Source organism: Lissotriton helveticus, chromosome 1_1, assembly GCF_964261635.1.
Source record: "Lissotriton helveticus chromosome 1_1, aLisHel1.1, whole genome shotgun sequence".
In the NCBI taxonomy this organism is placed as follows: domain Eukaryota; kingdom Metazoa; phylum Chordata; class Amphibia; order Caudata; family Salamandridae; genus Lissotriton; species Lissotriton helveticus.
The window spans coordinates 1,192,505,099-1,192,577,187 of NC_136057.1; the positions used below are offsets into that span (position 1 = coordinate 1,192,505,099).

Sequence of the window (72,089 nt, forward strand, 5' to 3'; positions counted from 1 at the left end):
TTACCGCCACTTACAATTACTACTAGCATTAGGTCCATCACTGTCATTACCACTATTATGGCCATCATAACCATGAACTATACTACCAACATCAGCACTCCTACCACTAATCACCACTGTCACTAATACACTGTTGCCATCTTCACTGTCACCTCTACTTCTACCTTCACCACTGATAAACATCAGTCACCCCGCATCCATCACCCCGTATGTTGTTACAATGCAGTTGTTACAACGACCACATTGTAACAGCGCAATACCTTTACCCCGCAAGTCGTTACAATGACGTGTGGAAGGGGGATGAAGTTTTTGGATTTTAAATCCAACACCTTCCCTACTGTCCGCACAGACTGGAGTTGGAATAGTAAATTATACTTTTCCAACATCCAACAATACCCTCTGCAAGTCGTTGTAACAACTTGCGGGGTAATGGTATTGCGTTGTTTCAAGGGGTCGTTGTAACGACCCCGTTGTAACAACATGCGTGGAGAGGGAAAACGGGACAAGGAGGCATATTCCTTCTAGCTCCATCACCACTATTACCATCATCCTCCTTACTTCTGTCACCACTACCATTGTCATCACCATACCCACCACTGTCAATATAACCTTTACCACAATCATGTCCATCTCCACTAATATAACTAAAACCAACATATCCACCTCTTTCACCATCACTGTCACCACCATCACTCCTACCCTCATTGTTAGTGATGCAACAATCATTGATGCTACTCTCCCCACTATTTTCATGACAGCCATCATAAATACCACCACCACTATTGCTCCCACCATCACCGCAACTATAAGGATCACACTATGACCATCATCTCTGCAATCTTCCCCATCATCACTGCTACTGCTACTGACATTCACTTCCTTAAACCTACCAGACATCTGTGCTCAGCCAGACTCCTACTCACACAGCCACCACATATGCAGAACCAGATCCAGCAGCCTAGCCTCCTCCTATTTAGCTCCTAAAGCCTGGAACAACCTGCTCATTAGAGACACTACTTCAGGTCTTGAATTCCAGAAGAAACTTAAGACTTCACCTGGCCCATGTCCTAGCTTGGCCCATACTTCTCCAGCTTCCACACAACAATACCCTCCTGGGTTAGTCTTATCTATACAAATGCACATAACATACCAAAACAAGATCTAAAACTGACTTTTCGAGGTTCCATTCTATTTCTATGCAGCACACATAGAAATAGGAAAAGACAAGGAAATTAAAAAACATTTCTCCTCATTGCGCCTTCCCAATGCCACTCCTGGTGTGGCGTTAGGTTCTGACGTATTCCCAGCAGCCACGGCCGGTGGTGGGAGTACCGGCCGGGCAGTGACGTGGGAAGGGGGAGGGGCAGGGTGGGGGGTAGTAATGTATGGAATCCGGACCTTAATAGGTAAGTAAACCAAAAAATAAAAAAAACTAATTTTGTTGTGCGCACTGCATCACCAAATGCGATGCAGTGCGCGCAACAAAATTTGTTTTATTCATTTTTATGTTTACTTACCTGTTACGGTCCGGATTCCATACATTACTACCCCCCTCCCTGCCCCTCCCCCACCCCACGTCACCGCCCGGCTGGTACTCCCACCACCGGCCGCGGCTGATTCCCACATTTACAAATTCTGGTAAATTTGGGAATATGTCAGGTTCCATGGGCGTTGCATGGGAACCCGTACAGCAATACCCATGGAACGCCACTTTCACAAAGTTTCTGCATGAAAGGGGCACAATTGTATAAGGCCATGGAAAGCCACGTAAAGTGGCTTTACGTGGCCTTATAAATATGCTGTGGCACATTGCGCCACTGGAACGTCAAGTAAGTGAAGTTTTGGAAGCGCAAAAGTGCCGAGTAGGGCCTTATAAATGAGGGCCCCTGAATTCAAAGGTGCTCTCAGACATCCCACAAGAGATAAGTGTGGCGCACACTGTAACGGTAAACTCATGCAACTGACTGAAAAACCTCTCACCACATTGTGTGGGAAATGTCACAACTTTGTTAAACTTCACTTGAGTTTTTTTAAATGCTGAAGATAGAATCTGAAAAATTGCAGTTTGTGGAAAAACATAAAATCGAATTATTTTTCCACAAAATAAGCAAATATGCTCAGATAGTTTTCATGTAAAATATGTAAAACATGTGGTCTATTCTACAAGAAGAACAATACAGAACAAATATTTTTGATGGAATATGTTGTCCAGTGGTGTAAAATGAACAACAAGTACAAGAGTTTTCAAAATTCAAAAAGTGGAACTAAAACTGTGCACAAAATACCAATTTGTCCATAAAATAATTAACATGGATAAAGTGCCAACATTGTTTAAGTAAAAAACAGTTGGGCATATTATCAAGACATATATATCGCCGCTTTTTCGGCACATAGCCCTGAAAAAGCTGCGTTTTTTAATCTCAATATCATCAAGGACACGCTAACAAGCGTTAGTGCGTGTTTCCTTGCGACTTTGCGTATCAGCGATCAATATCGCTAATGACATGCAAAGTAGGTGTTCCTGAGCTAAACAACATGAGAATGCTCGCTAACACGATTTCGCGATATTAGCAAGCCATGCAGCAGACCAGCAAAGCAATAATAAAAGTTGCGCTAACCGCGATTATTGCTTGTATTTAACGCCTGATTAAAACCTGATTTAGCCATCTTGACAATGGGCGGTGGAATGTCAGGCTGAGTCTACACCTGCCTGTTAGCAAGCTGTACATTACTGTTGTGAAATCATTGCTGGATTTCACGCGCTATTCCTGTGCATCGCCCTCTATCGCTGGAATTACATCGCCTGTTGGCAAAACATTGTTAATACGTCGCTAACACAGCGATGTAATCCAGCGGTAGAGTAAATCGTGCTAAGCGCGATTTGCAATCATTATCGCATCTCCTTATTAATATGCCCCTGTTTGTTTTGGAAAAGTCTTAAATATTGAGACTCCTGGGAAACACTGCAAGATAATGTTTGTGTTTTAAAATAGCAGGATGTTAAAAACGGTTAACAAAGATATGCTCATTTCAGTTTAATTCTCAACAATGTTAATAGCGGAGAAGCAAATACTTTTGTTTGACATTTTGTGTATTGCTAATTACAACATTGGAATTTTGAGCCCTCCACTGAGCACAGCAAAGGGACAAGCAGCTCATATTTGCTTGCCTTGATATTCAGGAAATCGAAGCCCATCTACTTGCGGGTGAGCCTCAGATGTCCTTTCAGACAATCCCTCAGCCACAGTGTGTTACTAAGGGCCACATATATCAACAATTGTAATAAAGATGACCTAATTGTGATTTTCTGGGAATCACAATTAGGTAATCGCTATTACAAATGTATGAAACTCATAGAGTTTAATTTAGCATTTCCTAGGGGGTCACAAATCGACCTACCTCATTAATATTAATGAGGTAAATCGCAATGTGCGACCCTCTAGAAATTGCTAAAATAACCGGGCTGGTGGCCCGCTAGGGTCAGCAGACATCAAGTCTGTGGTTCCTTTTCTATAAAACAAAAACGTTTTTTAAAGCATCCTGTTTTCTTTAAAGGAAAATGGGTTGCGTTTAAAAGAAAAAAATTAAAAATAGATGCAGTTGTCCGTGGGACCTCTGCCTGCTGTTAAAAAAAGTTTTTGCTACCATTCCCAAAAGGAAGGAGTACCTTGAAATGAAATGAAATGAAATGAAGAGTTTATAGAGTGCGACATGACCCGGAGGTATCTAGGCGCTGTAGACGCCAGGAGACAGTTGTTTCCTAAATTATGTAGGTCTTTAAGCCCTTCCTAAATATGAGTAAGTTATGTTCATTTTTCAGGCTAGTGGGGAGGGAGTTCCACAGTTTGGTAGTGGTGTAGGAGAAACCTTTGCCTCCCATTTTTGATTTTGAAATCTTGGGGATGGCGAGGTTGCCACTGTTGGACGATCTAAGTGACCTGCCTGGAATGTAGGGTCTAAGGAGTTGTGATAGTTTTCAAGGGCCCTCACCATGTATGGCCTTGAACGCAATACACAGGGCTTTAAATTGGATGCGCTTGCCGATCTGCGAGGGCCTTGGAGGCTGAGTCGAATCGAGAGAGCCAGTGCAGAACTTTGGCAGCGACGTTTTGGGTAGTCTGCAATTTTTGTAGACTGCATTTGCTTGCGCTAGTCAGAAGGGCATTGCAGTAGTCTAGTCTTGAACTAATCAAGGCTATGACCACTGTTTTCTTGAGCTCGAGTGGGATGAAAGGGAGTAATTAATTCAAGATTTTACTTCCCATTTGCGAATGAGTTACCACTGTAAAATGCAAATGTTTTGCACCTGCATTCACAGTCACAAAACATTCATACATACTGCTGTGATTCAGAAGGCACGCCCAGAACAAGCCCCTTCCACTTATGGAATTTCAAATTAGGGTTTGATACCTGGGAGAAAAAAAAATGTGCGTTCGCAAATGCGCTGATTCTGTTAATCGACCTGTTTGTGAATAACATAACATAAGTATTTGTAAAGCACACGTTCACCACTACTGGTATCTTGGCACTGAATAACAGATGTTTGTTGTTACCCAACTCAATGGTACTCATTTTATCGACCTCAAATGGATGAAAGGCTGAGTGGACCTGCCGGGATTTGAACCTGTGACCGTGAGGTCGAACACAGGCCCCTGCAGAAGACATATTAGTCCACTGAGCCACCAGACCCGGCAAAATAGCTACATACATGTGGCCTTAAGAGTCTGCTTTTCCAACCAATTGATGAGCTCAACAAAATAAATGTGAGAGCGAGTCAGTAATCAAGGAAGCTAACCAGAACAGATTAAACTGTACAGTTGATAGAGAAAAGGCCAGTACAGAATGTCGCAAAGAGACCTAGCAGGATTACTCTTACCACATCTGTGTAATCACATTATCTTATCTAAGGCAACAACAAGTGTTTACTTTGTCAGGTCACCCTGGGTCGATGTTGTTGAACTCCACAAGCTAGTTTGTTAACTAACTGGCAACTAACTTCTTCTGCAGCGTACCCACAGCATGCAGAAGTGCGTTAGGCAAGTAGCTGTTGGTGGTGCAAAATTGTCTTTTTTTAATATAGGAACCACAACTGCCATAGTTCAGGACTCAGGTATCACCCCGATATCAGGCTAGAATTGATCACTAATGCCATCATGGTAGGAATGCAAAAAGCCAGCATCCAAATGCTCCCAGTGGGAAGGTGTCTTTGTGGGAACTCATGGTGGATGCTTTGACTACCTCCTTGGAATGACTGAAAATCCACCAAAATTACCAGAAAGGGCCTGGGCATAATAATAATAATGAGGTAGCTCATCATTTGACCAGTTGCCATTAATATCCTCATAAAGCCCACCCACTTTCAAATAAAATCGTTGCCAAGTTCATCATCAAAGGCTTGGAATAGTGACAAAATGCTAGAAGACACTTAGGGTTGATAAATAACTTTAGACTGAAGACTGGAATTGCGGTAGAAAGTTCAGAGCTTCAGGGATTTTTAGCACATGAAAACTAGTTTTGGCCCATTGAACAACTGTTTTATAGAGTTTAAGATGGTTTTTATATGTGAGCTTTAACCTGGCTCAGAGTAAGAGTTTCTCCGGGTTAATTCTTCCCGCCTGGTCTGTGGTTTATGGAATTTTACATATTAGAAAATCTGAATTACTAGGCAATCTCTGGGTGACCTCATGGAGTTTTATCCAGGCACCAATTAATTTAAGACATTGCATAAGATTAACATTACATTATTCTCCATATTATCATGATAAACAAGGCTGTGCTGGACATTTAGTCACACTGAGCAATGAAATTCATTTCCTCGCTTAAACATATACTCAGAGTAAGAATTTTGCACCCACCAGGTTTCTCCAGAGGGATATTCACTATGATCTTGAATAAGTGGTGGTCAGTCGAGCACAGAGAAAGGTTGCTACCAATTGAGACCAGGTCACTTTTTGTGCCTGGCTGTGAGACTTTAGAGACTTTAAAAGTTCCCCATGCCCATTACCAAAGAAGTCATCAAAATGCATCTTGAAATCGCCCAACACTACAATTCGCTAAACAGCAAAATGGCTTGTCGACAGAGCTCAGTTATGGCATTTGTGGGTTCCTTTCCCAAACCTGATAGATGATACAAAATAACAAAGATATTGACCCTAAGTGGTGCTGCTTAGTAATGACACACCAGGGAATTTGGAAAAGAACCATCCCTGTTGGCTCTAAGTATAGGGGATTAATATTCTTTGCACATCTATATTGCCAAAGAGTTTGTTCTTTGGATCAGCATTAGTGAGGTTGGACCATAAGGCATAATGGAACTAATGGAGCACACCTTCAATAACTGAGGTATTGTGATGTGACAGAACTTAGTAATATTTCATGTGTGTGGTCTGATAAATGAAAATACAGTACAAGGATAATCTGATAAGAAAAGCAATACATTCATTTATTTCACATTTCAATATTGTTAAAAATCTATCCAAGGATACTTTCAGCAAAAGAACAGTATACAAGTTGCAGCTTTGAAAAACATGTAGAAATTATAAACTTTGTCGGTGTCTCTTTCTTGTTTACCCGATATGTTCTGTATGTTTGATGGGGCAAAGCCCCTGCAAACTGCTGTTCTGAGTTACTGTCTGAGGCAATGGTCTTCGGACACCTAGCTTTGCCAGTCAGTCCAGAGATGTTTATGTTTTCATACATGAATATGTTGACAAATCTTTCAATTTTCTCAAATCATGAACGTTGTCACATGCACTGTCACTTTAATTTTAAAGATATAACCTGGCCTAAGTGGAAAAGAGGATCGACAGACATTCCTATTGTCTTCTTCTAGTTATGTTCCAGACAACCTCATCGGCCCTCAAATGGCAAAGACTCACAGATCCTTAGGTATGGGTCATCTTGACTCCTAACAATTTTGTAGTCTAGCACACTGGGCATATTTTGGTTCCTTCTATCAAGTTATGGAATGTGTTCAGAGAATTTCTTCTTCCTAAAGATTCTTGTAAAAAACTATTTTTGCTTACAAATGTTCTTGTCTTTATCTTTTAGTTTCCCCATTGTAGACATTGCAGGCAAAAATGTGTCTAGCACTAGATATGCTTATGTAGGAAAGCACTATACAGTGTCGTACTTCCTTACTAATTTACACAAGAGCCCTAAAGTACACTGATGAGGGGCTGATTACGATGTTGGATGGACAGACTGGAGTCCTTCTGACATCGTTTTGGAACTGGAACCGAACGACCTTCTGTTGTCGGTTCCAGCCCAGGAATTAGGATGCAACCAAACACTGGGGCCGATTAGGATGGAGGATTTTCCGCCTCCTCCGGGCCGGCGGAAGCCACCTCCGGCCCGGAGGAGGCGGAAAATCCTCTGCGGAGTCACCAAAGACCCACCGCCGCATTACGATGGCTGGTGGGTCTTGGTTTCTGTCCGCTGCTTTTCCGCCGCGGTCGGATAACAACCGCGGCGGAAAAGCTCTCATTTGGCTGGCAGTGTCTATCAGACACCGCCAGCCAAATTAGGAAGCATTAGTAAACATGCTTTTCCGCGGCGGTTTTTCCGCCGTGGAAAAGCATGTGTACTTTTGATTTTGGGGGCCCGTTGCGGGCCCCCAGGGTGTAGGCGGGTGGGGGTTGCACATGGGGGGTACCTATGGTACCCCCCAGTATTTACATGCACAAAGCGGCAGGCACCGCGCGGTGCCTGCCGCTTTGTGCATGTAAATGTTACACATGCACTTTTAACATTGCGGCGGGTGCTGCTTGAAGCAGCACCCGCCGCAATGTTAAATATCCAGGATGTGACCGCCAGGGTGGCGGTCACATCCTAATTTGCACGGAGGGACTGCGCAGCCCATGCGGACGGTCCCTCCACCTCTGGGATGGCGGACGGACGCAAGTCCGTCCGCCATCCTAATCGGCCCCACTGTTTGGTTGCATTCCTATTCCTTACACTGTGAGCATGAATTCCGACCAGAATGCTTGCCCTCAGTGTAAAGTGAAGAGGTGCCTGCCACTGGGTGCAGGGATCGACAGGGGGGCACATGGTGCCCCCTAGGCCTTCTTCTGGAGTCCTTGCACCCATGGGTGCCCAGGCCAGTGGCTCCAAAGTCAGATTCCCACAGCCTTTCTGTGTCGGAAAGGCTGGCACAGAAAGGCTGTGGGAATCTTCCATCATAATTCCTTGGCCAGAAAGAGATGCTCGAGGGATTGATAGAGGATCCCCAAATAGCAGCCGGGCTCTCAGAGCCTGTCGGAGGCCATTCGGAAATCTGGTTTGGATTCCTTTCCGACATACCCCATCAAAATGTGTCGGTCAGAAACGAATCCGATCAGCCGATTCTGATGCAGTTGGAACGGCTCCGACTAATGGTCAGAGCCGTTCCCGACCGCATCGGAATCAGTCCCAAAAGTATGAAAAGGCTGTAACAGCTGATTGTGCTCCCATAGCTCCCTGGAGTAGTAATGTGTTCAGAGCTTTGTGAAGACTTCTTGCTTTGATAAAATAAGATTTTATGTTATAATCCATACAGTTTTTGTATTCATTTATGGATACATTATCGCTGTACAAATTGGCAGGTAATATGCAGGAGAAATCTTCAACATGGTGAATTTCATTACTGTGATCTGAACTTAAACCATACTTACATTGCCAACTGCCCTACAATACATCTGTTGAATCTTTCTTATTTGTCTGGTAGATTTTAAGTTACCAAAACCTGCCAATATTTCATGCTTTCTAGAGACACTGGCAACAAAAAAATGCTAAACATGGTTATTAAAATAATAATGTTTCTTCAGCTTTATAAAAGTTTAAAGCTAGCATCTCTCCAAACTTTAATTTGGGAACAACTAATGCACATATAACATTTAGTTTTGACCATGGGAAAATCGGTGTTATCAATAAGCTGCAAATTTCCCCAGAGACAGGAAAACAATAAGGTTGCATTGACGCATAAAAAATGGTCAATCTATTTTTACACTATTTTGATACGCAGGCATGCGGGCGGTGTCTGTCCATGTTGCAGAATGGTTTCTGCGCCAAGGCAACACTGAACAATTACCACTTTCTTGTGTTAGGTCCGAATCGTTATACATGTACAACGGGGATTATTGCAAATAAATCATAATATAAGAATAACCTCCCAAAACATCAATCTGATTTAATTTTGTTTTCGCCACTTATATAATGAAAATTAAATTAATTGGTTTGCCTCAAGCTTAACCCCATTATTTCCCAATTAGGTAAAACAGTAAACCTTATACACAAAGCACATTTTGTGCAAAATTCGTATGTTCCAGGCATTATCATGTTGCAAAAACGGTTTGCTCTATTCCTTGTTAGAGAAGTTGATAGTGTGGTGCAAATCGATTCCCCTCTTTTTTATGTGTTTGTGCCAAAGCAAAATGTGTGGAATAGCCTCTTACGTGTAATATCGCAGTGTCCATACAGCTGAAGCACCTGTCTAAAGAGCTGCTGTCTTGTGTCACACTAGGAGGGAGAGTACACCATGTAGGACTCAAATCTCTGACATCCAGCCCTGTAAACCTCAATGTTGTCTGTACAACTTTCGTTTTATACATTACAGCATAATGTGGATGATGTCACGAGATTATCCCTGATCCAGCAGACAAAGCAATGTGATGATTCGACAATGAACACACTTCCCCACAAAAGAGAAACACAGTCAGCTTAAAAGGGCTCTTTGTGGGCGCGAATGGCATCAGCGTTTAGCTGCTGCATTGTTGCGCATTAAAAGAATCGCTGAGCAAGCAGCAAACTATAGTAACCAATATAAATACATCATATTCGGAGCATATCGATAAGGGATACGATGGGGATGGCAGCAAACCCTGAAATCCCAACAAGCAGCCGTAAAAGGTTGAGGATTTTGAAAAGTATGCACTGGGGCTGAGATACCTGTATTTTGAGGTCCGAAATCAGACGCACTACATGCTCCCAGCAAAAGGACGGAGTGTGTGTTTTCCAACAAAGCTAAAAGAAAAAGAGCAACGGCATGCAGGCAGTTCATTCATTTTCTCTGTTCCGATTGTTGATAAAAGGTATATGCATATTTTCCCTCACTTTTTCCTGGTCCCATAAAAAGGAGTGTTTGGAGTTATATCACATTCACATCAAAATTCTTATTCTTTGATGCAAGGCACTGCTTTGCGCCAAAGGCAGAGAGAGGAAAAATGTGCCCTATCTACTGTTTGTTTGTAGGCCTAGCACATTTTTGGCAGGAATGCACCAGAGCAAACTGCCTTGCGCCATAGTCTTAGGGTGCGTGCATTCTCTGTAACATAGGTTTTATAGTGGAAAGTGTCCCTTACAATACAAAAACAATGCTTTATATTGTTTTCCTTTTAGTATGAGAGCTGTACAATGCAGCAGGCATGCACAATTTCTCCTCGTAACATTTGCCTCAAGGAGGAGTAAGACTTTGGCACGAATGCCTTGCTGCAAATGTTTGTAAATAGGGATTTGCCTCAAAACCCATTGGTAGTTTTTTTGTTTTTTTCTGGAGTTTTATATAGTGAGAACTTGAACCAAAGGTATCAGAACGCTTTACATGAGCACTAGTTGAGTTACACAAGGACATATTCATTTTTCTTTTTTTAGGCACTGGGAGATTAAGTGATTTGCCCAGAATAACAGGATGATGAGCGTCGCTGCTGAGACTCGCACCCGGTTCCCCATATTTGAGGTTGACCGCTCTAGCCATTAGGCCACTTCCTCTCCCCATGGTTGCATTGGAATGCCCATCCACCACCAATAGAATGTCTTATGATGCAAAGTAACTCAAAGCAGCGCATTGCATAGCTGTACTTTTCTTTGGGATACCATCCCACGCAAATTCTGATTTGCATTTAATAGTCAACCCCACCATAACACTTTGGCCAGATTTGCATCACAAAAGTGACACAAACCAAGTGGAAAGTGTTAGCTATTCTGGTCTACATACACCTCCTACAGTCACTTGGATTTTAGAAGGGCACATCTTAAAAAATGCCTATCAAGATGTGTCTAAATGCACAATATATTCTACTTTCTAAAGAATGGCAAGTCAAAAACAGTTACATGTAGATTTGAAGCTGGGGTGTCTACTCCGCCAAGGCGGAGGAGTGTCGCACCACTGCTCTCAGAGCAGATGAAAAGGGAAAAATAAAATGATAATAACAATGTTATTTTCATTTTATTTTTCATGGCTGTGGGGCAGGGTTAGGGTGGGGTGGGGCTGTTGGCACAGGGAGGAGGAGTGGTTTATGCACTTAAGTGTACATGATGGTTTGGCCGGCTGTCTTGGGCCAGTCAAACAGTCATGCGCACTTTGCATGTACGCCACTGGGCTGTAATAGACAGCCTGGGTGGAGAACATGAACAGGGTCCCTGTCCCCATCTGAGCGTCGAACCATGGCTCTCAGACCAATCACAACATTGCATTGCAGTTTATGATTGGCTTAGGGGAGCCTGTTTGCTTCCTGCTTCTTCCGGACTCGGAGTCTGGAAGAGAAGCAGAGAGATGACAAGGAGAGACTGCAGAATATTTTTCAATCCCCCAGCCCCGCCACCCATTCCCTACCATCCATCACTATTTGTAGCACTTCTTCATATATGACAAGCAAAAGCTACCTAGATTCAAAACCTGCGTGCCGCAGTGACTGAATAATGATAAGCAAAAATCATTTATATACAAAGCATGCATCAGTGATTGACTATGACAACATTAGTTGACTACTGTCAACGTCATCTTTAATGTTTTCAAAATGTGCCATAACAAATCAAGAGTGAAATTACACAAAGAAAAACGTTGAAAGTCGATTACATGAAAAGAGTGATGAGAGGGAAAAGGAGGAGTATATATGGCACAGGAACTCAATTTCCTCATTGTAGCATAGCATTTTCTTATGGACACAGTACTCTAAAAGTCTGAGCAAAGCATCTGTTACAGCAGTTGTACTACTGTAAACAAATTGTAAACTCAGACTGACCTTCTCAGGAACTCTCTATGTTAATCTTTCCAAGAAATGCCGCACATCCCGTCCTGGCTTGAGATGATTACACAAATTGTATCATCGCTTAATTATCCAGTCAGACGCAAAGTGCGAGTGCTTTAGTACAAGGTGAAACAAGGGAAGACATGGGAGGGATAATACGGCCATGGTTTTTGCTCTGGGCAAAATAGCAAGAAGTAATGTTAAGAGCCCACCCCTACCCACATTTATGGCCTCAGATCATAATCCATTCAGTCCAAAGACAATTTGATGCAGTCATATAAATTGAGGTGGTACCAGTTCTATAGCAAAATCGAAGTGGAATGGTACCTTCTGATACTGCGAACAACTTTTTGATAACAAAAACTACTTAGATGCAAAACATGTACCAATGATTAAACTAATATAAGCAAAAACAAACTAAATGTGAAGTGCCTATAACAACTTGAACAATGTCACCCAAAATCTACCTAAATGCACAGTATGTCTTATGAACTGTAATCATTTACATGCAGTACTTTTTGCACAGTTACTATTCTAGTCTGTGGTATTTGTAGAGCTCATGGCTCCCCAATGGGCCTCTCAGCTCTGGTTACAAACATTAGCCACATAACTTGCTTGCACAGCCTCAAAAGAGACTAGAATAGGAAAGTCTTCAAATGCTTTCTGAAGCTAAGTTCTGATTGGTTCATTCTGAGATCTGCTGGAAGGGTGTTCCAGTGTTTAGGAGCCAAATAGGCAAAGGAGCGCCCTCCGCTCCTTGCACTCTTTATCCTGGGAACCAGCAGTAGTTTTTGACTACCAGAGCGTAGTGGTCTCCTTGGTTTTCTGTTTGGCCAATATTAGGCAAAACTATTTAAATACAAAGCTTGTAGCACTAATTAAACCATGATAAGCAAAATCGACCTAATACAAATACAAATTGAACCATGATAGGATAAAACCACATAAATTATGCACTTCTAGCACTTGTTCAACTATACAAAGCAGTAACTACATATAAGCAGAACATGTGTCAAAGGTTAAACAATGGTATAAGGGATGAATTCCTGCTGCTGTACATTATAAGGATATTGCAATTCATCAAGGAATTCCATACCCATATAGATGAACAAGCTCGAACGCCGAGTTTCTTTAAAATGTTATGGAACTCTGAGGTGGTCTTGCAATATCCTTATCATTTACACCAGGGGGTATTTTATCCTATATAATACATGGTCACACAATCACCTTTCCCACAAACCACTTAAAACCTTGATGCATAGCTCTTTCATGTGAAAGAGGGAGCATGTTTGCAAACATAAAGAATAAATATATAACCTTAAGTGCAAAAAGAAATACGTCAAAAACCTGTTCGTTTTTTGTCTCAAACAGTAATTAATAACAGTACAATGCAAGTCACTTTAAAAAAGAACTGCTGCAGCTTGGAATGTGTAGAAACACACAGAAAGATTCTAGCTTGTCTCTATCTAAGAAGTGCAAAAAATACAAATATTCTCAGATATTATGACATCAGAACTCAACTGTAATAGCTTATAATAGTCGAGTTCTGACAGTGACCGTGTGAGTTACAAGTTGTCGATTATAAAAAAAATCAAAGACTGCCATGTATACAGGGATTACAGAATCTCATGTATTATAAATATTTATTACCTTGGTTCAAAGCCTGTAGCATTCATTGCATCATGAGAACCAAAAACTGCTAAATACAGAGCCTGTACTATTGTTTAAACAGTGGTAAGTCAAAATTACCTAAACGACTGCTGGAAGAGGGCCAAGCAAAAACTAGTGAACTGCTGACTTTCAGAACAATGTCAAGCTAAAACTACCTACATACCTGGCTTGACCCTGAATATCATATATCCAGAGACACAAGCACTGGCTGCATTAACATTGAGGGTCAAAGCTTTTTCTTTGTGAATAAATGAGAATACTGTGAACTTCTTTAACCAGCATGCATTTAGGAGAACTTGAACTGATAGGTCAGCAGTGTGCACCCCCCCCACCACACACACACACACACTTGCAAATTCCCAAGTGTGGCATTTCGGGAACAACCTCAAGACAAGCATTTGCAATGCAATAGGTCCCACATTGGGAACGTTTGAGCTGTTGGTATTATAAATGACAATTTTTTAAATTTATGTGTTGGTTTTGAAAATAGCGAAATTAATAGCTTAGTCATTTACAATGCCAATAGTTATAACTTTTGCAAATGTCACACCGATAGCATTTGTAATGCAATATGTGTTGTATTTACGTGACTTAGATGTATTGATATTACAAATAACAATGGCTTTTAATTTTTGTTTTATAATTACTACTTAAATAAAAGTTATTGTAATTTATAATGGCAATACCTTAAACGTTTGTAAATAACTTTTGTGAAGATTATGTTCAGTGTATTTTATTGTGACTAAAAATCCAAGAACAGAAGTGAAATATTAACATCTTTTTGTGACATTTGTAATAAAGCTTGAAACATTGAGAGAACATATTTGAACCAGTTGTTGTTGAATGGTTGCACAGATTGATGCTGTGGTGGCGCTGAGTTATGTTGTGGTGGCGACGGGTGATGCTGTGGCATTCAGTGATGCTGTGGTAACGCAAAGTGATGTTGATGTGCCCCTGAGTGATGTTGTGGTGCCCCTGAGTGATGCTGTGGTGGTGCTGAGTGATGCTGTTGTGATGCGATAGATAGAGTGAGTGCGATAGATAGATAGAGTGAGCGCGATAGATAGATAGAGGGAGGGTGATAGATAGAGGGAGAGTGATAGATAGAAGGAGGGCGATAGATAGATAGAGTGAGGGCGATAGATAGAGTGAGGGTGATAGATAGATAGATGGATTGAGTGATGGTGATAGATAGACAGATAGAGTGAGGGCGATCGATAGATAGATTGATGGCGATAGATAGAGTGAGTGCGATAGATAGACAGAGTGAGGCCGATAGATAGATAGATAGATAGATAGATAGATAGATAGATAGATAGATAGATAGATAGATAGATAGATAGAGTGAGAGATAGATAGATAGATAGACAGATAGAGTGAGGGCGATAGATAGATAAAGGTCGATAGATTGAGGGCTATAGAAAGATAGACAGATAGATAGATATATAGATAGATATATAGATAGATAGATAGATAGATAGATAGATAGATAGATAGATAGATAGATAGATAGATAGATAGATAGATTGATAGATTGATAGATTGATAGATTGATTGAGGGCGATAGATAGATAGATAGTGTAATTATGTGGCATGTAATTATGTAGCACTGAGTAGTATTTGGAGTGTATGTTGCATTGAGTGCAGTGTAATTATGTGGCGTGTAACTATGTGGTACTGAGTGGTATTTGGAGTGTATGTTGCATGGAGTGCATTGTAATTATGTGACTTGTAATTATGTGGCACTGAGTGGTATTTGATGTGTATGTTGCATTGAGTGCAGTGTAATTATGTGGCACTGAGTGGTATTTGGAGTGTATGTTGCGTTGAGCGCAGTGTAAATATGTAGCAAATAATTATGTGGCACTGAGTGTCAGTTGTTATTTATCAAGCGCACTTCAAACCGTTACTAGTAAATGGTAAGTTTCAGTGGCATTAAGTTGCACTGGTTAAAGGGCGCGGATCTTGTAGCGTCTGATGTTACTGCGCAGCCTCCAGGCGCTGCAGTGACAGGCAAGCCTCGGAGTGCGACAAAGCCACGTTATTTCGCAATGGTTTTCATCTAGATTTCTGGGATTCTGGGCTTGGGAACAGAAGTCCACTTCCTCTCTAGCATTATTATTTTGTGTGTAGAATGGCCGAGTGGCCGTGGCTCGTGGGAGGTCAGAGGTCGCTCAAGGCTTCATTGCGGGTATCACGGCTTCAGTCAGCAGCTTTCTCCGCTTTGTACATATTTTCCAAACTTAGTGTACATTATTGCAGTGGTGCCAGCTCACAGTTCTCTCACCCATACCTGCCTCAGATTCCAACCACTGGCACACGGTGCTGTCTTTCGGCAGGCCTGGTGTTGGGCACCGAAGCACGTCTGGTTCTTGGTACTCGGCTTCTGCAAGAGTGGTTTCTTCCGGCTGCACAAGCAGAACCTGCCGGGGAGCCCCATGCCCTGGACACCACGGCGTTAGAGGGAGCTGCTTCCTGTCTTCTATGTGACCAATGGACTATTGCTCTCGCAGTGAAAATGTGTCTTAATATATATTCGAGTGGCGTGGGTCAGTGGGTGGATAAAAAAGCTCTTGATAAGTCGGCGGATGCACTCGTTCCCGGGGAAGAGGGCAGCAGCTGGACTCCGCCTGCAGCACCCACCTGGTCCTGAGACTGCATCTTTATCCTGGTCCTGTGAGTGCTGCCCCAAACTGGCCACGTGAGTGCAGCTCGTGCTTGGTCCCGAGGATGCAGCTGCTATTGGGAGGGCAGTTTCAGCTTGACCCAGTGACTGCAACTCCAGTCTAGTCCTGTGAGTGCAGCTCCACGTTTGTCCTGTGAGTGCGCATCCAGCCTGGTCCTGTGAGCGTTGCCCCACCTGGTCTTGTGAATGTACTTGCACCTTGGCACTGTGATTGCACTTCCAGCCTGGTCATGTGAGTGCAGTTGCACCTTTGTACTGTGAGTGCAGCTCTACAATGGCACTGTGAGTGCACTTCCAGCCTGGTCCTGTGAGTGCAAATCCTCTCTGATCCTGCAAGCGCAGCATCACCCTGGTCTTTTGAGTGCAGCACGCGCCAGGTCCGGTGAGTGTAGTCCCAGTCAGGTCATGCGATTTACCAATCAAATCGGCGTGCATTGTCAGACTGCTTTCAGGAGGTCACCCCCTGATCTTTCACTCATGTTGACAAGATTAAATTTATCAAATTGCAACAGTGAACGTGTCTGAGTTCCTTCAAACTGAAACCTGTTTTTATTTTAAATAAGGACTCCGGCCCCAATACAGTGCAACCCACGCAGGTTCCCTAATTAACAAAGGGAGTCATCCAGATAAGAAGATTCTTTCCCTCTTATCCTCATGCATAGTAGATGTGCCTAGAGAAATATAGGACATCCCTGTTTGTCCATCTTGCATATGATATTGAGAACTTTGGTCCTGATGAAGGTGTTTTAAAGCATAAACCGAAACGCTGCGTCTACAACTTTTCTCTCTGTGATTCCAATGATTTTATGATAATATTTTGTGATTCCAATGATTTTATTTAAGGTTGTGTTTTTGAAGATATAAAAGATGGAAGTGTTATATTTGGAATAAATGATATAGATTTAAAAAAATAATAATTTTTATGCTTATTGTGTTTTTACGTTGTGCATTTAATATTGTTTTTGTGTAATTTGTTCCTTAACATTGTTGGCATTTAATGGATGGTGTGCTATGAGCTCTTGACAACCACTGAATCCCCTCCTTTTTCCTTGTATAAACTCTAAGCTAGGGACAATTTTACTTTCTTGAATTTTCCCCTGTCCCGAATTGGATAGTAAGGGGACCTCCTTTTCTTTTTACATGCGAGTGCAGCTCCTGCAAGGTTCAGTGAGTGCGCATCCAGCCTTGTCCTGGGAGTGCTGCTTCATCCAGGGCTTGTGAGTGCCGCTGCACCCTGGTCCTGTGAGTGCAAATCCTTCTTGTTCTGCGAGTGCCGCATCCACCTGGTCCGGTGAGTGCAGCTAGTGCCAGGTCATTGAGTGCAGCTAGAGCCAGGTCCGGTGAGTACTGCTCTAGCCTGGTCCTGCGAGTGCAGCCCCTGCAAGGTCTGGTGAGTGCAGCCCCTGCCTGGTCCTGCGAGGGCAGCACGCACCTGGTCTAGTGGGTGCAGCCCTTACCAGGTCCGGTGATGGCTTCTCCAGCCTGAACCTGTCAGTGCTGCTGCAGCCTGGTCCTGTCAGTGCAGCTCCGGCAGGAGGTGGACACAGGCAGCCACTCCACAGAGACAAGGCCGATATGTGTGTCCAGAGAGCAGCACGCACCTAGCAGCTCCCTGTCCAGCACCATTAATAGCTACTCCTAAATATTCAGCAAAACATAACATGCCTGCCCGACACGGTTTCGTTTATTCTAGCATTTAAAATGGCCTCCTTCCTTTTCACTGTTCACACAAGAAACTCTCTCGTCAGCACAAACACACACATAGACTGGTTACACAAAACACACAATCTGCTAATAGGGCGGGGGTGGGCGTGCACACGCACACACCACCCATATCCCAGGAAACTAATGTTCTCCCTTTCTTCTCTCTCCCACACAAAAGCACACATATACTTGTTAGGACGATCACACACGACCAGTGCTTCAAATGGGCAGGAATTACTGTCTGACACAGAGTACCTGCACTTCTCAGCACTGCTGCCATACATCTAATGGAGAAGTACTGGCACTTCTCAGCACCGCCGCCATACATGTAATGGAGGAGTGCTGGCACTTCTCAGCACCGCTGCCATACATTTAATGGGGGAGTAGCAAACAGGTCTCTAAACATTGAATATCTGCACTTCTACATGTCCACTGCACAAGACTCTCGCGCTCACCATAGGGTGGCCTCCGTACCCCGCTTTCACGCACAGAAGGGCCATAGACCATCTTGCACACACTTCTCTGGTAGGGTGGTTAGGTCAGGCACACACATGCGCCTCGAATGGTGGTCACGGTGCTAACACTGCAGATTGCCGTGCAGAAAAGCACGCTCGAGGCAGAGCTACTGTACACCGTACCAATAAAAGGTGTCAGGAGCTCTTGGGCGTTAAGTGCTTTATGGGGGCCTTGGATAAACAGGCCCTGCGGGAGGTAAATGCGTTTACAGCCCTCTGCCGCACACGATCCACACAACGCCGGCCGCGGACCGGCTGCTGAGGCCCCCACACCTCACACTCGGGCACACGCAGGGCTGCGACGGACGGACAGGTGGAGGATGGAAGTGTCTTTTATCGTCAAAACGGTCCAGCCAGACAAGAACGCTGCCCCGGCACAGTGTGCGCGCATCTGTGTGTGTGAGCAGGGCGTATCTAGACAAGCGCTGTGATACCCTTTAATCGAAAATATAGTCCCTCTGAGGGGATAATGTTTCCCCGATGTGATTGTGCTCACTTATAAAACGATCCCTGTTTGAAACTGAACTGTTCGAACCCCTCTTCTTCATAAGGGCGGGGGTCGTCCTGCACCCCATTTCACACACCCCCTCTACCCATCACTGAGGAGCTATTGAGGTTCCTTCATTTTGACTCCATTTTACATTTGTCATCATTTTATGTTGCCTTTACACAGGCTGCATGATTCACGAGGTGTTTTTGCCCTTTGGACTGCAACGTGTGGAAAACCCCCTCTGTCCTTGTTTTGAAACTCATCTCAGACACCTGCTGGCCTAACTAATTCTTGTCTGGACCACCTAATCCCTGTATCAACTATCTGTTAGCCTTTAGCATCTTTCTCGTGCTGTATCCTATCTTTTGGCCTTCGCTATTCTCTCCCTGTGTTTTCCTATTCCACAACCTTTTCCTTTGAAGCACGCAAACATGTTCTGCCATTACTGATTGACCTATAGGTGCTGTCATAGATTGACTTATCGGGTTGGGCAAGAGCACGACTCAAGGGGGATGTTCTGGTTACATGATGCCTTGTTTTTAACGTTTGCCGATTCGCTAATATTTGGCAGATCTTGCATGACCATATTAGGTATTTTGCATGCTTGCAAAAGCTAGGACTGCCCCTTTCTTTTGTGCTGAGTTTGTAAACCTAAGCATATAAAAGGCCTCTGTGTTCTGTACTCTTGAGACTGCCTCATTCAGTTGGTACGGCTTCTGTGTGACGTAGCCTCACTTAATTAAGTTTAATAAAGATGTCTTTTCATATTTCAGCTTCTGTGCCAAGTTCTTTATTATGAAGTACCCCTGAGAATGAAGAAGTTTTATTTCTTCACTATAGAATCTCCTTTATTCGGTGATGTCGGCTGAGTTTGTGGGGCTGAAGACCCCTATGCCGCCACAAGCAACAGGCAGGACAGAGGGTGTTGGGGTTCAAACTGCTCGTGGATACAAACGCCCCTTGGAAGCACAGATATAAGACGGTGTTTGTGGGTGGAGTCCGGAGTTATAAAACTACGCCGAGACATAGGTTTATTCATCTTCACATCAAAAGGGTCCCGTTAAATTCGCCGGGATGTGCTCGCCCTGGAAAACTTGGAGTCAAGGCACTTCTTCTGGGGTGTTACCATGGGGCGTTCCACTGAGGCCTCCGTTCCTCAGCCTGGAGCAACAGAGACGCGGCCGCTATGCTCCCTCCTCCTGGCATGTACCTGAAGCCGGCTACTGAGGCCTCTTCCAAGCCTGTAGACAGTGAGGCACGACCATGGTGCCCCTGCTCCCGGCGGGTACATGGTATGGCGCCCATAAGACCTTGCTTTCGGGATTGTACACGTAGGCCCCTATGCCCGGCGTGCATGTGGTTACAGCCATGAGGCCCTGCACGGCCACTGACGCCGTGCTCCCCGCTTGTACACCTTTAGCATGGCCACTGCAGCCTGCACCCTGAAACTTCTAATAAAACATGCCTGTGCCCGAAGAAACATGCGTATGGGCGTGTCTCACCTACAGACCACAACTCTGCATGTCTGTGAGTAATGTCACCTTGGCTAGCTTACGTTTTTACGATGTGGATGCGCACAATCATAAATGCAATTCAAGGAGAAAGGGTCGTATTTAATAAACAAGTCAGTGAGCTGTAAAACAAGCACATTAATTGACAAACTCACCGCCGCAGCCCGGCTTGGACAGGAAGCCAGGCAACCTGTGTTTGGACGGGGGCGGGCCGCAAAAAGACAGCAAGCAGAAAGGAGCCTACCCCGCGCTCCTGTGCACGTGAAGCCAGCAGGAAGTGAACGTGTTAGCTAGCGGGGCTCCCGCGCTTGTGGAGAGCCCCGCTTGCTGCCGACACTGACCCACTGACGAAGGAGAAAGGGACAACCAGCTTGGTACGCTGATGTGGCGGAGTGACGGAGCCTGTAGCGGAAAGAGCCTGGTGGGTGGGGGGAGAGGGTGTGTGTGCGTGTGTGTGTGCACGTGTGTCTGTGTGCTCGTGTGTGTGTGTGTGCGCGTGTGTGTCTGTGTGTGCGTGTGTCTGTGTGTGTGCGCGTGTGTTTGTGTGTGTGCGCGCGTGTTTCCGGCATGCTGTCCCTGCGCGACCTGATCCGATTCCGGATGCGCGTGCACATCTCCTGTCTCCTGGGAAGCAGAGCCGGTGACTATAGGTCTCGCAGGAGAGACAGCGCTTTCGCGCTGTAATCGCCAGGTGCGAGGCTTAAAAATACTACCTCAATGACGAGTCTCATTAGAGCTAAAAAGTATTGAGGAAAAACAAACCAAGTATTCCCTATTCAAATTAATAGCACATGGCCATCGGGTTCAATCAGTCTGTAATCTAGCATTCCTGTAGAATGCCAAAGTTTGTCCAAATTGTCTGTTTTCTAGTGCTGCTGCCTCACACTGTAGGTAGGAATTTCCACAACAGAAAATGTCAGCCTTGATAGCCAATGGCCTCTCAGACGAACTAATACTAAGGGTAGAAAGATGTTGACAACAGTTTATTTCAACAAAGTCAAATTCTTAGACATGTGACATACCACTAATTTCCAGGGATATAAATAATGGAGTGTCAAACTAATCGTCTGAAAATAAGGAACTATCTGGCCCATGCATCAAAAATGCCATTTGCGATTCCTTATTAGCGAAAAATAAGGATTCGCTAATAAGGAATCGTGAAAGCCTATGCATGTAGGAATTGCTAAAAAAAATAGTGATTGCTACAAATTCCTGAATTGTGACTCGCAAATTGTGAGTCGCAATTAAGGAATGGCTTCACATTCATTACTATGGGCTACAGGCCCATAGGAATGAATGGGAATTGCTTGCGCAATTTGCGAGTACCCATTCGGTACTCGCAAATTGCGCATGCAATTCAAGGTGCAAAGGTGTCAAAAGGACACCCTGTTGCATCCCTGAAATTTATTTGTGCACCCATGTTGCACACACACATGCCCCAAGGGCATGTGTGTGTGTGTAACATGGAACTTTGAAAAATGCACTTTAGTGCATTTTTCAAAGTTTTCGCTAAATACCATCAGGTTGAATTTTTTGGTATTTAGCAGACCCTAACAGTGAAATTGCTATTTTAAATGCCATATTGCATTGCATTCAAGGCAATGCAATTTGCGATTCCTTAACCCCTTCCCTGATTCTGTCGGCCAACAGCCATCGTGAGCACTACCTCCGTAGTGCTGCGCACGTCCATTGGCCGATGCGGCCCCGCCCGCTTGATCAAAGCTCCGCAGAGCGGCGGAATTTGCGCCACAGTTAAGCGGTTAAATGCAATCGCAATTTGCGATTTTTGTATTTGGGATGGTGCATCCCAAATAGTAATTATTAATTACGGAATAGGGCCGAACGGAGGTAAGTAAACAGATAAATAAGTAAAATAAACTTCATTGGTTGCGCTGCATTGCCAAATGTGATGCAGTGCGCGCGCGCAACAAAAATCATTGTATTTATTTATCTGTGTACTTACCTCCGTTCGGCCATATTCCGCAGTTTAATACTTCCACCCTGCTCCTCACTCGCCCTGCCCCACAGCACTCCCTCAACGGGCCACTACTGAAACTGATAACAGATTTTAAAAAAGGGACCATGGTCAATTCAACATTCTGAAATCTTGTATGGTTCAACGTTTTATTACTTGGACAATTTGACACTCCTAATATCTTTGTATGTTTTATGGGCAGCACTTTAGCTTTATGGTTCATTAACTGTTGTCGATGGAGTCATTGACACATCATTCGTAAAAACGCCGTAGCGCAAACAACATTTGTACTTTGCACCAGTTTCTCGCTATCGGTCAGAAAATGAGGAACAATGTGGGCAAATTGTTTTAATTCGAATTGTGGTTCATTTAAACACAACTTAATGAAGTTGAGTTGAACAATTTGACAAGAATTCATTATTTTTTATTTCTTTTTCACCCACTGTGACATGGTTTACACCTTTTCAATAGTTTTGTGCTCACTGTTACTACCAGCAAGAAGCAGAAAATACCAGTAGGCACAATTTGCGTTCAGTTCCTGCTCAAAGCGGGTGCGAATGCAGACACAAATTCTGATTTCCACCGTTTTTCTATGAGTCCCGCGGTCTAAATTATCCCGTTTAGCACAACGCGTTGAAAATGCCTGCATCACCCTGGACTGTAAAGGTTATAAATCACAAGCGTATTAAACATTAACATGCTGCGCTGAATGCGATTTTTTCTGGTGACCCGGGTGCGGTTTAAGAAGCTATACCCTGGCTCCTTGCGGTTTATGCTCTGGTCTTATACGCTTTAGGATAACTGAGAGCGGCCATGACGACAGCTAATTCGAAATAAGATCACATCCTTAGACCCTGATGGGCCAGACGCTAAGATGACAAAGAAGGTGAAAGGGGAAACTCTAAGCCCCTGCTATTATCTTAATCGACAAACACAAACCAGAAATGCCCCCACACTTGGGAGGTGGAGCAATCCAGCTTAATTTCGAACAGAGGACGGACAGGCTACAAATCAAGTTAGACTAATCTTCTTTGGAAAACCAGAGCGTCGCACACGGGACGGTGGAGCGAACGGAAACAGCCACTTATGGCTGGCTCTGCGTATGCACAGAGCAGGGTTATTCTAGGGCCATTTGGCATTTTTTGGGTGGAAAATGTTACAGAAGGATAGATAATGACAGTGGACAGTAGGTCGTTTTCCACAAGACTTTTACTAGAACACCACTGGAAGCTTTATTTGAGATTTAGACAGATTAAGAGAAATGGGATGAAATGCCAGATGGCGGGCAATCTATCTAAATGGAATGCCTCGCTTAGCGGGTTCAGAAGTATTAAAAAGAATGCTCTTGTGAAAGGGAAATGTTTCACCTGAGTTTATTTGCGGTTGGCAGGACTGACGTGACTGCTGACGCTGAATCAAATGTTTGCGTTCAGAAACTAAGGGGCAGATTTACCACAACTGCTGCATCTCTGCAAATTAGCAGAGATGTGCAAATTAATTTGCAAAACGTAAAAAAACGCTTGTGCCACCATGGATGCATCGCATTTACAATGCAGTGCACTGTGGCGCAAGGATAGACAGACGAGTGACGCATCTTTTGGCGTGAGGGCAGCGCATTGCTGAAGTCGTGTCGCAAGCACAATGCAACTCCAGCAATGGTCAGCAATGCCTATTCCTATCATGCTGTGTCACTCCTTCTGCCTGCTTCAAGTAGGCTCAAGGTTTTGACGGAGAGGCATCGTAAAAGTGACTCAGTGAAATCTTGTTAATTTCACTGCGTCACTTTTACAAGGCTTTATTGTTTCGGAACGCCCACCATGCATACATTATACCTTTTGCAGGTATAATGTAGCGTAGAGCTTTACAACTTGCCGCATCTCCCTAGATGCGTTCCATTGTAAATATGTCACAACGTGGCGAACTGTTTACGACGCCGCTGCATCACAGAAGTGATGCAACAGCGGCGTAAAGTTGTCACAAGGGGCTTGTAAATCTGCCCCGGTGTTTCTAATTTATGGTGCACAAAGCAACACTGGAGAAAATACAGCTTGCGGTTGGATTTATAATAGTGTGAGGAAACTGCATTGAGCTCCATACTCCGTACAAAGTGAAATGGTCCACGTTTGCCCACTCCTCATTACGATCTCCTTGGCCTATTGAGAGTGGCCGGGTGTTAGACCTGGCCCTTTTGACAGGTTACTCCCAATGTTTTTTGCCTTTTGCCTCCTATTTTTCTTACCTTGTTTTTGATGGCTATAGGATTCTGCAAAAGAAACAATTGATGGTTGGAATGCTGTACAATACAAACATTCACCCGCAGTCACAAAGATCTGGGTTTAATCCATCATTCTTTTGCTCACCACACCACCCCAGTTTGGAACCAGCCATATGCAAATCATTCTTGATCCTGTTCTTGTGGGAACAGTCCAGCCCGCACTGCCAAGCCAGGTCCTCCCTTGACCGGACACAAGCATCCATGGACCGGTTTCAGGGCACCACCCTTCATCAGCCAGGCTAGCTTGAATCCCGTGGTGTAGTGAACCTGGCAGTTTGGGCTGGACTGTTCCCATTGAGCGCAGGGTCAAGACTGATTTGGACAAGGCTGGGTCCAAACTGGAATGGCATGGTGAGCAAAAAAATTATGGGTTTATGCCCAGATCTCTGTGCTCGGGTGAAGGTATGACATTGTTCTGCATTCTGTCCATCAATTGTTCTTTTTTCTTTGGCTATAGGATTCTGAGCATCTTACCACTGCTGATCGGTGCAAAAGTGCATATCCTCTCTGTATAAATTGTGATATGATTGGGTATCCATGATAGCCATATTTGATTTACTGGTAAGTCCTTAGTAAAAGTGCACAGTGTGGCCAAGGCCTGTAAATCAAATGCTACTAGTGGGCTTGCGGTACAAAAGGGGGTGGTGATGGACGGAGCATCTGAACCAATCAAACACTCACACCCAGTCAAAAGATCTGGGTTTAATCCATCACCGTTCTTTAGCCCACTCTGCCACCCCAGTTCAGACATGGCCATATGCAAATCAGTCTGACCCTGTGCCTCATGGGAACAGTCCAGCCCGAACTGCCAAGCCATGCCTTCCCTGGACCGGAAACAAGCTTACTAGGACCAGTGGGCTTGCAGCACTGGTTGTGCCACCCGAATGTCTGAGAAAATATAGACAGACAAAATATCGACCTACAAAAATATCAGAGCAAAAATGTCTAAGTCAACAATATCGACATCCTATCTACAACATGGTAAGTACAAAAATATCGAGAAAAAAATATCGATGTCAAAAATATTGTTTTTTCAAAATATCGTTTTTTAAATTAAAAAATATGTAAAATAAAGTAAATAATACTTAAAAATATAATAAACATAGTAAAAATATTTGATAATATTTAAAATTAATAAGTAATATATAATTTAATAAAAAATTAATTAAATATATACATGTAATATGTAATATAGATACTTACTTAATAATCAATTGTAATAATTATTTTATTAACTTATAAATAATTATAAATAATATAAATTACAAATTCATCTACACACATCAAATAATAACATACATAAAAATTAAATAATTATGCAAAACAAATTAAAAAAAATGTAATTTACTTTTGATATTTTTAAAATTAATCAAATATTACATTAACTAAAACAATACAAAACATATTAAATAACAGAGGGAATAATATACTAATACAACTCCAAAAAAAACAACAGTAAGAAAAATGTTGGATAGCGTAGGGGTAAAAATTACTATTCCCACTCCAAAGAGTGCAACAGTAGGGAAAGTGTTGGATAGCGTAGTGGTTAAAAATTACTATTCCAACTCCGGAGAGTTGAACAGCAGGGAAAGTGTTGGATAGCATAAGGGTAAAAATTACTATTCCAACTCCAGAGAGTGTAACAGTAAGGAAAGTGTTGGATAGCGTAGAAGATAAAAATAGCATACTTATAAATACATTAATATTGAAAAATATTTAATAAATTAATTATTAAATAAATCTAAACTATTTACAAATACCAATAAATAATGATTAAAAACATAATTACCAATGAATAATTAATATTCAATAATTAATTATTAATACACAACTATACATTTAATAACTACTTAATTACATATCAATTACTTTACACACTATTCCCCTATAAACGCACAACAAACATCAATAATAAAATAATACACTTAACATAATTATCAATTAATCAATTAATAAAAATGAATGACCAATCTATAATTAATTAACAATAATATAATTAGCAAAAACAATTAATGAAAATACCTTTTTACTCAATTACATTCAAATTACTTCCCACCCTATTCCCTTATAAACCCATAACCCGCTACAGAACATAATTATCAATTAATCAATTAATTAAATTTTTTCACCAATTAATAAAAATGAATTACCAATTAATTAAAATTAATTTATAATTCCTAAAAATTTATAATTAATTTAGTATAATTAAATTACTTCCCACCCTATTCCCCTATAAACCCACAACCCGCTACGGTACTAAAATATAAAATTTACTTAAATACATAAAAATTAATAAAATACATATTAAATACATAACAATATACATAAAAATCATATAAAAATCGATATTAGTAACATCGATATTACTAACATTGATATTAGTAACATCGATATTACTTACATCGATATTAACAAATTCGATATTACTTACCTTCGATATTCTGTCCCTTCAATATTAACAAATTCGATATTACTTACCTTCTATATTCTGTCTCTTCGATATTAAAACATCTATATTATTGTAGGTCGATATTAAAAAATCGATATTTTGTCTGCCTACCGTGCCACCCACATGAATAACCTTGTAAGTGTATCTCGGACCAACCACTGTAGTGTCTGCGCACACAGTTCTAATTTGCCATGTTGTCTTGCAAGTTCACCCACTTTCCATTCCCAAACCTTCCATTTCCTTACATGTTAGGCACCACCATCGTAGGCCCAAGGTATCCCCACGGGCAGGGTGCAGTGTATGTGAAAGGTAGGACACGTACTGGTGTGTGTGTGTCCTGATGGTGAAATACTGTGTATTTAATGTTTTCACTATTGAAAGGCTATCTGTCCCATATCTTTATTTATTTATTTGAGTTTTATATAGCACTGGCTAGAACAGGAGGTATCAGAGCGCTTTACATGAGGAACTGTGAGTTACAAGTTACAAGTTATTTCATATCATTGGGGCTACGCGGTAACATTTTACATGTGTAGCTTCCCATAGGGACACAATAGAAAGATGAAGTTTAGACTCTCTGAACTCCGAATTTATTAACGTACCTTTTGGTAAAGATGTTTTTTTACACTGTGTTTGAAAAAGCCACTTTTAGAAAGTGGTTTCAAGAAAAGTGGGAAAACCAATGTACCCTTGCAGGCTTGGGCAATAAAAATTCGGTTGTTTTTGGAGATCCTGTCTCAAAAGTGCTTGTAAAGGTTACACCCTGAAAAGTGGTGAATAATGATTTCAATCAAACAATTAAAAGAAACAAACAATCTTAAACACCACATCAAATGTGACACACGGGGCAAATATCTACTTCAAAACAAGCATATATTTAATATATGTTAAATATTACAAATCAGGGGGAACAAAATTGGAATCAACCAAACATAGCTCATGAGGTGGCGAAAGAAAACCTACAAAACAACTATGTTGACATCTTTTCATCAATTCCTAGAAGGATGTGATTTGAATACAACAATATACAGTTCCTTCTGTGATGGCGATGAGACCGTCAGACCATCTTCGGGACAAGAGGTTGATAGAAAACCCTGTACATACAATGCAAATAAAAATATTAAAACATTGCGCGCCACTGTGAGTTGTGGCGGTTTATGAAGAGAATGAACGTACCCGCGTGAAAAGAAATAAATAAAATCGTGAACATATTATAACCTCCACCAAAAAGTGTGAACGGTCTATAAATATTAATCTCAAAACAATATGTTATCCAGTATCAGATTTTGTATTGCAACAAAATTGGTTATGAAGTACGACATATCCTTATAATTGCTTACTTTCAAGAGCAATTCTTTTAGTCTGTTCTTTTCAGACAGGTTGAACCAGATAAAAATGGATTTTCTGGACTCAAATGAACACATCTTTGAGACTCTAAAAAATAGAAACATTTGATGGCACATGTTAAACTATACATGACACGTATGACACGTATTGTTATCATATGCTATCTTGATATCTTGATTAGTCATCATTGACGTGCTATATTTTACTCTCAGGCATTGTTGTTAGAAAATTATTTAGAACCTGGTGGACAACTCACAAGTTGGATACAAACTGAAACTTTGTCATCTTTTTAATAGAACATTAATTGAAAAGGTTGCCTGACTGTTTGTCTATTTAATATGCAATCCTGTTCACAGGGGTAAACGCCAACATAAGCAATGAATTATAAAATCAGTGTAAACACACAGTTTGGCTGAAAGCCAAGTTCTGAAAAAGCGCAGTCAAAATAAGTCTTTTAACATAAACTAATTGGTGTAAGGCTTCTGTAAGATCTCGTGACTTGAAATAAAAATGCAGGAATCTAGGCTATTCAGTTCCCAAAGACGATTTAAAGTGGGAAACGGAAACATATGTAGTTTGTTAAAAGCTCACCTAGAGGAAGTTGGCAATGTTGTATGAAGTAAGTTGGCAATCATTAGATGAAATAAGGGGAGCTGCGATCATCTGCACCGCGCCGTGGATGTTAGACCATCAGTGATGTGTTCACGGAAGGTTCTATAAATAAAGTATCAAACGCGCCCGCCGGTGGTATTTCTTCAGAAGCGCGGGACGGTGGCGAGTGAGAGGTTGGCAGAGCATAGCTGGCGGTTGGGGTAGGCTGGGCCAATCTTGTGGAGTGCCTTGTGTGCGTGGGTGAGGAGCTTGAAGGATATCCTCTTCTTGACGAGGATCCAGTGTAGGTTTCTCAGGTGGGGGGTGATGAGCCATGGCGTGGTATGTCAAGGATTAGTCATGCCAAGGCGTTTTGGATGCGTTGTAGTAATTTGATGAGCTTGGTCGGGGCTCCAGCGTACAGAGCTTTTCCGTAGTCAAGTCTGCTGCTGACGAGGGCCTGGGTGACTGTCTTTCTTGTATCTGTCGGGATCCATCTGTAGATCTTGCAGAGCATGTGGAGGGTGTTGAAGCAGGAGGAGGAGACGGCGTTGACTTGCTTGGTCATTGAGAGCGTTGAGTCGAAGATGATTCCCAGGTTGCGTAAGTGGTCGATGGGTGTCTGGGCTGTCCCCAGTGCCGTCGGCCACCAGGAGTCGTCCCAGGCTGAAGGGTTGAGCCGAGGATGAGGACCTCCATCTTGTCCGAGTTCAGCTTCAGACGGCTATTCTTCATCCAGTCGGTGACGGCCTTCATTCCTTCATGGAGGTTGACTTTGGCGGTGATGGGGTACTTGGTGAGGGAGAGGATCAGCTGAGTGTCGTCGGCGTAGGAGACTATGTTGAGGTTGTGCTGTCGAGCTACGTGTGCGAACGGGGCCATATAAATGTTGAAAAGCGTCGGGCTGAGGGAGAGTCCCTGGGGTACACTGCAGATGATCTCGGAGGCTTTTGGAACAGAATGGGGGAGGCGGACGCTCTGGGTTCCTGTCGGAGAGGAAGGAGGTGGTCCAATCCCGAGCCTTGTCTCGAATCCGTGCGGCGTTGAGGCATGCGCGTAGTGTGCGGTGGCAGACGGTGTCGAACGCGGCAGAGAGGTCCAGGAGGATGAGTGCTGCGGTCTCGCCGTTGTCCAGCAGGGTACTGATGTCATTGGTGAGGGCGATGAGGGCAGTCTCGGTGCTGTGGTTACTGCGGAACCCTGACTGGGAAGGGTCCAGGATTCAGTTTTCTTCGAGGTATCGGGTTAGCTGTCTGTTGACGGTTTTCTCAATTACCTTGGCCGGAAAGGGGAGCAGAGAGATAGGCTGGAAGTTCTTGAGGTCCCTTGGGTCTGCCTTAGGTTTTTTGAGTAGGGCGTTGATCTCGGCGTGTTTCCAGATCTCTGGGAAGGTTGCGGTCTCGAGGGAGAGATTGATGACGTTGGGCAGGTGGGGTGCGATGGAGCTGCTAGCTCTGTTGAAGACGTGGTGTGGGAATGGGTCTGACGGAGATCCTGAGTGGATTGTGCTCATGGGCTTGATGGTGTCTTGATGCTCACGCTGGCCCAGGCTAGCAGGGGGTCATGGTTGATGGTGTGCGGAGGGTCTGTTGTGTTGCTGTCTGTTGGGGCTGTCTGGGTGTTGAAGCTGTTGTGGATATCTGCTATCTCGCGGTGGAAGAAGGTGGCGAGGGAGTCGCACAGGGCTTGCGACAGCGGGATGTTGTTGGTGTTGGAGCTGGGGTTGGAGAGTTCCTTCATGATGTTGAAGAGCTCCTTGCTATTGTGTGCGTTGTTGTCGAGGAGGTCCTTGAAGGAGGTCCTCTTGGCCGCCCTGATGAGGTGGTGGTGGTTGTGGATGGCGTCCTTGTATGCTGCGTGGCTGTCCGGAGTTTGTTCACTGTGTCATTTCTTCTCTAGTTTCCAGCAGGCTTGCTTGGAGGCTTGGTAGTTCTGGGGAGAAACAGCCGGCCCTCTTGCTGGTGTTTCTGTGGGGGGGTTTCTTCAGCGGGGTGAGGGTGTTGGCGCAGTCCTCGATCCTGCGTCTGAGGCTGTGGGCAGCGTTCTCGGTGTTGGAGGGTTCGGTGGGTGGGCTGAGAGCGAGGTTTGTGAGTAGTTGGTCTTCAGTGATTTTGCTCCAACAGCGGCGTGGTATCTGCTGGGAGCGATGGTGTGTGGTGGGCTTTTGCAAGGCGAAGTGGATGCAGCAGTGGTCGGTCCAGGGGAGTTCAGTGGCATGGCTGATGGAGACGTGCGGGCTTGAGGAGAAGACGGGGTCGAGCGTGTGGCCGGTGGAGTGGGTGGGCATTGTGATGAGTTGCTTCAGTCCGAGGTTGGCGAGATTATCAATCAGGGTTGTGGAGTTGTTGTTGTTGTTCTCAAGGTGAAAGTTCAGGTCTCCAAGGAGGATGTAGTCGGTAGAAGCCAGGGTGTGCCTGCTGATCAAGTCGGCGATGGAGTCGCTAAACTGGGGGCGGGGTCCGGGGGGTCGGTAGACGAGGGTGCCTCTGAGGGTGGAGTTAGGGTCTGTGTGGATCTGGAAATGCATGCATTCGGTGGTGCTGAGCGCGTCGTCGATGCTAGTCAAGACCCTGATGCTGTTCTTGTGGACGATGGTGATTCCTCCTCCATTGGTGCGGTCTCTGCGGGTGATCTTGTAGCCGTCTGGGATGGCTATGGCGATGTCGGGTGCGGAGGAGTTGTTAAACCAGGTCTCTGGTTTAACGACTCCTGGTGGCTAGTTGGGGTCTTTCTTGGCAGGTGGTTCGTCGGCTCTGAGGCTGGTGTAGCTGCAGTTCCAGCAGGTGAAGGGGCCGTGTGTGCATTTCCGGGCGGTCTTGAAGCAGGTGTGGCTCCGTCCGGAGTCGAGAGCATGCAGAGTGCTGGCGTTGTAGTGGCGGTGGTCGTCGTGGCGGGTGCGGGAGGCCTGGGGTTCCGGCGATGTGCGCGGTCCAGGCACGGACGGGCACAGCGGCCGGCATATATGGGGAGGTGGGAGGAAGGAGCAGCTGGGAGGTGGGTGGTGAGGGCAGCGAAGGGGTAGTGGGCCGTCAGGGGGGGCGAGGCCACAGGGGACGCAGCGGCAAGGGCGGTGAGGGACAACGAAGGTAACAGAAGAAAACAAGCATTTACAATGCAATGGTTTTGCCTTTGTTAAAGTTTGAGCTGTTGGCAAAGCTCTTGACCTTTTTTTTTAACATAACTAAATGGCATTGTTATTTGCAATGGCACTAGCTTTATCTTTTGCAAATGAGCCCCCAACACACACCCACACTGCGCCCTTCCCACACACACTGCGAGCACCACCACACTGCGAGCCCTCCCACACACACTTTGAGCTCCCTCCACAGACTGTGAGCCTCTTCTATAAACTGCGAGTCACCTCCTACAAAGCCCCCTCCACACTTAGAGCCACCCCGCTCACACACGGAAAGCTGTCCCCTTGTTTGGCAATGTATAGTAAGCCCTTAGAGTTCTATAAATCTTTGGAGAGTTATTTTCAACTTTTTATTATGAAGAATATATTTTTTTGTAACTATACAATGGTGTACAATATATGTTATTGAAGCCACTCTTAGATGGCCGCAGGCAGATGCTTAGAAATTTTCTGAAACACCATATACAAGGAGGTCAAGGTCTTAGAATGTGAGTGCATGTATTGTTGTAAAACATTAATAAGGTACCTTCTGAAGAATATGAAGATTGATGTATTAAAAGTTGCATGGATGAATGGATGTGTGAAAATGTGGGTGGATTATTGATTGTTGGATGGATTGAAATGTGGATGTTGAAAGGATGGATGTATGGATGGAAGGATGAAAGGGTGGAGGGATGCAGGATGCATTGTTGAAAGTGTGGATGAATAGATGCATGGAAGGATGAAAGTGTGGATGGAAGAAGGATGGAAGAAAGCGTGGATGTATGGATGGATAAAATGTTGCATAGATAAATGATGTATGGATGTGTGAAAATGTGGTAGGATGAATGATGTATCGTATTCACAATTTTTATCTTGTTGTGAGTATTATTACTGGAGTAGCACTTCTAATGAACGTAGGATATTTTTTTACCATTGTTTCTGAAGGTATAAGACAGATGAATTTGCTACAGAACATAGAATGAGTGCATGTGGTATAGCTTCTTTAAAAAAAAAAGTATTGCACAGTAACATAATTTAGGCATTTTGATCAATTTGCTATAGAACATAGAATGAGTGCATTTGTTGTATTTTTTTTAAAACTAAATTTGCACAGTGACATATTTATGTTTTTTGTAAATAATAATGCAAAGACAAGATAAGGTTTAAATTTTTTATTTAAGTAAATATATTTATTATTATTGTATGTAAGCAAATTAAACTTTACAGAAAATACTTTTACATTTTTTATGAAACGTAATGTAATTGTTTTTTAACTTCCATTTACAGTAAAGTGTTGTGTCCTTTTTTTCAACTTATGAAAATATATCTTGTACAAGCCACTTTTAGATGGATGCAGGCAGCTGCTTCGAAACTTCTTTAAACATATACAATGATGTGAAGGTCTTAGAATGCGATTGCATGTATTGTTGTAAAACATCAATAAGGCACTTGAGGATGCCACACAGAACCATGCATAGGCACAATATTACACAGTGACTTTACTAGTTTGAAAAACCCCATAAGTTCTGAAGAATCTGAAGATTGATGTATAAAATGTTGCATGGATGAATGATGGATGTTTGAAAAGGTGTGTGGATGTGTAAAGGATGGATGGAAGGATGAAAAAGTGGATGGATGCAGGATGTATTGTTGAAAGTGTGAATGGATGAAAGGATGCATGGAAGGATGAAAGGGTGGACGGAAGGACGGATGAAAGAAAAGGTGGTTGTATGGATGTATAAAATGTTGCATGGATGAATGATGTATGGATGTGTGAAAAGGTGGTGTGATGAATGATGGGTGGATGGATGAAAGTGTGGGTGAATTGATGTATAGATGAAACGTTGGATGGATGAAGGATGTATGAAGGATGGATGGAAGAATGAAAGGATGGATAGTTAAAGTTGCATGGATGTATGATGCATGTGTGAAAAGCTAGGTGGATAAATAATGTGTGGCTGGATGGATGTGTTGATGTGTGTATAGATTGTGGAATTAAATTTTAAGATGGATGTAGAAAATGTTGCATGGATGAATGATTGATGGATCGTTGAAAAAGTTGTTGGACGAATGATGAGTGAATGGATAGAAGGGTGGATGTGTAAATGATGGCTGTCTGGATGGAAAGCTGAAAGTGGATGGATGTATTGTTAGTAGAATGAAATGGTAGATGAATGTATTATTAAAAATGTTGCATGAATGATGGATGGATGTGTGGAAATTTATGTGGCTGTATGATGGGTGTATGGATCGAAGGGTGGATGAGTAAAGGATGGATGTATGGAAAGGTGGAAGTGTGGCTGGCTGAAGGATGGATGAATAAAAGTGTGGATGAAAGGATGCATGGAAGGATAAAAGGGTGGACGGAAGGACGGATGTAAGAAAAGGTGGATGTATGGATGTATAAAATGTTGCATGGATGAATGACGTATGGATGTGTGAAAATGTGTTGTGATGAATGATGGGTGGGTGGATGAAAGTGTGGGTGGATGGATGTATAGATGAAACGTTGGATGGATGAAGGATGGATGGTAGAATGAAAGTATGGATAGTTAAAATGTTGCATGGATGTATGATGTATTTGTGAAAATGTCGGTGGATAAATGATGTGTTGCTGGATGGATGCGTTGATGTGTATATATATTGGAGACTGACATTTTAAGATGGATGTAGAAAATGTTGCATGGATGAATGATGTATTGTTGAAAAGGTGGGTGGACGAATGATGAGTGGATGGATAGAAGGGTGGATGTGTAAAGGATGGATGTATGGATGTAAAGCTGAAAGTGAGTGAATGTATTGTTAGTAGAATGAAATGTTAGATGGATGTATTAATAAAAATGTTGCATGAATGATGAATGGATGTGTGAAAATGTAGGTGGCTATATGATGGGTGGATGGATCGAAGTGTGGCTGAGAAAGTATGGATGGAAAGATGCAAGTGTGGATGAATGAAAGTGTGGATGAAAGGATGCATGGTAGGATAAAAGGGTGGACGAATGGAATAAAACGTGGCTGATGTATGGGTGGATAAAATATTGCATGGATGAAAGATGTATGAAAAGGTGGTGGGATGAATGATGGGTGGATGGATGAAAGTGTAGGTATATGAGCATTATCACGGGAGTAGCAGTTCTAATGAATGTGGGATGTTTGTATTTTCCCATTCTTTCACAAGGTATAAGACAGATGAATTTGCTACAGAACATAGAATGAGTGCATGTGGTGTAGCTTCTGTAAAAAAAAAAATTGTGCACAGTAACATTTTATGCATTTTGCTCAATTTGCTATAGAACATAGAATTATTGCATTTGTTGTAGTCTTTTTAAAGTAAAATTGGCCAGTAACATATCTTATGTACTCTGTAAATAATAATGCAAAGACAAGATAAAAAGCTTTAAAAATTGTATTTAAGTAAATATATTTAGTATTATTGTATGAAAGCAAATTAAACTTTAATTAAAATACTGTATTTTTAGCCTTTTTACTGAAACATAATTTGAATATCTTCTTTTTGTACTTCTATTTACAGTAAAGTATTGTGTTCTTTTTTACAACTCATGTATTTTTAGTATGTATCCGTTTTGAAAAATGACATTAACATTTTTTGGCCAGCTAGGCATTAGAGCTTCTTGAATGTCGTCAATGTCGGCTGGTATATTGAAGAAGTCCAGTAGAACATTGTTATTTATTTCTACTGATTGTAAATTTTCGGCGTTATCAATATGTACATTTAGTGTACAGTGTTCCTGATGCGCAGTTTCTAGCCCATATATAGTCATATTTATTTCTTCTTCTGGTGGTTGTATTTTCTGTGAAGGAAAAAGAAGTTAGTTAATTTCATTTTTTTGAAGTCCTTTTTTTTTCTTGTGTTGACCTACGGAAAAATTTCTTGTTATATGCAGGCTTAAATAATGTTAATAAGTAGTGAAGATAGTTTAAGAAAGGATAGATGTGAGTAAAGATAGTGAAAAGGTATAATATAGTGTGTATAATAGAGGATTAGAGACTGTTTTGTAATGTTATAGGTACTTTAGTAAAAATACGTATTAATAAATAGTGAGTAGTAGGTACTAGTTTTGTGTTTTAGAAGAGTATTGTAAATAGTGATTATAGTTAATAGTGCAGTGTGAGTTGAGTTTGAGTTATTAGTAGAGTGTGTTTTTTTTTAGTGCATTGTTAATTATTTTTGGGAGTATTGAAGTTATTGGCGTAGTAGTATAAAGAGAATTTGAAAACGACAAAATTGTGTACTTAAGTGTAAGTATTAAAGTCATATTTGTAAGTGATAGTTGGGCATTCTTAGTAAGTTATTTTGAAATAGTGAATGTTATTTTTCTGTAATTGTGTTTTTTTATGGTGTGAGTAATAAAGAGAGAGTAGTTAAGATTGAGTAGTAGATTTATTAGTGGAGAGTATTAGTGAGTTTTATAGTAGTGATTAGTAGAATACGTAGTATAGCTTAATTGATTTAGATAGAGAGTATTAGAAGAGAGAGTTTGAGTGAATTGTAATTAGTGAATATAGAGTTTGATAGTGTTTTAAAAAGTAAATAGTATAGATTGAGTAGTAGAGCAAGTTATTAATAGTTTAATAATTTGTACTTACTTGAAATTGTGTATTTCTTGTTGTGTTTAACATTTTATTGCTGCTAAATTCATGCACTGTCAGGTGCGTCATCTTTATGTAGGATCCAATTTCTATGGGGAAGTCTGTGGCATCTCTCCAAAGAGTTATTTTCACTGAGTCCGTTGTATCTTTCACAGTTATTGATTTAAGTTTTGTATCTTGGCCAGCAATAATAATTGTTTTTGTTTCTTCTTCCTGTAAGACAAAAAATTGGTAATAGAATTTTTTTTATTATGTTACAGTGTTGGTGTGTAAGAGTGTGGGTGTTAAAGAGTTGGTGTGAGCGTGTTGTAGCAGAATGTGTGTGTTAAAGAATGTGTGTGAAAGTGTGTGAGTGTGCGAAAGAGTGTGCTCAAGAGTGTGTACGAAAGTGTTTTTTATGAGAGTCTGTCAGAGAGAGAGTGTCAAAGAGAGAGAGAGTCTGTCAAAGAGAGAGAGTGTCAAAGAGAGAGAGTGTCAAAGAGAGAGAGAGTCTGTCAAAGAGAGAGAGAGTCTGTCAAAGAGAGAGAGAGTCTGTCAAAGAGAGAGAGAGTCTGTCAAAGAGAGAGAGAGTCTGTCAAAGAGAGAGAGAGTCTGTCAAAGAGAGAGTCTGTCAAAGAGAGAGAGTCTGTCAAAGAGAGAGAGTCTGTCAAAGAGAGAGAGTCTGTCAAAGAGAGAGTCTGTCAAAGAGAGAGAGTCTGTCAAAGAGAGAGAGAGTTTGTCAAAGAGAGAGTCTGTCAAAGAGAGAGAGAGTCTGTCAAAGAGAGAGTCTGTCAAAGCGAGAGAGTCTGTCAAAGAGAGAGAGTCTGTCAAAGAGAGAGAGTCTGTCAAAGAGAGAGAGTCTGTTAAAGAGAGAGAGTCGGTTAAAGAGAGAGAGTCTGTCAAAGAGAGAGAATCTGTGAAAGAGAGAGTCTGTCAAAGAGAGAGAGTCTGTGAAAGAGAGAGAGTCTGTCAAAGAGACAGAGTCTGTCAAAGAGAGAGTCGGTCAAAGAGAGAGTCTGTCAAAGAGAGAGAGTCTGTCAAAGAGAGAGAGTCTGTCAAAGAGAGTCTGTCAAAGAGAGTCTGTCAAAGAGAGTCTGTCAAAGAGAGAGAGTCTGTCAAAGAGAGAGAGTCTGTCAAAGAGAGAGAGTCTGTCAAAGAGAGAGTCTGTCAAAGAGAGAGAGTCTGTCAAAGAGAGAGAGAGTTTGTCAAAGAGAGAGTCTGTCAAAGAGAGAGAGAGTCTGTCAAAGAGAGAGTCTGTCAAAGCGAGAGAGTCTGTCAAAGAGAGAGAGTCTGTCAAAGAGAGAGAGTCTGTCAAAGAGAGAGAGTCTGTTAAAGAGAGAGAGTCGGTTAAAGAGAGAGAGTCTGTCAAAGAGAGAGAATCTGTGAAAGAGAGAGTCTGTCAAAGAGAGAGAGTCTGTGAAAGAGAGAGAGTCTGTCAAAGAGACAGAGTCTGTCAAAGAGAGAGTCGGTCAAAGAGAGAGTCTGTCAAAGAGAGAGAGTCTGTCAAAGAGAGAGAGTCTGTCAAAGAGAGTCTGTCAAAGAGAGTCTGTCAAAGAGAGTCTGTCAAAGAGAGAGAGTCTGTCAAAGAGAGAGAGTGTCAAAGAGAGAGAGTGTCAAAGAGAGAGTCTGTCAAAGAGAGAGTCTGTCAAAGAGAGAGAGTCTGTCAAAGAGAGAGAGTCTGTCAAAGAGAGAGAGTCTGTCAAAGAGAGAGAGAGTCTGTCAAAGAGAGAGAGAGTCTGTCAAAGAGAGAGAGAGTCTGTCAAAGAGAGAGAGAGTCTGTCAAAGAGAGAGAGAGTCTGTCAAAGAGAGAGAGAGTCTGTCAAAGAGAGAGAGAGTCTGTCAAAGAGAGAGAGTCTGTGAAAGAGAGAGAGTCTGTTAAAGAGAGAGAGTCTGTTAAAGAGAGAGAGTCTGTGAAAGAGAGAGAGTCTGTCAAAGAGAGAGAGTCTGTGAAAGAGAGAGAGTCTGTCAAAGAGACAGAGTCTGTCAAAGAGAGAGTCTGTCAAAGAGAGAGTCGGTCAAAGAGAGAGAGTCTGTCAAAGAGAGTCTGTCAAAGAGAGTCTGTCAAAGAGAGTCTGTCAAAGAGAGAGAGTCTGTCAAAGAGAGAGTGTCAAAGAGAGAGAGTGTCAAAGAGAGAGAGTGTCAAAGAGAGAGTCTGTCAAAGAGAGAGAGTCTGTCAAAGAGAGAGAGTCTGTCAAAGAGAGAGAGTCTGTCAAAGAGAGAGAGAGTCTGTCAAAGAGAGAGAGAGTCTGTCAAAGAGAGAGAGAGTCTGTCAAAGAGAGAGAGAGTCTGTCAAAGAGAGAGAGAGTCTGTCAAAGAGAGAGAGTCTGTCAAAGAGAGAGAGTCTGTTAAAGAGAGAGAGAGTCTGTGAAAGAGAGAGAGTCTGTGAAAGAGAGAGAGTCTGTCAAAGAGAGTCGGTCAAAGAGAGTCGGTCAAAGAGAGTCTGTCAAAGAGAGTCGGTCAAAGAGAGTCGGTCAAAGAGAGTCGGTCAAAGAGAGTCGGTCAAAGAGAGAGTCTGTCAAAGAGAGAGAGTCTGTCAAAGAGAGTCTGTCCAAGAGAGTCTGTCAATGAGAGAGAGTCTGTGAAAGAGAGAGAGTCTGTGAAAGAGAGAGAGTCTGTGAAAGAGAGAGTCTGTCAAAGAGAGAGAGTCTGTCAAAGAGAGAGAGTCTGTCAAAGAGTGAGAGTCGGTCAAAGAGTGAGAGTCGGTCAAAGCGGTAAGTATTGTGTGCAAGAGTTTTTGGTATATAGTGTGTGTGTAAAAGGGTGTGTGATAATTTTCTTTCTTTTTATAAGCTTACCTCTGCAATAGTCCCAGAAATGCTCATTAATGAGCGTAGTGAAGCTGTTTTAACTGTTTTTATAGGTGATATTGGTGGAGCAGGGGGTTGTAGGATATATTCTGCCTCCTGTATTATTTCTTGAGGTATAGTTAAGGGGATCATGCGTGATAGTTTCGTTTGTTTCGTGATGATAATCACATTGTTTTTGGCTAAGAAATTGCGAATCATAATAGCTTGTCCTTCTTTAGTTTGCTGGTAAAATGGCTCATTGTAGCACGTTGCTTTAATGCAACTACTTTCATCAGCTAGAGCTAGATGATACATGACTTTGTTCTCTTGTTTAGCATTTGTATAGTTTGTTTTTGTGGAACATTTTATAACGTTGGCTCGGATTGTTTTTTGGTACGGTTTGTTGTCTTCAGGTTTCATTTTTTTGAGGTCTTGTATGGAAATCATCTGAAACGAGAGAAAATGTTAGTACACATTCTGAACATAAATTTTTCCCCTTTTGCTATTACCTGTAATAAAATCGCATGTTAATGAAGTTGTTGCATTTTAAACTGCCACCCATAATGCTTTGTGATCACTATAATATGATTCTAATGTACTGTAGTGCATGATGTTGTCATTAGTATAGATGTGATCTAGTGTTGAATTGTAGTCTGTTGTGTATTGTTGTATTTTTTGCTGGCATTGAAATTGCTGTAGCATATATTCTAATAGCAAAGTTCTGTTTGGTGACATTTGTGTTAAATCTATATTGAAGTCTCCCATGATGACATATTTCGAATTTGGATACAAGTTAATTATGCTACTTAAAACTTGTAATAATGTTTGCAAAAGTACATGTGGTGGTTTGTACAGTATAATAAATAAGTATTCAGAATCATTAAGATGCTGAGTGAAAAATAACAAGTCAATTTTGTGTTGTGTTTGATATATTGGCGATAAAAGCATGTTTTTTTTGTAATAAATGGCAATACCATGCTTTGTGTGCTGGTTGTGAAATTTATCAAATAATACTAGGTGATATTGTTCTATTAAGAACGTATTCTTACCTGCTTTTCTAGTTGTGTTTATTTCAGTGAGGCATATAATATCACTGTTCATGATATTTTGGTCCGATTTAATAGCAGTGTAATTTCTTTGCAAGGACCGTATGTTATGGACAATTATATTACACTGTTGTCTATAGCGATCTAATTGTGGTACTGATATTTGTAATTGCATGTGTGTTCTTAAACGTGTCATTACTTCATGTACTTTTGGATGTACAGCTATTTTGTCTTGCTGAAAGTTTCTAATGTATATGTTGTCTAAAGATTTAGCTCTGCTTAAAGCTACATAATGCAGATGATGTACTTTACTGTTGTTAAAGTGAATGTAAATGGGCTCAATTGTTTCTCCTTGTGTTCTATGTATAGTTCTTGCAGATGATTGTCGCAATGGGAATTGTTTGCGTATAATAGTTATAAATTTCTGTGTATATTGGAAATGCCGTGTAATAGCATGAATGGGTGTCCAATGAGGCAAAATATTACTGTGATATATGTGTTTGTTTTCTTGTCTTGTTAATTTACCTACTGTTTCTTTATCAAAATTAATCCAAATTACATTTGGTCTGTTATTGATAGTTTCTACAAATTCTACTATACCTGTTGCACCATTTGTTAAACCATCATTGACATTTATATTGTTTGTTAAATCATATCTTAATTGCAATGCAATATGTAATATTGATGGCAGGCTCATTGTTTTAGTAGGATCTGTGGGCAACTGTTGGAGTATTTTTTTTTTACTGCTTCACTTAAGTCTGCTGCAACTGTATCTATTGCTGTAGCTGTGTAAACTGGGTAATGAGTTATATGTTCTAATAAAACTGCATTATTTATGCTATTGACTTCATTGTTAGTTCCCATAATGTAAGGGATCGTTTTGCTAATGGTTTCAGGTGGCTCTATTTCTCGTGTTTTTATCTGAATAATATCTTCATTTGTTTGTTTCCCTTCTCTTAATCTGTTTAGTAGTTCAGCAAATGGCAAGTCATTTTGTTGTCTCATTATTTTAGTCAACTCAAATAACTTGAAATGTGTCTGCCATAAATTAGTACTTACTGGCCTATATGAATGTTTTGGGTTGTCAAATATGTATGGGTCAAAAACTGGCTTCAATTGGTAAAAGTCTCCAATTGCTAAAATAGATATTCCGCCAAAAGGGAGATCAGACATTTTTATCTCTTGCAATCTATTATGTATAAAGTTGAATACATTTGCCCCTACCATTGATATTTCATCAATTATTAGCAATTTAAGATGCATTAGCTGACCTTGTAGTGTGCTTCTATTCTCATGAGTTAGCTGTCTATGAGTTAGTGTTTGTGAAATAGGTATTTTAAAAGTACTATGTAGTTTTTTGCCTTGAATGTTATGTGCTGCTTTGCCAGTTGGAGCTGTAAGCAATACATATATGTTATCTGGGTTTTCTCCTGCTTTTGTATTGTAATAACGTACTAATGTTTGGTAAAGTGCTGTTATAAGGAAACTTTTGCCTACTCCTGCACCACCTGTACAAAATGTGTAGCATGGTGTTTCTTTAGTTTTAACCCAATGCAAATGATGATATATAAAGTTAAGTTGTTCTGCTGTTAGATTTTGCATTATACTATCATATTGTTCTTTTGGCATTATGTTATTGCTTAGTGCTTCTTCTCTACTTGTACTTCTAATCCCTAAATCAAATGATAGGTCATACAATGGGTTTTCATTATTTTGGACTTCATGGAATATGGCGTTATCTTCTTCTGCATCTATTGGTGGTAGCAATGTATCTAATATACTAGTTTCATTGCTATTAGTTGTTAGTAGTTTATTATGTTTATTATATTTATTATGGTTTGAATCAACTGCATTTTTAAGTTCTAGATAGCGTTCATAATACGTTTCCTTGTTATTAATTATATTATGTTCATTTCGCCATGGGTAAAAAAGCATGAGCAATTCTCTATAGTAGTTTTCGGAGTCATTTTTGATGTTAAATCTGCAATAGCGAATTACTCTTGCTTTTTTCCTTTTTATGTAGTTTGTTTCGTCTACTAAATTTATCTCAAGTTCTTCGTCATCTGAGCTATGAAAGTTATTTTCAATAAGGAAATTGTCATGGCCTGTTTCTTCTTTTCCTTTACATTTTTTCTTTTCATTATACATAGATGCATAGTCAGTTAATGTACATGTTTCTAATTTTACAGGGCGTTTGCTGTACCTCACTATAATATTATCATATTGTATTTTACAAGACTCATCTGGTAAAGAATTGATAGTTTCGATGTCTTTTAATAAGTATGTACGCTTTTCATTAGGACTTGTATTGATAAATACAAAAGATCTTGAACTTTTCCGTAAAGGAATTTGTAGTATTAGATATGCTGCTTCTTGGGCACTTATTTCTGTACAGTTTAAGAATTTGTTACCTATATGCTTAAGTTGTTCTTTAATACTCGGATTGGCATGTACTTCTTTAGCAGCTTGGGCAATTAATTTGCTCATTCCTCGCTGTGATTTACTAATGTATGAAACAATATACACAGCACATGCATATGCATCTAAGATGTATTGTATATCTATGTTTGCTTGCCATGCTTTCAAAATAGTTGGATTGTAGTTATTTATAAAGCATTCAGCTGGTGTCCTTTTCAAGAAAATAGTATTTTTTTCTATAATAGATTGTATACATAAAGTATATTGTTTTAGATCTATGTTCATTGAATGTAAAAACTGTTCAAAAGTATAATTTGAAAATTCTTGGCTGTTTATAGTTAGATGTATTAGTTCAATTTGCTGTAAGAGCTCGTTATTTGTTTTGTCTAGCTCTATTGGTTCTAGTATAAAAGTTTCAGGCATTGGATATCTGGGATAATGATATTTGCATGTTCTTTTATGTTTGATACGGCAGTTTTTGGTATGGCCGTGTCTTTGTAGAGGTAGTAAAGACTCTATATCTGGTTCTTGTGTTTTTGCACATGTAACATACTTATTTATGAAAGTAGTGACTTCATTCCTATCAGAAGTTTCATATAGTGGAGCATTTTCTATCCATATTATAGCATGTATATGTGGTGATCCCCGTTGTTGGAATTCCACTCTATAAAAGTAATCAATAATTTTGCCAATCGGATTACTTTCATGCAATAAAATAGAATTAAATAATTTCCTAACTTGGAAGTCAAAATGTCTTGCACATGTAATGGGATTTTGCTGTATTAATTGGCATTTTGTTTCCCATGACATATTTTTAAATTCTTCTTTTGTGCATTCTGGTCTTTTTTCTGTACGTAATAATATGTTAATTAAGTGATACCATTTCGTTTCTGCAGCAGATAAAGTTAAAAAAAATGTTGGTAATCCTAATTGTCTAATCATAGCAAAAAGGTCTTTTTTGCATTGCTCCCAATATGGTGGTGAACTACGGATAGTTTTAAGTATTTTGTATCCTTCATTATACTGTAAAATTGTATCTAATTTATCTTTTATGTCTTTGGCAGTTATAATGTTTCCATTATTAAAGTATTTCCTAAGAGATATAAATATTTTGCTCTGTAATTGTTTAATGTGTAATGTTTTTAATTTAAAGAAAAGATTAGTAGCACACTTTGCTACTCTTAGATCATTACTTCTTACTTCTGATTGACAGATTGTGCTGTAATGTATTGGGACATGCCTTTCTTTATTAGTTGGCCTTCGTTTTCCGCAAAATATAGTTGGGAATGCCAAATATTCAGAATCTTTGTCTTCATACAAGCCTCTTGGTGTGTTATATTCTGCAGGTGCTAAACTTAAAATATTATTTGTTTCTGTAGTAATAGTTTCATTATCTAACATAGTATCTAAATTTCCTGCTGGAATATTGTCTGAGGAATCTGACATATAACTTGTATCTGAAGTCTCATCACAAGAATGTATATCTTGTGTTGTATAATCCCAATCTTTATTAATAGTGATTCCATATTCTTGAAACAAAGTGCTAGTAGTGGCTAAATATAAAGCTGCACGTTTTACTTTGTTTGGTCTAACATTTTCATAATGGGTATAAGATTTATAACTTAATTTTCTTTTTAATTTTATTGGAATTGTCATGTTATCATTAATTTGCCTTGGTAAAACAGTTACTGTTGTCATAACGTCTGCAGGTACATTTACTACTGCACCTGATAGAGATTTTTGGAATCCACGTGGTAATGTTCTAATTTGTAAAAAAGGTATTCTTGGTGATACTAATCTTTCTTCTAAGTTATGCAAGTGTAAGACTGCTGGGATATCAGGAAATGTCATCCCATTATATACTGAACATGGAGGTATTTTGTCTTTAGATATATATGTGTAACATGTTCTGCATATCTCATCTGTTCTGTATTTGCTAATGTTACATTCTATGAATTTAGCTCTCTTACTAATACTGTTTGTTTTTTGAAGACTTTGCTTATGCCATAGTTGATTGCAAATAGTGCAAGTGTACTCAGGTCCATATCTTATTTCTTCCTGAAATATCCTAATTATATCATTTGTTGTTTGACCTGCTATATCTCTATGATTAAGTTCATTCTCTTTGTTTTGTGTCCGTTTTCTTTTTCTATTACTGTTTATTTCTAGAATTTCTATATTGGTTGTTTGAATTAGTGATTCAACATCAGCTGTTAATGTGTTTATTATCTCAGTATTGTTAAGAGCTATGTGTGAAGCTAAATAACTGTCTTCTGTTACATGCAGTCTATTGTCTTGACTATTGCTCTTTTGTGTGTTTATTAATGTATTTTCTACTTGTAAGTTATTTGAAGGAATTTCCCCTAATGCATTTATAGATATATGTGTCGTATGAACATATATGCTTTTTCTAGACTTTACATTTCCTTGTTTATGATTCCGTTGTGTTTGCTGTAATCCTTTTTTGCTAATTGTTGTTATGTTCACAGTAGTTAAATCTAAAATAATACTCTCAGAATTAGTAATTTGTTCTCTATTGCCTAACTTTAGGATGTATTCTATAATAAGATTAATAGAGTCAATTTGGATAGCAATACATGTTCCATTAGAATGTTGTATTGCATTTTCATTTTGGCTATGTGAATCAAATAGAGAGTATGTATGTATAGTTTTGAAGACTGAAATTATATATCTACCTATAGAGATCAATACACCAGTTTGTGAATTAATTGTAGAAGTTAATGCAGATATAAATTTACTATGTAAAGTTTGTGCTGATTTTGTTAGTTCTTCGCTAAAGCATTTTTTGAGCTTTGTAGAATAAATTATGTCATTGCTAACTATGTAATTTGGTAACTTTAGAGGTTGCATACAATCTTGTTCATCAACAGAGTGCATTTCAGTGTACAAAGCATCTCCAAGATTCATAATACAGTGCAAGTCTACACTATCCCAAATATATGCTGGTTTACAGTAGTTCTTTAGAATAGCAAATATACTATTTTGAAGAGAATGTGTATAGTGAATACTTTTATCACTATGTGTATTTTTTTCCTGTGGATGTGTGTTATGTAAAAAGGTATTTCCTTGTGGTGTTTGTGTTAAAATATTTGAATCTAGATTGGTATTATTTGTGCTACTTTCCTTGTTGTGCAATGTGCTATTGTGTATATTATCATGAAGTAAACTGTCATTACTTCCAGTAATACGTTTATATGTATTATAGTAATCACTTGAATATGTGTTTGTATGTAAATTACTTGTGTATATTGTTTGTTGTACATTTATGTGTGTGCTATTAATTACATTACTAGAATATGTGTTGGTATTTAAATTACTTGCTGGTATTGTCTGTTGTACATTTATGTGTGTGCTATTAATATGTTGTCTTTCTGTGTTGCCCTTTAGTGTTTTCTTAAGTATACTTGCATATGTGTCAGTAGGAGTAGTCTCTTGTGGTGTATTAGTATATTGTGTTGTGCTGATCTGCTTGCTGTTGTTTTTAGATAGATTATTAGGCCCTGTTGTAGTGAGAATTGCACAGGAATATGTACTAGTACTAGGAGTATTATCTAAAGATGCTAATGGCTGTTCCTTATTCAAAAAAGTCTTTTTTTTAGATTGACATCTCTGAATGAATTTTTTGGCACTTTCTATACGCATTTCAAATGCTTGTGTGAAAAAATGTTCACTAGCTTCAGTAGAATACACATAAATACTTTTCGGTGCTACTGCATTCTTATTTTTTTCATGAAGCACCATTGCTTTTTGAAGTGATTCTTTTTTAATCGTACTTATTTGTATTGGAGTTAATTCATACGGTACACAATTCATGTTTGGTTTCTTTAGATAGTGTGCCAGATTTGTGATGTACTCTAGAAGTTTTTCAAATCTGAACTGTATAGTAATACATGTTCCATTTGGGTGAGGCATTCCAGTGTTATCACGACTATGTGAGTCAAATACAAAGTACGAATCATTTTTCTTAAAAATGGAAATAACATAAATTTCCATGCAAAGTATAACACCGGAGTTGTAATCAAGTGCCTGTTTTAATATTTTGTTGAGATTTGGAAACGAAGGGTCACATTGTTGTAATATGTCTCCATAATAAGGTTCTTTAAGTTTAAGAGAATAGATAGTAGTATTGTGTTCAATAAAATTTGGTAACTCATCTGGATGCCTAAGTTGTTCGCTATTAAGTAAATGCATATCTATATATAAAGCATCACCTAATTTCATAATGTAATGCAAGTCTTCTTTAGTCCATGTATGTGCATCTTTGTAATAGTTGTGTATAATTGCAAATGTACTATTTGGCAAGCATTGATAACCTCTAGAATTGCATGTAAATTTGTCATGACCTTGATGATAATCTGCTGCTAGTATTTGCATCTTAGCTAAGCTAATTTATTAAATAATTTGATATCGCTACAGTATTGCTAGATTTTTTTGTTATACCTGAGTCTTTTATTGTTCTCTCTCTCTCTGTTATATATATATATATATATATATATATATATATATATATATATAGCTAATTTATATTTGTCTTGTAGTTAACTATAATCCTAGGCAATTAATGTAATTTTACACTATTTTTTTGCTTTGTATTTTAGATAGCAACTTTAGATGTATCTTTTTTACAATTTTAGTGATGTACTAGCTATAATTTATACTATTAGCGTATATATATATATATATATATATAGATATATTTGTATATATTTATTTGTATATATATATATAGTTATTTTACTGTTTTTAAATAGATTTCAAGTTACAGGTTGATAACTTATTTAAAAAAGATACTTGTAATTGTATATATTTCCAAACAATTATCAATTGTCTTTACAAAAGAAATAATTTTCAATGGTAACTATATAAATATATATATAATTTTTTTAAATAAATAAGTCTATATATGATTAGGTCTAGTTTTATTGATCTAAATCCACTCTGTTGTTTTTGACCTGTTTTATAGTTGGTGCTGGTAGCAAAACAAAGCAATTACTTTTACTTTTGTCTTAAATAATTTTTTTTTCTTAAGATTAATGTTACCTATGTAAATCTTCTATGCGATATTTTCTAATTATAAGTATATACAATATATATACATATATATATACATATATATATATATATATATATATGTGTGTGTGTGTGTGTTGATATATGTGTCTTATTTTTTTCCTTGCTATTTCTATACTTACAAGTGAATACAGAAGCAAAATAGATACTTTTACCGTGATGATGTTTTCACTGATGATGTGTCAAAGAATTATGAACGTCTGATCTTATTCAATCAATTGGCAATCTAAGGAAGAATGAAAACAAGCATTAATATTGAGTTTAGATATTAATATAATAAAAGTGGCTCGATACTCCTAATCATTGTTAGTATATAAAAATATTTAGCAAAAAGTTCTTAATTTTAATTAATTACTAGTATTAAAAAGTGTATACAGTAAGTTATATTTAATACTATATATTGTATTGTATGTGGATATACGTTTTAGAAACATTGTGACTAGAGTGCATGTGTAAAGAGTGCATGTGTAAAGAGTGCATGTGTAAAGAGTGCATGTGTAAAGAGTGCATGTGTAAAGAGTGCAGGTGTAAAGAGTGCATGTGTAAAGAGTGGCGAACGTATATGTATAAAGGCATATGTGTAGAAATTGTGTGTACAAAGTGTATATGTAGTACATACTTTAAGACTGTAGAAGTTGTATGTGTAGTATGTGTGTGGACTGAGTGATGAAGCATATTAGTAGTCGTAAATAGAGTATTAGAAGTGTATGTAGTATAGAGTAACTAGTAAAGTATAGTAGTAATGAGGATAAAGTGAGCAAGAGAGAGAGAGAAGGAGGGCAGGAAGAAGAGATGGAAATAAAGAGGGGTGGATAGGCAAGATTGAGAGTAGTGGAAAGATGAAGAGAAAGATAAAGTAGGAAAGATAAGGAAAAGAGAGAAGTATGATAAGGAAGAGAGGATATAGAGGTGTAGAAAGGAAGGTAGAAAATAAAGATAGAAATGTAAATTACACAATGTGTATTTTATTAGAAGTTGTAAAGAGTGTATTAGAAGCATTGTTTGTAATTTTAAGCAAGTACAAAAGAACAATAGGAGAGGCAGGGAGCTTAAGGAACACTTAGTCCCCTGTTAAATCTAAATAAACAAGAGAAGAGACGTTAAATAAGTCTCAAATTGCCACAGAGACTGAGCGATGCAACTGGGGAATTGCACACTCACTTTAGGTGGAAAAGAAAGCCCTCACACACCGACCTAGTCAGTGTCATGCTTCATCATTGGGCCCCACCAAAGAGGCCGAATGCCTCTTTGGTGTGCTACGACGCCAGAAGACTGCGGAGCAGGTTGTGTGAAAAAGGCATGTTGTGAGTTTTCTAATTAAAAGTGCCTAATGTGTAAGTAAAATTCTATAATTCGTGATGCTTAGTACACAAATGAAAGAGTTATGTGTCTGAATTTAATGCCCAAGCTAATGGATTTGTTAATTTAAAATACTAATTAGTCAGTCAACATGTTTCATCCTTTACAGTAGTTTAAATTTACTTAGGCATTTATAATGACATAATTATACCCTGGCGGTATGGACTCTCTAATCGTCCACCCTGACCTGGGGGCGTGAAAGTGAAAATATCAAAAAAATGATTTAGTGCATAAAAAAAGGGGGGAAGAGCAATTGCTCATTCCAAAAATACTCCTAATTGCGGAGTGTTTGTGCACCTGTAAAAGAAATAACAGACAAACATATAAAACTTTCACACAATTAGTTGTAAATATAGCTCATTGCGTTTGTCCAGGGTGCTCCATAGTTGTGGCATAGTGTTCCTAAATAAACACTATAGTTAACACCATCTATATATCTATATAGCCTTATAGGGATGCTAACACTAACTTTTGGAAGTGAAGTGGAAAAATGTGTGTAAAGCACACAAAGTAGGTAGAAAGTGTTGATGAAGAGAGAAGACGCATAAGAGAGATCAAGAGAGATGGAAAGCAAGAAGAAAAGTAAGTGCAGAATGGAGTGAGAAGATAGCAAGTAAAGAGTGCAGGATAGAAAGTGAAGACAAGATGGAGACGTAGATAGAGAGTGAAGGCAGGAAGGAGAGAGGACACGAGAGAGAGAGAAAAAGGGAGGGTAGGATGTAGGGCATGAGCAAGAAGGAGGAATGGATGGAAGAAGGTGCAGGAGCAAGAGGCCCGTCTCAGTGGTGTAAGGACTTTCAGGTAAGCAATTTTGTCTTTAGTAAAGATAATAATACTGTCACTTTGAATGCTTTGAATTTGACTAAATTTATTTTTCTTTTGTTGCAGGTATTTGACAGCAGGGTTGGCCAAGTATTTCCCGTTGCCATTTTGTCTTGGGATCTTTGGCTCGCTGTCTCAGTGTCCATGGTGCAATGACCCCCATAGAGAGAGATGTAGATGTAGGGCAGTAAAGAAGAGAGCAGTTGGAAGAGTGGGCAAGAGGAAGAGTGATGGCAAAGGGGAAAAAAAGCAGAGAGGGAGATAAAGAGAATAATGATAGATAAGGAAGGAGAGAAAGAGTGGATGCAGAGAGTGAGCAAGAGGAAAAAACAGATAAAAGATAGAAAAGAGAGAAAGTTAAAGGGATAAAAGAGGGAGAAAGTGCTAGAGAAGAATAGTAGATAGGGAGGAAGAAAGAGGGAAGACAAAAAGAAAATCAAGGGTACAATGGAGCAAGAAGATAGAAAACAAAGAGTGCAAGATAGTAACTATTTCCGGTCTGCATTTTGTCTTGGGATCCATGGCTCGCTGTCTCCGTGGCACAAGGGATTTCAGGTACGCGATTCAAATTGTAAGTGGCACAAGGGATTTCAGGTACGCAATTCAAATTGTAATGTAATTTGTATTTCTCTTACAGGTGTTTGGCTATTTTGTTTATATTCTTCTAATATGTTTCTTTTTTGGGCTGTTCTCTCTAGTGTTTCCGTGTCGGGTCTCCTCCTTGGCGTAACTACTTTCAGGTAAGCGATGTTGTGTTTTGTAACAAATAAATGACTGTCTCTTTTGAATGCCCGGAATATTTTTTAAGTTTGAAAAGGAATTTTTGACTTCATTCTACCCTTACTTTTCTTTTCGTCTTCCCTTTCTCTTCCTCCCTATGTACTATTCTTCTCTCTTGCTCCCTCTTTTATCCTTTTAACTTTCTCTTTTATCTGTTTTTTCTTTTGCTCACTCTCTGCATCCTCTCTCTCTCTTGCCTTATCTATCATTATTCTTTATCTCCCTCTCCTTTTTTTTCCCGTTGCCATCACTCTTCCTCTTGCCCCCTCTTCCAACTGCTCTCTTCTTAGTGCCCTTCATCTACATCTCTCTCTATGGGGGTCCTTGCACCATGGAGACTGAGACAGTGAGCCAAAGAGTGCAAGATAGAAAGAGAAGACAAGATGAGGACAGAGATGGAGTGAAGGCAGGAAGGAGATAAGACTCTGGAGTAAGAAGAAAGAGGAGGAAGGCAGAAGGTAAAGGAAGAGTAAGAAGTAGGGCATGAGCAAGAAGGAGGGAGAGAGAGCAGATGGAAGAGGGTGCAGGAGAGAGGGACGGTAGAGAGAAAAGAAAGCATAAAGGAGAGAGAGAAGAATGATAGATAGGGAGGAAGAGGAATACGGAGAGTATTAGAAAGAGGAAAAGCTAAAAGAAAAAGGAGAATGCAGGACAGAGAAGTATGATAGATAGAAAAGGAGCAAGAAGAAAGGAGAGAGCAGATGGAATAGGGGGCAGGAAGAAGGAAGAGAGCAGAAATATATAGAGAAGAAATAGCAATAAAGAAGTAATTAAAAAAAAGGAAGAGAGAGTGCAAAAGAAAGAACGGAGGACGCAGAGAGGAGGTGAAAAGAAGAGAGAGAAAGATAAGGAAGAAAGAGGAAGATAGTGCAGGAGATAGAAGTATGATAGATAAGGAAGTAGAGAGGATGCAAGATAAATGGAGATCATGAGAGAGAACGTAGAAAGGGGGAAAAGACTGCAGAATGGAGTCAGAGGAGAAGTGTGGCTCACTGGTTAGAGCAGGCAGACCCTGAAGCAGAGGTCAGACCCGGGACCAGGGTTCAATTCCCGACGCGGCAGGGTCTCGAGCTCAAATGTCCACGGACTCGATAATTCTTGCTTCGGTGCCTGACCTAATCATGGGTTCACACTCTGCAACTCTGGGCATTAAGCTTGCTTAATCTCCACAATGGCCCCCCGCGGCAGGATGCCTGGCTTTCACCTTGGGGATGCCCTGTAGGGGCTATCTCACAGGGAAAAACCAGGACGTGTTCCCAAGGCAAAGCGCTTAGAGACCCCTGGGTTATAAGTGCTATATAAATCCAAACAAACAAACAAACAAACAAACAAGAGGGCATAAAATAGAAGGAGTGCAAGATTTTTCGCGCAGGCGAAAACCTGATGAGAACTGTAGTGGGGTTTGGGTCGGCCCTCGTCATTTATTGGCTGGCTCCATAAATGGAGCCTAGCCATTGGACGAGGGGCCTGTCCGTCAATGCCGGACCAGATTCGGGGGCGTTCCCGAGATTCTTTGGATTTTGCCGACGTCACGTGACGTCAGCCGAAAGCTGGGAACGCCCCCGAATCGACTTGCAGGTAAGCGATGGTGTGTTTTGTAACAAATGACTGTCCCTTTTCAATGTCCGGTAGTTTTTTAACTTGGAAAAGGTATTTGTGAGTTTATTTATCTTCCTTTCTTTGCAGGAATTGGGCGGCGGCGGCGTAAAGCCGGGAACGCCCCCGAATCGACTTGCAGGTAAGCGATGGTGTGTTTTGTAATTAAGAAATAACTGTGTTCAGCCTATATTGTTTAGATTGTAATGTATTTATTTTTTTCCTTTGCTCTCCCTCTGTTCTCTCTCTAGGAGGTGCAGGAGAGAGGGACGGTAGAGAGAAAAGAAAGCATAAAGGAGAGAGAGAAGAATGATAGATAGGGAGGAAGAGGAATACGGAGAGTATTAGAAAGAGGAAAAGATAAAAGAAAAAGGAGAATGCAGGACAGAGAAGTATGATAGATAGAAAAGGAGCAAGAAGAAAGGAGAGAGCAGATGGAATAGGGGGCAGGAAGAAGGAAGAGAGCAGAAATATATAGAGAAGAAATAGCAATAAAGAAGTAATTAAAAAAAAGGAAGAGAGAGTGCAAAAGAAAGAACGGAGGACGCAGAGAGGAGGTGAAAAGAAGAGAGAGAAAGATAAGGAAGAAAGAGGAAGATAGTGCAGGAGATAGAAGTATGATAGATAAGGAAGTAGAGAGGATGCAAGATAAATGGAGATCATGAGAGAGAACGTAGAAAGGGGGAAAAGACTGCAGAATGGAGTCAGAGGGCATAAAATAGAAGGAGTGCAAGATAAAAAGGCAGAACAAGATAGGGAAGGAGATAGAGAGTGAAACTCAGAGTGCAAAAGGAAGAGCAAGAAAGAGAGAAAGCAGGAGTTAAAGGGAGGGTGTGCATGAGCAAGAAAGAATTAAGAAGGGAGCAGTTGGAAGAGGGGGCAAGAGGGAGAGTGATGGCAAAGGGAAAATAGCAGCAGGTAGATAAAAAAAGAATCATGATAGAGAGGGAGGAAGAAGGAAGGAGAGAGAGCAGATGGAATAGGGGGCAGGAGGGAGAAGAAAGAGAGCAAAAAGGAGAGAGAAGAGAGAAGAGAGTGCAGAATGGAGTCAGAGGGCAAGAAAGAGAAGGAGTGCAAGATGGAAATGGAGAACAAGATAGGGAAGGAGATAGAATGTGAAAGTAAGAGAGAGGGCAAAAGGGAGAGCAAGGGAGAGAGCGAGAGAAAAGGCAAGAGGTAAAGGGAGGGTGGGAGGGTGGGCATGATCAAGAAATAAGTAAGAAGGGAGCAGTTGGAAGAGGGGGCAAGAGGGAGATTGATGGCAAAGAGAAAAGAGCAGAAAGGAGGGAGATATTGAGAGAAGCATGATCGAGTGGGAGCAAGAAGGAAAGAGGGGGCAGGAGGGAGAGGGAAGAGAGAGCAGAAAGGAGAGAGATATATAGGAGAGCAATAAAGAGAACGGGAGGAAACAGATTGTGATGGAAGAAAGAAGGTGAGAGAGGGTAGATGAAGAAAAGCACAAGAGTGTGAATGTAAGATGGAGAGAGTGGGCAAAATAAAGAGAAATAAAGAAGGAATACAAGATAGCGACATAAGGAGGAGAGAAAGAAAGGAGAGAGATGGAAAGGGTATGCAAGAAGAAGAGGGGTAAAAGGTAAGAGAGCAAGCGACATAAGGAGGAGAGAAAGAAAGGAGAGAGATGGAAAGGGTATGCAAAAAGAAGAGGGGTAAAAGGTAAGAGGGCAAGAGGGAGAGAGATAAAGATAGAAGGAATAGGAAAAGAGAGGGCAGGAGAGAAGCATGATAGAAAAGGAGGGAGAGAGCAAGCAGAAGAGAGAAAGGACGCAGGAAATAGAGATAAAGAATGAATTCAAGAGAGATAGCGAGATATAGGAAGTAGAGAAAAAAGGAGAGAGATGGAAGGGGTATGCAAGAATTAGAGAGGGGCAAAAGGTAAAGGGAGCAAGAGGGAGAGAGAGATGAAGATATAAGGAATAGGTAAAGAGAAGGCATGAAAGATAAGCATAATAGATAAGTAGGGAGAGAGCAAGCCGAGACGCAAGATAGAAAGAGCATGAGAGAGAAGGTAAGGAGGAGTAAAAGTGTGAGCAGAATAGAGTGAGGGAGTAAAAGAAAGTGCATGATAGAAGGAAAGAGAAGATGGGAATACAGGAGAGAGAGTGTAGAAGAGAAGGGATGCAAAAGAGGGAGAGGAAAAGAAAGAAGGAAAGTAGGAGAAAGTGAGGGAAGAATAGAGCAGGAGTAAATAAAATAGAAAGACTGCCGGCAAAATCATGAAGGAGATGCAGAGTAAATGCAAGAGAGAGGAAAGGCAAGAATGCAAAATTGAAAGGGAAGGCAAGAGAGGGAGATGTATGTATGTTGCATGTGCTGTCTCAGTATCTAAGCATTTGCTGCAGGATGGGGAAGAAGATATAGGGTGTGTGCAGGGACCTGTAAACAAAGTCTTAGTTATAAGTTTTCCTTTAGCTTTGACCTCTCTCCTGAGTAGGACCTCACCAGTGCAGCTTTCATCTCCAAACTAAATTAAATGTTGTTTATGAGGCAAACTTTGTGTATAACTATCCAGCAAAGAATGCCCAGTACAGACAGGAAGTACTACACAAAAAAATGTCTAAAGTAAAATAAGTTTTAAGTATGACCGTACCGTGTTGAAAGAACGAATTTGAAAGATGTGTCTTCGATGGGGCAGTTGCACCAAATGGCAAATTTTTTGTCCTGTAAAAGTAAAATATACTGTTAGCAAAAGATTGAAAAGAGTGAGGACATTTGTGTGAAGTATATTATAAGTTGTAAATAGAGAATTAGAAGCACTATGTATTATAGAGTAACTAGTATATTAGTAAAGACTATAAAGTAGCAAGGTAGAAAAAGATAGAGGTTAGGAAGAAGAGAGAGATGGAAAGAAATAGGGGAGGATAGGCAAAAAGAAAAGGAGTGAAAATAAAAAAGGAGAAAGATAAAGGATGAGGAAGAGTGCAAGTGAAAGAGAAGCTTGATAAGGAGAGAACGCAAAGAGGTGAAAAGACGACAGATAAAGAAGGAAGAGAGTGCAGAAAATAAAAGTATGATAGATAAGGAAGTAGAGAGGATGCAAGATAAATGGAGATCATGAGAGAGAACATAGAAAGGGTGAAAAGAGTGCAGAATGGAGTCAAAGGCCAAAAAACGAGTGCAAGATGGAAAGTGAGAACTAGATAGGGAAGGAGATAGACAGTGAAAGTAAGAGAGAGGGCAAAAGGGAGAGAGAGAGAGAAGACAGAAGGTAAAGTGAGGATAAACATGAGCAAGAAAGAATTAAGGGAGCAATTGGAAGAGGGACAAGAGGGAGAGCGATGGCCAAGGGAAAAAAGCAGAAAGGAGAGGGAGATAAACATTTTCATCCTAAATGCACAGTTTGCAAACATTTATATCGTAAATGTACCTATTGGCGATGTATCAAAAAGAACTCAAAGGCATTAAACAAAAACATGGTGAAATTGGCCAAATGTATATGCAACACAATTTAAATCTAAAGTGATACGTATTATTACTGCTTTGTTTGCGCGTAAAAAACAGAAAAATGTGCGCGTAATACCGCTGCTCAAAAGGACAGATTACTTTCACAGAAAGGCCTAAACTTACATGCGCAAACATTTTCATCCTAAATGCACTGTTTGCCGATGTATAACTTTGCACTGAAAGTCGTCGGGTCTCACCTTATCCTAACGGTTCGTTATGCTCTCAGTAAATGTAACGGGCCTTCATGCTCTAACTAAATCTAGTGTCGCGACAAACACATGCTTGTGCTCAGCTAAGTCTCAGCCCTACGATTTGAGCATATTAAATAAAATCTGCCATCGCACAAACAAGGCACCCAAAATGTACATAATGACGAATTTGACTAAACAGAAAGGCCTTACAAAGTAAGCATTTGTTCGAATTTGCAAAGTCCATGAATAAAGTAGACATGAGCAAACAGTTATATCGTAAATGTCCCTATTGGCGATGTACCAAAAAGAACTCAAACGCATTAAACAAAAACATGGTGAAAATGGCCAAATGTATAGGCAACACAATTTAAATCTAAAGTGATACGTATTATTACTGCTTAGCGCGTATAAAACAGAAAAATGGGCTCGTAATACCGCTGGTCAAAAGGACAAATGACTTTCACAGAAAGGCCTAAAGTTACATGCGCAAACATTTTCATCCTAAATGCACTGTTTGCCGATGAATAACTTTGCACTGAAAGTCGTCGGGTCTCACCTTATCCTAACCGTTGTTAGTTATAAGTTTTCCTTCTCTGCTGACAACAACTTCACCAGTGCAGCTTTCACGTACAAACGCGTAAGATGTGCTTTATGTTGGTTATAAGTTTTCCTTCTCTGCTGACTACAACTTCACCAGTGCAGCTTTCACGTACAAACGCGTAAGATGTGCTTTATGAGCGAAATGTTGTGTATAACTATACAGCAAAGAATGCCCAGTACAGACAGCAATGAGTAAAAAAACGAATGTATTAAGTAAAAAAAATAAAGTATTAACATACCGTGTTTATATAACGAATTTCAAATATGTGTAGTCGATGGGTCAGTTGCAACAAACGTCTACTTTTTGTCCCTATAAAAAAAATATAGCGTTAGCAAAAGATTACGAGTGCAGGCAAAACAAGCAGTGATTTTCTCATGCAAACTGTGCAAATTGAATCTTAGCTAAAGCTTTGCGTATTAGCGATTAATGTGTTCTAATGTAATAGTATGGCAATTATTTGTGTCACGTTACTGGTTTGTATGTGCCTTTAAAAATATAGAAATCCGCGCATGCACGTAGTGAAAATAAAACAAGGAATGTTGTCAGTGTTTTATTTAATTTCTCGCATCATGCAAAGCAGTTTGTGAACTAAAGTTGTAACTAAACACATATATATCTATATATATATATATATATATATATATATATATATATATATATAGATATATATGTGTGAAAGATTAGTCTTACCTAAAGAACTGAAAGGCATTAAACAAAAACATGTTGAAATTGGCCAAATGTATATGCAACACAATTTAATTGTAAAGTGATACGTATTCTTACTGCAAATTAGTTTCACAGAAAGGCATACTTACATGCGCAAACATTTTCATCCTAAATGCACAGTTTGCAAACATTTATATCGTAAATGTACCTATTGGCGATGTATCAAAAAGAACTCAAAGGCATTAAACAAAAACATGTTGAAATTGGCCAAATGTATATGCAACACAATGTAAATATAAAGTGATACGTATTATTACTGCTTTGTTTGCGCGTAAAAAACAGAAAAATGTGCTCGTAATACCGCTGCTCAAAAGGACAGATTACTTTCACAGAAAGGCCTAAACTTACATGCGCAAACATTTTCATCCTAAATGCACTGTTTGCCGATGTATAACTTTGCACTGAAAGTCGTCGGGTCTCACCTTATCCTAACGGTTCGTTATGCTCTCAGTAAATGTAACGGGCCTTCATGCTCTAACTAAATCTAGTGTTGCGACAAACACATGCTTGTGCTCAGCTAAGTCTCAGCCCTACGATTTGAGCATATTAAATAAAATCTGGCATCGCACAAACAAGGCACCCAAAATGTACATAATGACGAATTTGACTAAACAGAAAGGCCTTACAAAGTAAGCATTTGTTCGAATTTGCAAAGTCCATGAATAAAGTAGACATGCGCAAACATTTATATCGTAAATGTCCCTATTGGCGATGTACCAAAAAGAACTCAAACGCATTAAACAAAAACATGGTGAAATTGGCCAAATGTATAGGCAACACAATTTAAATCTAAAGTGATACGTATTATTACTGCTTAGCGCGTATAAAACAGAAAAATGGGCTCGTAATACCGCTGGTCAAAAGGACAAATGACTTTCACAGAAAGGCCTAAAGTTACATGCGCAAACATTTTCATCCTAAATGCACTGTTTGCCGATGTATAACTTTGCACTGAAAGTCGTCGGGTCTCACCTTATCCTAACGGTTCGTTATGCTCTCAGTAAATGTAACGGGCCTTCATGCTCTAACTAAATCTAGTGTTGCGACAAACACATGCTTGTGCTCAGCTAAGTCTCAGCCCTACGATTTGAGCATATTAAATAAAATCTGCCATCGCACAAACAAGGCACCCAAAATGTACATAATGACGAATTTGACTAAACAGAAAGGCCTTACAAAGTAAGCATTTGTTCGAATTTGCAAAGTCCATGAATAAAGTAGACATGCGCAAACATTTATATCGTCAATGTCCCTATTGGCGATGTACCAAAAAGAACTCAAACGCATTAAACAAAAACATGGTGAAATTGGCCAAACGTATAGGCAACACAATTGAAATCTAAAGTGATACATATTATTACTGCTTTGTTTGCGCGTATAAAACTGAAAAATGTGCTCGTAATACCGCTGGTCAAAAGGACAAATGACTTTCACAGAAAGGCAAGTAACTTACAGTTTCTCTAGAGAGGCTCCAGTCCGCTGTCTCGAAGTATAATTCCTGAGATCGATCGCTCGAAAATTCTAGAGAGGCTCCAGTCCGCTGTCTCGAAGTGTACCTTCTGAGCTCGCTCGAAGAAATGTTTCTTTTCGTGGCTGTAGTCCTTTACATACTGTGGAAGACAAAAAACGCAGTTAGTTCATTAAATAACAAAAGACTTGAAAAGTTTGTTGTTAAGAACATGTAGGTGAGATGTTGTTTAGGATGTTGCTGTCTCGACATATGTAAATTGCCGATAGGAGGCTGTCTGGCCGACTGAAAAGGTCGTGGATGTTGTGACTCGTTAGAGTACTTAGTGGCTACGTGCGACTTTTGCCTATCTTGCATATCAAAGCATGGTGGTAGACGAGTTGGCGCCACGCTGCCTGCAAATAAAAGAAAGTGCTGGTGAATATCATTTTGGTAAAGTAGAAAAACACGATAGCTGTTTGCAAAAATTCCCTACACAGAAAGCACGATATAAAATAGCTATTAAAGTAAGCATAATAGAAATACGAGTGCCACCCATCCGTCAAATACCTGCAACGAAAACAAAATAGATGTATTAAAAAATATGGAGCATTGAAAGAAACAAAACTGTTTTATTTTACAAAATACAAAATAGATTTAATAGCTTACATGAAAGGCCTTGCACCATGGAGAAAGCGAGCCAAAGATCACAAAAGACACGAGCAAAGGCACCAAGCAGCTGAGGCGATACGAAAGTACCTACAAAAGAAGCAGAAAAGAGAGATTAATATCGAACAGGTTAAATAGCTGACTTGCACCACGAACAAAGCGCACGGCGGCCACGTCCGAACATATAAAGGAAACACGAGAGAGCTGCAAAACAAAAATATATTCCAAGATTATAAACAAAGGAGCATGAAGTTACCTGTAACAAAACACTAATTACATTACAAAGTATGTACTACGAGTCGCACTTACCTGAATAAGTCACGCCAAGATCACGAGACAAAATGGCGAACAAAAATATATGAGCCACACTTATTACTTTGGGAAAAAATCAAAATCACCTACCTGAAAGTCCTTGCACCACGAAGACGGAGACAGCGAGCGAAAGATGACAAAACAAAATGGCGACCGGAAATAGTTACCCCCACCGCGCCGCCGCCAAATTCCTGCAAATAAAGGAAAATAAATGAAGTCAGAAATTACTTTTCAAACGTAAAAAAACACTCCGGGTATTCAAAAGTGACAGTAATTTTTTAGTTACAAAACACATCGCTTACCTGCAAGTCGTCACGCCACGGAGGAGACCCGACACGGAAACACTAGAGAGAATAGGCCAAAAAAGAAACATTAGAAGAACATAAACCAAATAGCCTGAACACCTGTTACGTTACAATCTACAACACCTGTAAGAAACATACAAATTACATTCAAATCTATCTACACCGAGTCGCACTAATACATGACCACAGCGCTTACCTGAAACTCGTTCGGCCACGGAGAAGGAAACCCGACACGTCACGGCAGGCTACACGGAAACACTAGAGAGAACAGCCCAAAAAAGAAACATATTAAAAGAATATAAACCAAAAAGCCTGAACACCTGTAAAAGAAATACTAATGACATTACAATTTAAATCGCGTACCTGAAATCCCTTGTACCACGGAGACGGAGACAGACAGCCAAAGATCTCAAGACAAAATGCCGACCGGAAATCGTCACCACGCCGCCGCCGCCCAATTCCTGCAAAGAAAGGAAGATAAATGAACTCAAAAATACCTTTTCCAAGTTAAAAAACTACCGGGCATTGAAAAGGGACAGTCATTTGTTACAAAACACAACATCGCTTACCTCAAAGTCGTCACGCCACGGAGGAGACCCGACACGGAAACACTAGAGAGAACAGAGGGAGAGCAAAGGATAAAAATATAAACATTACAATATAAACAAAATAGGCTGAACACATATAAAAGAAATTACAATTACATAAAAATGTAAATCGCGTACCTGAAATCCCTCGTACCACGGGGACAGACAGCGAGCGAGCCAAGAATCCCAAGACAAAATGGCGACCGGAAATCGTTACCACGCCGCGCCGCCGACATATACCTGCAAAGAAAGTTAGATAAATTAATTCCAAAAACCCCTTTCAAAGTTAAAAAAAACTCCCAGGCATTCAAAAGGGACAGTCATTTATTAATTACAAAACACACCATCGCTTACATGCAAGTCGTCACGGCACGAAGGAGACCAGACACAAAAACACTAGAGAGAACAGGCCCAAAAAATAAATACATTACAATATAAACAAAACAGGCTGAACACATGTAAAAGAAATTACAATTACATAAAAATGTAAATCGCGTACCTGAAATCCCTCGTACCACAGAGACAGACAGCGAGCGAGCCAAGAATCCCAAGACAAAATGGCGACCGGAAATCGTCACGTCACGGCAGGCTACACGGAAACACTAGAGAGAACAGCCCAAAAAAGAAACATATTAAAAGAATATAAACGAAAAAGCCTGAACACCTGTAAAAGAAATACTAATTACATTACAATTGAATTCGCGTACCTGAAATCCCTAATACCACGGAGACGGAGACAGACAGCCAAAGATCTCAAGACAAAATGCCGACCGGAAATCGTCACCACGCCGCCGCCACCCAATTCCTGCAAAGAAAGGAAGATAAATAAACTCACAAATACCTTTTCCAAGTTAAAAAACTCCCGGGCATTGAAAAGGGACAGTCATTTGTTACAAAACACAACATCGCTTACCTGAAAGTCGTCACGCCACGGAGGAGACCCGACACGGAAACACTAGAGAGAACAGAGGGAGAGCAAAGGAAAAAAATAAAGACATTACAATATAAACAATATAGGCTGAAACCCGACACGTCACGGCAGGCTACACAGACACTAGAGAGAACAGCCAAAAAAGAAACATATTAAAAGAATATAAACCAAAAAGCCTGAACACCTGTAAAAGAAATACGAATTACATTACATTTTAAATCGCGTACCTGAAATCCCTTGTACCACGGAGACGGAGACAGACAGCCAAAGATCTCAAGACAAAATGCCGACCGGAAATCGTTACCACGCCGCCGCACAATTCCTGCAAAGAAAGGAAGATAAATAAACTCACAAATACCTTTTCCAAGTTAAAAAACTCCCGGGCATTGAAAAGGGACAGTCATTTGTTACAAAACACAACATCGCTTACCTCAAAGTCGTCACGCCACGGAGGAGACCCGACACGGAAACACTAGAGAGAACAGAGGGAGAGCAAAGGAAAAAAATAAATACATTACAATATAAACAAAATAGGCTGCACACATATAAAAGAAATTACAATTACATAAAAATGTAAATCGCGTACATGAAATCCCTCGTACCACAGAGACAGACAGCGAGCGAGCCAAGAATCCAAAGACAAAATGGCGACCGGAAATCGTTACCACGCCCGGAAATGGTTACCACGCCGCGCCGCGCCGCCGACATATACCTGCAAAGAAAGTTAGATAAATTAATTCCCAAAAAACACTTTCAAAGTTAAAAAAACTCCCAGGCATTCAAAAGGGACAGTCATTTATTAATTACAAAACACACCATCGCTTACATGCAAGTCGTCACGCCACGAAGGAGACCAGACACAAAAACACTAGAGAGAACAGGGCCCAAAAATAAATACATTACAATATAAACAAAATAGGCTGAACACATATAAAAGAATTTACAATTACATAAAAATGTAAATCGCGTACCTGAAATCCCTCGTACCATGGAGACAAGACAGCGAGCGAGCCAAGAATCCCAAGACAAAATGGCGACCGGAATTTACCACGCCCGGAAATGGTTACCACGCCGCGCCGCGCCGCCGACATATACCTGCAAAGAAAGTTAGATAAATTAATTCCCAAAAAACACTTTCAAAGTTAAAAAAACTCCCAGGCATTCAAAAGGGACAGTCATTTATTAATTACAAAACACACCATCGCTTACATGCAAGTCGTCACGCCACGAAGGAGACCAGACACAAAAACACTAGAGAGAACAGGGCCCAAAAATAAATACATTACAATATAAACAAAATAGGCTGAACACATATAAAAGAATTTACAATTACATAAAAATGTAAATCGCGTACCTGAAATCCCTCGTACCACGGAGACAAGACAGCGAGCGAGCCAAGAATCCCAAGACAAAATGGCGACCGGAAATCGTTACCACGCCCGGAAATGGTTACCACGCCGCGCCGCCGACAAATACCTGCAAAGTTAGATAAATTAATTCCCAAAACTCTTTTCAAAGTTAAAAAACTCCCAGGCATTTAAAAGGGACAGTTATTTCCTAATTACAAAACACACCATCGCTTACCTGCAAGTCGTCACGCCACGAAGGAGACCCAACACAAAAACACTAGAGAGAACAGGGCCCAAATATACATACATTACAATATAAACAAAATAGGCTGAACACATATAAAAGAATTTACAATTACATAAAAATGTAAATCGCGTACCTGAAATCCCTCGTACCACGGAGACAAGACAGCGAGCGAGCCAAGAATCCAAAGACAAAATGGCGACCGGAAATCGTCACGTCACGGCAGGCTACACGGAAACACTAGAGAGAACAGCCCAAAAAAGAAACATGTTAAAAGAATATAAACGAAAAAGGCTGAACACCTGTAAAAGAAATACTAATTACATTACAATTGAATTCGCGTACCTGAAATCCCTTGTACCACGGAGACGGAGACAGACAGCCAAAGATCTCAAGACAAAATGCCGACCGGAAATCGTTACCACGCCGCCGCCGCCCAATTCCTGCAAAGAAAGGAAGATAAATAAACTCACAAATACCTTTTCCAAGTTAAAAAACTCCCGGGCATTGAAAAGGGACAGTCATTTGTTACAAAACACAACATCGCTTACCTGAAAGTCGTCACGCCACGGAGGAGACCCGACACGGAAACACTAGAGAGAACAGAGGGAGAGCAAAGGAAAAAAATAAATACATTACAATATAAACAAAATAGGCTGAACACATATAAAAGAAATTACAATTACATAAAAATGTAAATCGCGTACCTGAAATCCCTCGTACCACGGGGACAGACAGCGAGCGAGCCAAGAATCCCAAGACAAAATGGCGACCGGAAATCGTTACCACGCTGCGCCGCCGACAAATACCTGCCAAGAAAGTTAGATACATTAATTCAAAAAACCCTTTTCAAAGTTAAAAAAAATCCCAGGCATTCAAAAGGGACAGTTATTTCCTAATTACAAAACAGACCATCGCTTACCTGCAAGTCGTCACGCCACGAAGGAGACCCGACACAAAAACACTAGAGAGAACAGGCCCAAAAAATAAATACATTACAATATAAACAAAATAGGCTGAACACATATAAAAGAAATTACAATTACATAAAAATGTAAATCGCGTACCTGAATCCCTCGTACCACGGAGACAAGACAGCGAGCGAGCCAAGAATCCCAAGACAAAATGGCGACCGGAAATCGTTACCACGCCCGGAAATGGTTACCACGCCGCGCCGCCGACAGAGAACAGAGGGAGAGCAAAGGAAAAAAATAAATACATTACAATCTAAACAATATAGGCTGAACACAGTTATTTCTTAATTACAAAACACACCATCGCTTACCTGCAAGTCGATTGGGGGGCGTTCCCGACCGGAAATCGTCACCATCCGCCGCCGCCCAATTCCTGCAAAGAAAGGAAGATAAATAAACTCACAAATACCTTTTCCAAGTTAAAAAACTACCGGGCATTGAAAAGGGACAGTCATTTGTTACAAAACACAACATCGCTTACCTCAAAGTCGTCACGCCACGGAGGAGACCCGACACGGAAACACTAGAGAGAACAGAGGGAGAGCAAAGGAAAAAAATAAATACATTACAATCTAAACAATATAGGCTGAACACAGTTATTTCTTAATTACAAAACACACCATCGCTTACCTGCAAGTCGATTCGGGGGCGTTCCCGACCGGAAATTGTCACCACGCCGCCGCCGCCCAATTCCTGCAAAGAAAGGAAGATAAATAAACTCACAAATACCTTTTCCAAGTTAAAAAACTACCGGGCATTGAAAAGGGACAGTCATTTGTTACAAAACACAACATCGCTTACCTCAAAGTCGTCACGCCACGGAGGAGACCCGACACGGAAACACTAGAGAGAACAGAGGGAGAGCAAAGGAAAAAAATAAATACATTACAATCTAAACAATATAGGCTGAACACAGTTATTTCTTAATTACAAAACACACCATCGCTTACCTGCAAGTCGATTCGGGGGCGTTCCCGACCGGAAATCGTCACCACGCCGCCGCCGCCCAATTCCTGCAAAGAAAGGAAGATAAATAAACTCACAAATACCTTTTCCAAGTAAAAAAACTACCGGGCATTGAAAAGGGACAGTCATTTGTTACAAAACACAACATCGCTTACCTCAAAGTCGTCACGCCACGGAGGAGACCCGACACGGAAACACTAGAGAGAACAGAGGGAGAGCAAAGGAAAAAAATAAATACATTACAATCTAAACAATATAGGCTGAACACAGTTATTTCTTAATTACAAAACACACCATCGCTTACCTGCAAGTCGATTCGGGGGCGTTCCCGACCGGAAATCGTCACCACGCCGCCGCCGCCCAATTCCTGCAAAGAAAGGAAGATAAATAAACTCACAAATACCTTTTCCAAGTTAAAAAACTACCGGGCATTGAAAAGGGACAGTCATTTGTTACAAAACACAACATCGCTTACCTCAAAGTCGTCACGCCACGGAGGAGACCCGACACGGAAACACTAGAGAGAACAGAGGGAGAGCAAAGGAAAAAAATAAATACATTACAATCTAAACAATATAGGCTGAACACAGTTATTTCTTAATTACAAAACACACCATCGCTTACCTGCAAGTCGATTCGGGGGCGTTCCCGACCGGAAATTGTCACCACGCCGCCGCCGCCCAATTCCTGCAAAGAAAGGAAGATAAATAAACTCACAAATACCTTTTCCAAGTTAAAAAACTACCGGGCATTGAAAAGGGACAGTCATTTGTTACAAAACACAACATCGCTTACCTCAAAGTCGTCACGCCACGGAGGAGACCCGACACGGAAACACTAGAGAGAACAGAGGGAGAGTAAAGGAAAAAAATAAATACATTACAATCTAAACAATATAGGCTGAACACAGTTATTTCTTAATTACAAAACACACCATCGCTTACCTGCAAGTCGATTCGGGGGCGTTCCCGACCGGAAATCGTCACCACGCCGCCGCCGCCCAATTCCTGCAAAGAAAGGAAGATAAATAAACTCACAAATACCTTTTCCAAGTAAAAAAACTACCGGGCATTGAAAAGGGACAGTCATTTGTTACAAAACACAACATCGCTTACCTCAAAGTCGTCACGCCACGGAGGCGACCCGACACGGAAACACTAGAGAGAACAGAGGGAGAGCAAAGGAAAAAAATAAATACATTACAATCTAAACAATATAGGCTGAACACAGTTATTTCTTAATTACAAAACACACCATCGCTTACCTGCAAGTCGATTCGGGGGCGTTCCCGACCGGAAATCGTCACCACGCCGCCGCCGCCCAATTCCTGCAAAGAAAGGAAGATAAATAAACTCACAAATACCTTTTCCAAGTTAAAAAACTACCGGGCATTGAAAAGGGACAGTCATTTGTTACAAAACACAACATCGCTTACCTCAAAGTCGTCACGCCACGGAGGAGACCCGACACGGAAACACTAGAGAGAACAGAGGGAGAGCAAAGGAAAAAAATAAATACATTACAATCTAAACAATATAGGCTGAACACAGTTATTTCTTAATTACAAAACACACCATCGCTTACCTGCAAGTCGATTCGGGGGCGTTCCCGACCGGAAATCGTCACCACGCCGCCGCCGCCCAATTCCTGCAAAGAAAGGAAGATAAATAAACTCACAAATACCTTTTCCAAGTTAAAAAACTACCGGGCATTGAAAAGGGACAGTCATTTGTTACAAAACACAACATCGCTTACCTCAAAGTCGTCACGCCACGGAGGAGACCCGACACGGAAACACTAGAGAGAACAGAGGGAGAGCAAAGGAAAAAAATAAATACATTACAATCTAAACAATATAGGCTGAACACAGTTATTTCTTAATTACAAAACACACCATCGCTTACCTGCAAGTCGATTCGGGGGCGTTCCCGACCGGAAATCGTTAACACGCCGCCGCCCAATTCCTGCAAAGAAAGGAAGATAAATAAACTCACAAATACCTTTTCCAAGTTAAAAAACTACCGGGCATTGAAAAGGGACAGTCATTTGTTACAAAACACAACATCGCTTACCTCAAAGTCGTCACGCCACGGAGGAGACCCGACACGGAAACACTAGAGAGAACAGAGGGAGAGCAAAGGAAAAAAATAAATACATTACAATCTAAACAATATAGGCTGAACACAGTTATTTCTTAATTACAAAACACACCATCGCTTACCTGCAAGTCGATTCGGGGGCGTTCCCGACCGGAAATCGTTAACACGCCGCCGCCCAATTCCTGCAAAGAAAGGAAGATAAATAAACTCACAAATACCTTTTCCAAGTTAAAAAACTACCGGGCATTGAAAAGGGACAGTCATTTGTTACAAAACACAACATCGCTTACCTCAAAGTCGTCACGCCACGGAGGAGACCCGACACGGAAACACTAGAGAGAACAGAGGGAAAGCAAAGGAAAAAAATAAATACATTACAATCTAAACAATATAGGCTGAACACAGTTATTTCTGAATTACAAAACACACCATCGCTTACCTGCAAGTCGATTCGGGGGCGTTCCCGACCGGAAATCGTCACCACGCCGCCGCCGCCCAATTCCTGCAAAGAAAGGAAGATAAATAAACTCACAAATACCTTTTCCAAGTTAAAAAACTACCGGGCATTGAAAAGGGACAGTCATTTGTTACAAAACACAACATCGCTTACCTGAAAGTCGTCACGCCACGGAGGAGACCCGACACGGAAACACTAGAGAGAACAGAGGGAAAGCAAAGGAAAAAAATAAATACATTACAATCTAAACAATATAGGCTGAACACAGTTATTTCTGAATTACAAAACACACCATCGCTTACCTGCAAGTCGATTCGGGGGCGTTCCCGACCGGAAATCGTCACCACGCCGCCGCCGCCCAATTCCTGCAAAGAAAGGAAGATAAATAAACTCACAAATACCTTTTCCAAGTTAAAAAACTACCGGGCATTGAAAAGGGACAGTCATTTGTTACAAAACACAACATCGCTTACCTGAAAGTCGTCACGCCACGGAGGAGACCCGACACGGAAACACTAGAGAGAACAGAGGGAAAGCAAAGGAAAAAAATAAATACATTACAATCTAAACAATATAGGCTGAACACAGTTATTTCTGAATTACAAAACACACCATCGCTTACCTGCAAGTCGATTCGGGGGCGTTCCCGGCTTTCGGCTGACGTCGCGTGACGTCGGCAAAAGCCAAAGAATCTCGGGAACGCCTCCGAATCTGGTCCGGCATTGACGGACAGGCCCCTCGTCCAATGGCTAGGCTCCATTTATGGAGCCAGCCAATAAATGACGAGGGCCGACCCAAACCCCACTACAGTTCTCATCAGGTTTTCGCCTGCGCGAAAAAGATGCGCAGAGCGCATCTTTTCGCCAGGCAAAACCTAAAAAGGGCACAAAATCGAGGGAAAATACGAGTGGCACAGAAGGCAAAAGGGCACAAAAAACGAGTGGAACAGAAGGCAAAAGGGGCACAGAAACGAGGGAAAAACTAGTGGCACAGAGGGCAGAAGGAGGAGTAGGCTTTCTTGATGGGTCTTTATTTGACGATAGGAGGGATAGTTCTACAAAATCCCAGACATCTCTAATGCCCTCTCTATTAGGACCAAATTTCACTGAATGCACATTTCAGTCAAATAACATTTGACAGAAAAAGAGTCTTAATCAATTTTGGTTTGTAAATTTTTGTATTTGCGATTCAAAGTTCATTTTGGGATAAGTAATCTCGTCAGCATTTCAGTGAGAACTGTAATGATTTCAGCATGAGGACAAGCACAACTGGAATGGTGGGCCTCCGTTAAATGGGTTGCATGTTCCCCAATTGCTCATTTATAAAATTGTTCAAATTTAAAGAACTGGGGTCTACTGACCCCAAGGATAGTTTTTACATACTTTAAGAATAGATAGAAGACTTTCCACCCGCCTTTCCAGGCAGACTCTTGTGACAAAATGCATTACACTGGTTGATTGTCTCTCCACCACCACACCGCGTCAAGCATTGTGTTTATACTATATTGGTTAACTAGAAAATGGTGAAATCCAACAGTTCCAGATGACATTTGGATGTAGACTTAGGGTTTACCCATTTGGACGATCAATGTACAATCTACTGCTCTCAGACTACTGTCTCTGAATATCAAGCAAAGGCTGTTGCTTTATAAGAACTTACACCAGGGTGTATTATATCCATAAGCTGTTAAGGCCCTTTGGATTGGACGTGGTGCTACAGAAGCATGGGGATAATTATAGTTTATATGTCTGACATGGGATTGTACTCTGATAGCTAAGTACTGGCAAGGTATACTTACAGAGATAATTTGTGTAACATATGACTCTTTCCCATTCGTGGCATTCCTGGGAATCCCTGCCAAGTACCACGCATCAGAAGTAAGATGAACACATTTTAGTGCTGGTCTCCACATCACTGAAACAAAATGCATTAATCACGTATTATAGTGCCCCTGGGACCACCCACAACGAGGTGGGCTAATGCTAGAGCTCAGCTGCATTAATATCAATCAGTCTACCAGCACGCTAAAACTGGTTTGCCCTGCGGCCTACTGACTCTTCAAATTAAAATGAATTGTCTCACTCATTATGTTTGCACCTGTGCCATACGGATGTATGACGTTACAACGCATGCTATTACAACGCATGCCTTTACGACGCAAGTTTTACAACGCAAGTCGTTACAACGACTGGCGTTGGGGGCGCTGGATAGTGAATAGTTTAATTTACTATTCCAACTCCAGTCCCCGTGGATAGTAGGCCCCCAGCGCAAGACGTTGTAAAAGTTGCGTTGTAATGGTTGCGTCGTAAAGGTACTTCGTTGTAAAAGTTGCGTTGTAAAGGATGGTCCCCGTGTCATACATACATACGCTCTTCTAAGCAAAGGTTATATATTTTTTAAATCAATGCTGATTGATGGGGCATTGGACACATACGGGTGCACAGACTGTCCTGGGTTTACTTAACAGTGACAATGCTCACAAGCCCTGCCCTGTCACAGGATGTTGCCGTGCTCCTCCTGTGTAACTTTGTTTCACTGCAAGAGAGGCAGCTGGGGCCGAGAGCATTGGTAGCGATTTAGTGTCATTGGAGGTGAGAGGGGCCCAACTCATGTGTGTTTCAGAAAGGGGGAAGTAAGAGTAGAGTGCTAATTTGGTTATTTTAGCAGATGAATAACAGTCTCTGTACGTGATGTTGAGAGGTGAGTAGCATTTTGTAAAACTGGTCTTCAGCTCCAAAAGACTACTGCATACCCAATTAGGTGCACTTCAGGCCTTCCTTCTCGTATGGGTCTTTGACATGCACAGCCTTGTTTCGAGTCCCTGCTACATGCCCTTGTTATCTGATTCGCTCAAATACCTCACCCTTACGAGTGTCCCTGAGATGTAACTTTTTTTATTGGGGACTACCACGTTCACATGAAAAGTATATCCCTCTTGGTTGGATTTTTAAAATACATTTTCTCCTTATTTTGCTCAGATTTCCCCCAGTTATGTGGATCCAGACTGCCCCCCACCTATATAGCCTCTGCTCTCCTCCGATGGCACCAGGATGCTGCCAAATGCTCCTTTCCTTTTGTACAGGAGTCACTTTCCAAGACGCTCTCTGCTGACTCGGGCTCAACCTGCCTTAGCAGTCACTTCTGTACACTGAACTGAGTGCAATGGGCAACATATCAGAGAGTGGGGGTGAGCAGTGCAAAGAGTGGTTACAAAGAACAATTCATTCTGTCTGCATGTTTGTTGGCTTTCACCTTCAGGTAACTACACATAAAATAATGCACACACCTTAACTGAAAGATAAATGCAAGCTCAAGGGTGGGAAATGCGCACTCTTGTACATTATGAAACCACAGTTGGTTGGTTAATGCGATCTCTCGGCAGATGTGTGTGTGTGCAACCAGAAACAAATAGAAATGAACCCTGGTCGGTGCAGTAGGGAATTGTGACTTGTCTATTTATAGTGCTATGAGGTCACAGCACATGACTGAGAAAGCACTTTGAATATTCAAATCAATTGTATTAAACACAGTAAAAGATAAGTGTCACTCAAACTGTGACTCATTTGGCTGTAGTGTCACTCATAAGTACACTGAAACCATGGAAATGTCACACATAAGCAAACTGAAAACCTGGTAGGAATTTGTTAGGGAACCACTAGTTTCAGTAAGCCAGGTTCTCGGCACTGATGCTAGTAGCTAGTGGTGGCTAAACAAGAGTGCCTTTCACCTGGGGCAAGGAGGCCAGTGCTACTTGTAAAGGAGTGCTTAAAAAATGATTACTTTGCAACAACACCACGGATTTTTATGTGACGTTACAACTGCATAAGTCACTCACGAAACACATATCTATTCTTAGACAATACAATAGAGCAATAAAGCACACACCGCACGGTTGGAGGACCCAGACAGGAATGCTGTGGATGGACAATAGGAATGGCTGATGGACT

General features: G+C 40.6%; 1 protein-coding gene across 1 annotated transcript; it reads right to left on the reverse strand.

Moving 5' to 3' along the window:
• Positions 1–34,055: 34,055 nt before the first annotated feature.
• On the reverse strand, positions 34,056–48,485 carry LOC144772454 (uncharacterized). Its single transcript, XM_078656794.1, has 4 exons — positions 48,421–48,485; positions 39,720–40,157; positions 36,943–37,158; positions 34,056–36,146 (listed from the first exon to the last, which is right to left on the reverse strand). Exons 2-4 carry the CDS (start codon positions 40,155–40,157, stop codon positions 35,886–35,888), a joined length of 915 nt encoding a protein of 304 aa, XP_078512920.1. The 5' UTR covers positions 48,421–48,485; the 3' UTR covers positions 34,056–35,885.
• Positions 48,486–72,089: the final 23,604 nt, after the last annotated feature.

Coding starts and splice junctions, on each gene's coding strand:
- LOC144772454 (XM_078656794.1), bottom strand. CDS start 40,157: ATGATTTCCATACAAGACCTCAAAAAAATGAAACCTGAAGACAACAAA. Junction 37,159..39,719: donor TTTCTGGGACTATTGCAGAG/GTAAGCTTATAA, acceptor TTTGTCTTACAG/GAAGAAGAAACAAAAACAAT. Junction 36,147..36,942: donor CAAGAAATACACAATTTCAA/GTAAGTACAAAT, acceptor TTTCCTTCACAG/AAAATACAACCACCAGAAGA.